General features: G+C 41.6%; 5 protein-coding genes across 6 annotated transcripts in view; 2 read left to right on the top strand and 3 right to left on the bottom strand.

Moving 5' to 3' along the window:
* The first annotated feature begins 3,740 nt into the window (after positions 1 to 3,740).
* otud3 (OTU deubiquitinase 3) lies at positions 3,741 to 8,167 on the top strand. The gene is made up of 8 exons (XM_072696386.1): positions 3,741 to 3,897; positions 4,663 to 4,952; positions 5,039 to 5,187; positions 5,606 to 5,718; positions 5,833 to 5,955; positions 6,920 to 7,046; positions 7,150 to 7,343; positions 7,430 to 8,167. Exons 2-8 carry the CDS (start codon positions 4,747 to 4,749, stop codon positions 7,592 to 7,594), a joined length of 1,077 nt encoding a protein of 358 aa, XP_072552487.1. The 5' UTR covers positions 3,741 to 3,897; positions 4,663 to 4,746; the 3' UTR covers positions 7,595 to 8,167.
* Positions 8,168 to 8,328: 161 nt separating this feature from the next.
* Positions 8,329 to 22,283, bottom strand: vwa1 (von Willebrand factor A domain containing 1). The gene is made up of 6 exons (XM_072696385.1): positions 21,730 to 22,283; positions 15,772 to 16,329; positions 13,393 to 13,716; positions 11,797 to 12,084; positions 10,249 to 10,524; positions 8,329 to 10,087 (listed from the first exon to the last, which is right to left on the bottom strand). The coding sequence occupies exons 1-6, from the start codon at positions 21,812 to 21,814 to the stop codon at positions 10,059 to 10,061; spliced, it is 1,560 nt and encodes a 519-aa protein (XP_072552486.1). The 5' UTR covers positions 21,815 to 22,283; the 3' UTR covers positions 8,329 to 10,058.
* A 12,876-nt stretch (positions 22,284 to 35,159) lies between these two features.
* On the bottom strand, positions 35,160 to 59,340 carry htr6 (5-hydroxytryptamine (serotonin) receptor 6). Of its 2 annotated transcripts, none has more exons than XM_072656543.1 (3): positions 58,001 to 59,340; positions 57,130 to 57,264; positions 35,160 to 35,261 (listed from the first exon to the last, which is right to left on the bottom strand). In XM_072656543.1, the coding sequence occupies exons 1-3, from the start codon at positions 58,925 to 58,927 to the stop codon at positions 35,220 to 35,222; spliced, it is 1,104 nt and encodes a 367-aa protein (XP_072512644.1). In that variant the 5' UTR covers positions 58,928 to 59,340; the 3' UTR covers positions 35,160 to 35,219. The 2 variants fall into 2 exon arrangements, with proteins under 2 accessions (XP_072512644.1, XP_072512643.1); XM_072656542.1 differs by lacking the exon at positions 35,160 to 35,261 and adding an exon at positions 52,152 to 56,497 and having other exon boundaries at positions 58,001 to 59,337.
* On the top strand, positions 41,872 to 54,574 carry tmco4 (transmembrane and coiled-coil domains 4). The gene is made up of 14 exons (XM_072656541.1): positions 41,872 to 41,996; positions 44,107 to 44,254; positions 44,941 to 45,115; positions 45,213 to 45,240; positions 45,781 to 45,910; positions 47,298 to 47,395; positions 48,231 to 48,374; positions 48,544 to 48,663; positions 49,429 to 49,593; positions 50,205 to 50,341; positions 50,545 to 50,629; positions 51,039 to 51,156; positions 51,242 to 51,359; positions 53,673 to 54,574. The coding sequence occupies exons 1-14, from the start codon at positions 41,978 to 41,980 to the stop codon at positions 54,282 to 54,284; spliced, it is 2,097 nt and encodes a 698-aa protein (XP_072512642.1). The 5' UTR covers positions 41,872 to 41,977; the 3' UTR covers positions 54,285 to 54,574.
* A 2,453-nt stretch (positions 59,341 to 61,793) lies between the features above and the next one.
* micos10 (mitochondrial contact site and cristae organizing system subunit 10) overlaps positions 61,794 to 63,117 on the bottom strand; it is a 2,063-nt gene continuing 739 nt past the window's right edge. The window contains exons 2-4 of the mRNA XM_072656545.1: positions 62,447 to 62,494; positions 62,238 to 62,347; positions 61,794 to 62,016 (exon numbers count right to left, since the gene is read on the bottom strand). Coding sequence (XP_072512646.1) covers positions 62,008 to 62,016; positions 62,238 to 62,347; positions 62,447 to 62,494 — 167 coding nt within the window. The 3' untranslated portion in view covers positions 61,794 to 62,007. The remainder of the gene's footprint in view (positions 62,017 to 62,237; positions 62,348 to 62,446; positions 62,495 to 63,117) is intronic.

The following is a 63,117-nucleotide window of genomic DNA, read 5'->3' as shown; positions in this document are numbered from 1 at the left end:
AATCGAACCCTAGTCTCTAGTGGTTGGTGTGGCGCAACAGATAACACCACTACTTGCCACTGAGCTACCACACCATGTGGGAGACTGGGGTTCGATTCCCAGTCTGGGTGACTATGCTGCGCTACACCAATAAGAGTCCTTGGGCAAGACTCCTAACACTCCATTGGCCCACCTCTGTAATATGAGTAACCATGTAAGTCGCTCTGGATAAGAGCGTCAGCTAAATGCCATAAATGTCTCCAACATGGTGAGGTAGCTCAGTGGCAGGTAGTGGTGTTATCTGTTGCGCCACACCAACCACGCATGATTCATCATGATTCATCCATGAAGATTATGTTTGGGCAAGCAACGCTGCACAGTTGAACAGTGCACCACCCTCTTTCTAAGCTTCATGCAGGTTCTTAGCAATCATAAGGGAGTTTTGATTTGCTGTTCTTCATAACATTACACACCATAGAAAGCACACGGTGTAAATACTTGCCTGTCTTCTTACAGCCTGACTTGTTTGAGTCAGTATCTTTTGTTTTAAACAGTTGCTTAGAGGATCCCATGGTTGCTGAGTCATAGCCATATCTGTGTTCATTTCCAGCAGGATCTGTCCACTTTTCACTTAAAATCAGGTCATTTGAACAGGGGTGTTGAAACTTTGTCTGGGCTACTCAAGAGTCAGCTGTAACTCTTTCTACAGCGGCTCGACCACTTGCATTTCAGCACCACGGAGAGCAGCTACAACAAAGATTTACAGCACAATGTAGTGACTATCAATCAGTAGCTTTCTCTCTTTCTCTCTTTCCCCTGTTCTCTCTCTCTCTCTCTCTCTCTCTCTCTCTCTCTCTCTCCCTCTCAAAATCTGTTTCTAAATCGAATGATAGGATGAACTGGTCATTGCTTTATTTTTAGCTGGCGTAAAATCTGTACTGTTGGCTTCCTGACGTGCTCAAAATCTACTGATCAGGACATTCTGTTCATTTTATTTATTTATTTATTTATTTATTGCCGACAGAGCTGTCAGGCTCTCGTGTGAAGCCTTTTGAGAACTTTCCATTTAGAAAGGCTGTAGCCTTCTTTGGATGTCCCTCCCTGTAAGAGGTGAAAAGTGGCAGCAATCCTTTTAAAACAAGTGAGAGGCTCCTGGGAATGCCCCTGAGATTCTCACTGAAGACAGGATTTACAGAAGGTTAAATAGTGACAAAAAGGATGTTGGATCACTTCCATTGGTTGACATAGAACAATAATTAAGATAAACTGATCATAATTAATTGCGCCATGAGTAAAGAAAAATCATTGCACTGTTGTCGGAGTTGGAAAATACATATATGGTCATTTGACCTCTCTCTCTCCCCGCCTGGTTAAGCACATGTGTGCCTGAGAAGTAACAACTTTAAGAGGCCCAAGGCCATGAAAAAGGCTTACTGTGACTTTATCAACTTAGATAGCCGACAGAGATACAGTATACGACAAGGGGTCTCACAGAAGAGCTGCACTCTCTTTAGAGTGAGATACACACACATACAAATGAACTCAACCTACATTTTGAGAGACAAATGATGGTGAGGCCCATAAGGTCCCATAAGGTGATTAACTATAAAATCAGTCAATGACGTAAAGTAGAAGTACTAATTTGCACATAATAACAGACATGTCCACAAAATTATGGCATTGCAACAAAACATCCAGAGCTGTAAACCTAAGCCATGGGAGTAACATCTGGAAATAGGAAGAAATCCAGCACCCAGTGTACAATTAAGGGAATGTTGAGGGCGGAGAAAGCACTGTCCCTTTGCTCCCCCCATTCCCCACTTCCTGCCAGTCCAGGGGATCCAACTGGTGACCATCCAGTCCCAAGCCCTATTCTATAACTTTTAAGCCACAGCTGCCCCCCAATAAAGTATGAGCAAGGATTTGGATTTTTTTGTTAATGTACAGAAACAAGGGGATGGGTTGGGTTTTCTGTGGTGCTGCGTCTGACGGATGCAGGTGAAACCACAGAGGTGTATTACAAAATGCTGGATAAGTATATGATGCAGTCTAATGGAAACAACATAGAAAGAAATGAGCCTAGGTCAGGGCGAAATTTGGGACAGGTTGTCCAAACGCTTGCATACAGGAATGCTTAAATGCAGTAGCAAAATCAATCATAGAGAAAAGTTTGAATTTGGAAGGATCCATCAACACACTGGATGGGTTTAAAACACTGGGAGCTGTAGGATTACACAGCTGAATTTATATTTACCTAGGAAAGGTATCATAACAGCTGAAACAGGACTGTTAACCGTCTTTACAACCATGTGCGTATGCGAAGATGGCCATCCCAGGCAGCGAGTGGCTCTCTCTATCTTAGCAGGACCTTTTAGCCCACTTTTAGTGAACCCACTCCACTTAGCTACTGCTCACCATTTTAGTGGGACACTTTAACCCAGTTTTAGTGAACCCAGTCTACTTAGCCACTCTCTCTCTCTGTCTTAGTGGGACACTTTAACCCACTTTTAGCGAACCCAGTCTACATGAGCTTTCTCTTTCGCTTTCTCTAGGGGCAGTGGTGGCTCAGTGGTTAGAGCTCTGGGCTATTGACAGGGTTGTGGGTTTGATATCTGGGCTCGGCAAGCTTCCACTGTTGGGCCCTTGAGCAAGGCCCTTTACCCTCTCTGCTCCCCGGGAGCCCACTGCTCACTGTCCACTGTGTGTGTTTCACTGGTGTGTCTGTGTGTGTTCACTGCATGGGTGGGATAAAAGTGAAAGCCAAATTCCATCTGTGTCACAAAAAATGTCACAAATGTCACAAATGGTAAATATGGTTGTCTCTCTCTCTCTCTCTCTCTCTCTCTCTCTCTCTCTCTCTCACACACACACACACACACACACACACTTAAACACATACAACTTTTACCATAAGATATTGCTCTGGGGTAAAACTGTTCCCAGCTAAAATAGTGACTCCGCCACTCAGCCAGGACTACACAAAAAAACCTTCTGTGACTAAATAAGGAATATTTTCTATCTGTTATGCAAAATCCTTGTATCGCACTATTTGCTGTTTTTCACTTCTTGACTTGAATCGGGCAGTTGTTCATTATTGTGTCGGAATATCGTGATGAATGGAATAATGGTCCAAATGGGATGGAGAAAAGTGACTTAATGTGAATAACATCTTTTTACATTGATTTCCATTAAAGGTTTTTCATTTTTGGTGATTACATATAATATGTATCAATACAAATGAAAGGAATGTTTTATTATGTAACCACAAATGTTTGACAGAAAGATAATTTGGATAAAAAATATTTTTCCTATCATCGCCACTGTGAACAGTTCTGTCTTGGTTTATATATATATATATATATATATATATATATATATATATATATATATATATATATATATAGAGAGAGAGAGAGAGAGAGAGATCATTTTAAATAGAAATGTATAATAATTTAAATGGAAAATTCCTGTAACCACTGCTTTGAACAGTTCTGGCTTGATAAGTTTCTCAAAAACAGAGCATTTCATATCAACCCTCTCTGAATGAATGTGTTTCTACTGTAACCCTTCATTATACAGACAGTCCACTTTTACCCGAGCTTCATTTGCTAACACAACAACAAGGCAACATAAAATGTCAAAAGCTGGAAGCATTATTGTATTATGCTCAAAGATGTTAGATATGTTCCGTTTAATTTCATATAATAATTAATAATAATCCACTGCGTCTTTTAATTTATCCGAACACAAAACGCGTTGAATTTGAACTGGACCCTTAAAGCCGCCGTAAGCGCAGGAAATAGGATGTGGCGCTGAAGTAAACAAACTGCCCGGGTTTGCTTTAGCGGTTCAGGGGGTTAAAGTGGAGGGCAGTAGAGTCAGAATGGTGTGATTATTTCTTCTTAAGCCGGAGATAATGTAAGTACGACGTGTTGTAGGTTAACTTATGCTGAATGGAGAAGAAAGTGTACCGTAATATGACCGTATTTATCCGGTTAGCTTCGGTTGCTAACTCACACAGCTGTTAGCTAGCATAACCGACTGCTAGCGCTAGCTGTGTTAGCTAGCAAGCTGCTAACAGGTGATCAAATAATTCGTAGCTAGATAGTTAAAGTACATGAAATGCTCTTACAGTTACATGCTATTATAAAAACGGGGTTAGTCCTGTGTGGTTTGAGCAGACTGAGTAATATGTAGCTAGCTAGCTAGCTAGCATTGCTCTCTACGTTTAAAGCTTCAACCCTCGTTGGCTAATATTAGCTATAGCTACTTTTAGAGATGGGAGTTTAGGAAGTCCAGCACTTTGTCCTACTGGTTACTTTACAGTTTTAAAGCTGTTTAGTTAGGCTGACCATATTGTGGTTTTAAACAGGGGACACACAGGCGACCACCGTGGTTAGGACGCTGAGGCCGGGGGGCTTCAAGTAGTCCTCAAGTTGTAGGACCGTGGCAATGTGTGTGTTTGTGTGTGTGGGAGGGAATTAAAGGTATCTAAAAATACAGCTTACAGTTACTGAACATAACTACATAAATATTTACTCCCTTATCAAGACTAATAAATAGCCTTTATAGCCCACATGTCATTATGTTGATGTTGGCACTGTTACTAATGAACTGTCTGTGTACATTTGTTTTATTAATATCCGCTAATGTACTCTTCTGCTGTAATCATTCATTCTCCAGGTTGCAAGTATACGTGGGCGTCCTTTTGTGGGTTTAGCAGTTGTCACTCTGCAGTAAAGTTGGTGCGATCCACCAAGAGTCACCATGTCAAGGAAACAGTCAGGCAAGCCTGTGCGTGGGAATAGGAAATGTGACTTGGAAAGAAAGAGGGATGAGCGAGCTGCCCGCAGGGCTCTGGCCAAAGACCGTAAGAATCGACCCCCAGGAGAGGGTGAAGAAGAGGAGTTTGTCAGCTTCTCCAACCAACTGAAAGCTCTTGGTCTGAAGCTGAGAGAGGTTCCAGGAGATGGGTATGTTTGAGAGTGATTGCCACATTTGCTGGTTAGGAATTTTGACCAAGTAAACAAACTTTCCCATTTTGTTGTCTCTCCTGTAGAAACTGTTTGTTTAGAGCTCTTGCGGATCAGCTGGAGGGACACTCGCGAGGGCACTTGAACCTGCGTCAGGAGACGGTCCAGTATATGTTGTCTCATCGGCAGGACTTTGAACCTTTTGTTGAGGATGATGTGCCATTCACTCAGCACTGTAAGAAAGAATTGTTGCTGGTACACAGACAAACTGATGGGACCAGGTTGAAGGCCCTCTGCATTAAAGCCAGGGATTCAGTCCTGCTGTCCCATCTCCTGAGAGACTGTATTACTACAAATATATATTTGTCTTAGTTATTACTTCATTTTCTTTGTTCCCTATATCCTTTAACCTTCATTTCTATATAATAGCATAAAGTGGGGATGATTTACCTTCTCCAATTAAAGATCAACTGGACTGGCCTGTCCTCAATATAGCTAGCCCCTAGATGTATCTAATCTGCGGGAAATGTAACACAAATGGCTCCGCTACATATTCATCTAGTCAGCTGTGGCATATTGAGCAACACAAAGTAATCATTTTAAAAATCTTGAATGTATATTTAAACAGCAGTTATCCTTTTCTCATCCTCTAGTGTCGAACCTTGCACAGCAGGGCACGTTTGCTGGAAATGATGCAATAGTAGCATTTGCCCGCAGCCAGCAGTTGAAAGTCGTAATCCATCAGCTGAATGCTCCGTTGTGGGAGGTGAGGATTTGCAGTTGTACTTTTCAGCATCATTATTTAATTAAGTGATTTTTGATGAAATGCATTGCTTGTAAATGTTGTAGATGAGGCAAATTTCAGTTTTTCTGAATCTAGATCAATGGGTCAGATAAAGCCTTATGCCGAGAGCTTCATATAGCATATCGTTATGGTGACCATTACGACAGTGTCCGGCACACTGGAGACAACTCTGAAAGTCCTGCTCATCTGCGTATTGAGGTTTGTAAATATCTTTAATATATCATTTAACCAAAACAAGTTTTGTGAACCTTTTTTAGAAGCATTTTGTATTGGTCACATTTAACAACAAACGTGTCTTTACTGAAGAAACTGTTTAAACAGTCACAGCTTTTGATGGAAGAAAGTAAGTGAACCTGTAAAATGTAGCCCATTGACAAGAGGCTGGTCTGGGATCACAAGCCTATCAAAATATAAACATTGAACAAGGGGGGTGGGAGGTTACCTCTTAAAATAAAGGCTAAAGACAACCTGGATGTTCCACAGTATGGAATAATGGTCTGCTGACAAATGCAAAGACCTGAAGAATATGTACTTTTAAAAATAAAGGTGTAAGAAATGATTTATTAAATCATGTAGAACATTCAATGTTATTTAATGTTTAATTATTATTTTAATGACGTTTTTTGCTGCTTATACAAAAGGGAAATGTACTCTTCTCATTGTCCATTACATATCTACCAGAGGCAGATTATACCTACCGATTATACTGATTATACTTTTTTTCCCCCCTCAAATACCCCTTAAGAGTGTATAACTATAAATGTACACATTATGTTTGAGGGAAATTGGACTCTTACTGCTGCAGAGCGTGGGTGGTTTGCAATTGTTCAGGAATCACTACAGCAGAATTGTCAAAAGCAGGTCATTCATGTTTTTTAGTTTACATTAGTAATAAAGGAATCTGTAGCTATACAACATCCTTAGTTAATTGCCAGTAAAGATGGTCCTTCTAAACTATAAAGTTTAAAGTATTATTTTTTCCAACAATTGCTGTTGACTGTTTAAAGCATGTGTTTTATTCAAATACTACACTGAAGAAGTGCTGCTGTACAGTAGTGTGTGTAAAACCTTTTATTATGATTATCACATTTTCTTGAAATCTAGGTCTTTCTAAAGGGTTTACCAACGTTCTCACATCTGTATATCCTTTCCCCTTTGCAAGAATCTGAACAATTCAAGACGGTTTGGTGACGGTTCGAGAGAAAAGCAGAGGGCGCCTTCCCCCTGCCACTCTCCCTGCGAGGATGAGGAAGTTATCCTCAATTCCTTATTGACCAGCAACTTCAGCAGTAAGTCAGTCAGTTAATCTGTCAGTCTCTGCTTCTTCTTGCCCTGGCCAGCATCTCCCCCCCTCCCCCTCTCTCAAACACTGTCCCTTGTTGTTCCTTTCAGGTCAAGATGAGAATCTGTGCCAATCAAGTGCCACCTCACAGCAGTGCCATGCCGAATGGCTGGAGTCTGAACTGAGGAACCAATCGCCACACTGTGAATTTGGAACGGCCACGCACATCCCATGTGAAAGCAATCATGTAGAATGCAGTGACAATATATCGCCACCAGAGAGCAGTACTTCACATAAACCCAAGGTTGGAGTGATTGACATTTTCTATGGTTACATGCATTATTATTACAAGACATGTGTTGAGCGACCTCCCTTCTTTTTGATTTCTAGCTCTCCAGCAGACAGAGGAAAGAGCAACAGCGTCGAGAGAAGAAGAAGAGGCAGGAGGAGAGACACAGACAGAAGGTTCTTCAAAGCAAAGGCTCACATGACCAGAATCAGAATCTGCCTGAACCAGTTACTCTTGTGCCAGCTCTCAACACTCTGAGCATCTAAAACAATCATGGACAAATCGAATGCTTGCTAAGGTTGATCTCTGCTGCTTTTTCTTCAGTTATCCAAGTTTGTTAAGAAATGGAGAGGCTTCTTTAAATGTTCAGAAAATGGTTAAAGGTGCAAGGAGCAGTTTATGGCTTCAGTGCTGGTGCTGGACATAGAATTTTCTCTTATTGGTGAATCTGACTGGCCTGTCATTCTCTATGCTCTCTTTAGAGAGCCTTTTATGGATGCCTTAGCTTAACTAACAAACGCCCTTTCAGACTTCATTCATTTACCTTCCTTTACTCAGACTGACTCTTTATAGCCAAAGAACAGTTGGAAAGGGATTCAAACTAAATGGAGATAAGTGTGGATTTGCTTTTGCTGTTGAGATTCAAACCAGTCGTTCTTTCCATTGGATTGTAAGGATTTCAGTTCTGTAACTCGGTGCATGTTCTTCAAGAATGCTGTCAAATGGAAAGGAGTAGTATTTCATTTCACTGGGTTTACCTTTTGCATCCCTTGTAGAGATTCATCGTCTCTATATTTTGGAATGAAGTGCAATCTAATAATAAATGGGATTATAGAGAAGCTTGGTATGCTTTCGGCATTTCATGTGAATGACCTACTGTATTTCTTGCTCGAATAGGTTCAGGAACTGTTCTGTGATAATCAGTCACTATTAGTGATATATAAAATATCCAGTGCGTGTATCGGACAAACACTTTAAACATTTAAACATCACTCTGCTATTTTGTTTGGAAGTGGATATTTATTTAATTAAACTCAGTGATGTGAGATTGGGGAATCAAGACAGTATATATGCTCTTTATAGACACTTAATTAGTGCACCATGGTTGCCTCATGCTGACTGACCTTCTCATGCTCAAAGTTTTTTTTTAAGGCAGCATACAGAGACAGTGATGAGTAATTTCCTCAAACAGTGGGTTTTCCAAGACCTGATGCTGATTGACTGGGGTCCAAATTTTGCTTCTTTGGTTTCAAATTGGAGCTGTGAGGCTAATGTTTCTGACACTATTTATAGGTCGATAGTCACCCAAATCACTTCTATTAACCCAATAAAACTCCATCCAGCTCTTCTTTAAGCTGGTGCAGACCTGTTTGTGTGGTTGAGAGCGCAGTCTGACTCGCTGTGAACTCTTTAAAATGAAAAGTGGGGTGCCTGTCTAAAATGCCCCCTCCTAAGCCTTTAATTAGAGTACTAGGCTTTGTTCATTTTTATAGCTCACAGTAAATCATACTGTGCCTTAAATCATGCACCAAGTCTGTGCAAGTTCAGTGAAAAGCTGGATGGGGGTTGAGAGCTGTGGGTGGGCATGGATTCACAGAAACAACCTGGGTGACTATTGGTTGAGGCCAATTTATGAACATTTATAAAATGTAGAAACTGGGACAAATCCACCTGGATTAGCTTTAGAAATGTAACATTTATTTCTGTATGGTTACAACATTTAAAGCACAGTACTATACGGAGTACAATAAATACATCAAATATCAGTTAAATCTGAATGATGGCTTTATTTATTTCTTTTTAATCTGCTGATACCGATATAATTACAGTTTCACCGTATATCACTAAAGATTTAGAGCATGAACATCATGTGAACTATGTCCTTGTTTTTCAACTCGTTTAAAATGTTCAGTATTGGTGAGCCTACCAATTCTGGGATTATCCACAAGGAGGCAGTAGAGGACATGGAACATGTTTCAGGTGAGGTCCTTGCAGTGAACGTGCAGGGGAAAGAAAATCAGAGAAGCGAGGGCAAGGGTTACAAAGCAAGCCCATCCATAAGTGGATGTGTGTGGGCAGTGGAAAGTGCCTCAATCATTTTCTGAAAACTGATTAAGGCCCTTGTCAATCACCAAACCTCAGTAACCTCCTCATGTAAGCGACTGTCCGGAACCCACAGTCTTGGTTTGATCAACCTTATAATCTTCGATCAACCTTGTAATCTCTGAGAGGGAAGAACGGGAGGCTAAACGGCCTTAAATGTGCACTTCAGCACATTCAGCCTATCCGATTGTTCTCAAGCAGTGGTTAGGTACTGGTGTGCTTTAGCTAGGTGTGCGTCAAACGATAGCTACTCCAAATAGGTCATTGTTCCCTTTTCAAACATGTAAATCTTGTGGGGCAATAAGACATGATATAATGTGCAGATTGTGGATTTCACTATTAAAACGATATTTACATATACGATCACTATTCTCTTCCGATCTACATCATCACAGGCTACTTCTCAAAAGTCTCTCTTTTTTTTTTTTTAACTGTTGGCGGGCATTCCTAGTGTGTTGTAAGTAGTTTAGAGGTTTAAGCAACTTCAGTATAAATGTTTTCAGTGCAGTTTGTGCTGGTGTGTTGCCGTAGAGCACCTCTCCGTGGGCGACAAGTGCTCTAGCAGTTTACAGTGCTTTTTCCATTTGTGGTAAGGTTTTCATCTCTGCATCCATCTGTTTGGCAGCGCTACAACCTGTGGCTCCAGGTCAAAGCGGCTGTAGGAGAAGGAAAATGAAAAATAGGACACTCCATAGCCAGCATACCTGCACATTTTATGCATGAATAACTTCACTATTTAATTATTTTTTTTTTATTTCTATAAAAGGACATTTAAAGTGTTTTAACCTCATCTGCTAGCACAGAGCGGACCACCCACCTGAGCCGAAGTGTGCAGTGCAGCAAAGGCCTTCTCCCCGAGCCGACCTGTAAACAGGAGAGACGCAGACCCGCGCATTGGGGGGCACGTGGTTAAGTGTAGTGGAGAGGAGGTGGGGTGGCAGATACAGGGTGGAACGCTGGCTCGAGGAGTATGTGGGCTCGCCCTCCCACGTAACCCAGTAACCACGTAAGCCGTCGGCACTCCCTTTCCATTGGAGCTTCACTGAGTCACTGCCTACTGTAGTGAGCTGCAGATCTGCTAGAGCTGGCAACACTGAGAAAGAGAGAGAGAGAGATACACACACACACACTTAAGCGTCTCTGATTCTGCCTCGAAGAAGAGAATGCAGGAGATATCTTGGCAGTAACAGCAGAATGTGTGGGAAGAACGACAAAGATGGCTTTCATGCCAATAATATACAATTAGTGATTGTTCTTTTTCAGGCTTTTAAAGGATTGCGAAATCTATTAGTAGGTTTTAGGGGTGGGCAATGTGACAAGATAACAGCCGTAGCAGCCTTTTCTCTTCTGGAAAGGCTTTACTCCAGGTTTTGGAGCACTGCTGTGAGGTACTAATGTTGCATGATTAGTTCTGGATCATTCATCTTAACTCATGTCACAGGTATTGGATGGAGCTTCATCACTCCACAACCCAACACTGAGGGACTCAAGCCATGGCGCATCACCAAAACAGGGCTGGAGAATGGGCCAGGTCATGACTCATTTTATTTAAGCCCCCAAACTTAAACATAAACCCAACTCACCAACAAAAGCCCAAGTCAAAGCTGGTGAAACAGTAAAACATGGCAGCGACTATGAGAGAGTTAGGTGCTGTTGATACTGGAGAGCAGCTCTTCACCTGCTTATTGCTAATTCGGGGAATACGGGTTACTACACAAACCAGGCCTTGTGACTCATGCGGTTTTTCCTGAGCCAGCATAAGCAGGAGGAGAGCTCAAACTCAGCACGAGATGTAGCTAAAGCCAGTGAATGCAAACAGGGATTTGTCAGAGGCTAAAAGGTTACAAGGCTAAAAACATTAGCCTTGTACCAGCCCTTCTTCTCTCCATCATCCGCTACCTTGAGAACAACCTGGACAACCTCAGCAGACTGCATTGCATAAATGATGTCTGTGCATCTTCAAACCAAACACTATATGCTATGGTGCATTGTGGGATTGTTCCAGTGCACTGAAAAGTCTGCATTCTTTCGGGCACCACTGCAAAATGTAGAACCCCAAAATGTACTAGTGCACTATATAGTAAATAGGGCACAGTTTCAGACACAGCTGTAGTTTCATTCGGAGGCAAAATAACAGAGTGGTAAATAATCCAAAGACCAAAGTCTTTCAACTTCAAATACTCAATAAATGCATTCTTCAACACCAGTCATTTATTTTTGATAGCCCTAAATTAAACTGGCTCTCCGTGGTGAACAACCGCTGTTTCTTTGCTGAATTATCTCTGTTCCAGCTTGATCTCAAACTTCAGAGAAACAAAATACCGTGATCATAACCTGTGTACAGTGAAAAGGCCTTCAGGCTTACCGTCTTGGGTGCACATTTTGACGGACATCGCCCTCTCTTTGCCGGAAAAGTAGCGGGCACTCACAGTGACCAGATACTGAGTGGCGGGCTGCAGGCTAGTCAGCATTGTCGAGTTCTGCCTGTTACCGACTGTAACCACATGAAGCTTTCCTGCAGGGAGGATGGAGTACTCAATCTGGTAGCTCTCCACTAACTTAGGTTGCAGTGGCCCCCAGCTCACCCTCACACTGTTCACCGTTGACTCTGACACAGTTACCTGAGTCAGGCTCTGCACCTCTGCACCAGGCTCTGGAAAAAATAAATAATATTTTGATATGATCCGAGTTTGATCAAAAGTTACTGCTGTCCTGTTGTTTTGCCATGTTTGGGTCATTTCTTGACATTGAACTAAACAGAAGTGCAGACTCACAGCTATGCAGAGAATGTAAACAAGGGTAATTACATGTAATTGAAAATCATGTATTTTACTTTTCAAAGGGGTTACTAGGGAGCAAGTAGTATGATATCCATATGATAAGGCTCCGCCAATATTGGCCTAAACAGTTTAATGTTTAGATTTTATATTTCTAATTTAGACTCCAATAGTACTTTACAAGATATAAGAATAGTGATGCTAACACCGCCATAGTGAAGAAAACAGAGTGGTAGTGATGCTAATGCCACGATAGCAATACTGGGTGACGCCAGTGGCCAGCGCAGTAGCGATGCTACCTCTGCAGTAGTGATGCTGGATGAGGCAGACAGCCAGTGTGCGATGTTGAGTAGACATGCTATCGCTACGGACTTTAATATAAATTAAAGCTACAGTGTGTCTTTGCACCCGAAACCTTTACAACATGATTTCATGCAAGGAGACCCAACCTCAACCTTACCTAAGATTACATCTCCTCTGCAGCTCTTATATACTTGTTAGTTTTGAGGCAAAATGTAGTCTTCAGACCGTCAGTACGAGAAAATGTCTTTCCCAAGAGGAAGACAGGATGAACAAGACAAGAGGAACAAGAGGAAGTTCTTGCACATGTGCGTTTCTACAAAGTCAGTCGCAAAGTCTGTCTTCAGCAAAGTAAGCAAATGGTCTTTTCTAGACCGATTTTCGGATTGTCATGCTTTGTAAAAACAAATGAACAGCAGAAACTCAATAGGGATGGAGTTGCCCCATATAATTAATTATTATTATTATTATTATTATTATTATATTTTTCTTCGTAAATAGTTTTTTTGTGTGCATTATAACAATTGAATTGAATGTTGTGGTTTTGTGGTCACATTTACCAGTTCAGTTCATATTGATGTCATATAACTACGTTTATAGTGTGTTCTCCTGGTGGTACAACCGTTGCCTGAACATGAGGAGATTACTAGTTTGAACCCAAGTGGTGCTTCAACCAAAACAGTAGCTAATAAACCCATGCATCTGCGATACTTGATATGGTTTGCTGATTTCTCTGCAAAATCTGCCTATACTGTCTACCCACTGATATATTAGTCCAACCCATATAGTTAAACCCCTATAAATGCTTCATGGATTGGATTACAGTACATTTCACATAGGACTCGCTTACCCAGTGAACACCAAGACTGTCCAGTGACTCTCACCTGCCTGCGTGGTGAAGGTGGTGTTCAGCTTGTTGAAAAATTCCAGGTTGGACTCCGGGGAGAGGGTGACGATGTAGGTGGTGTCTGGTCGCAGGTTGGCCAGTTTGACTGAGCTGGAGTCTGCAGGACGGATGATTCTCTGATAGTGGCCAGGCTGCGTTGAAGGGTTGGTACCTGGGCTTCCCCCTGCCCCTTCAGCTCCTGTGCGCACAGGGCCAAAGCGGATGTCATAGTAACCAGTACCAGCAAGCACAGGCCTCCAGTGCAACTCTGCGCTAGTAGAGGTGACATCTCGGACCTGCAACCTCTCGGCACGAATGATCTCTGAGTAATCAGACAGGGAGAAAGAAGGGAAAAAGAGAAAAAGCAATGAGAGAGAGTAAATTAATAAAACAGTCAGGCAAACTCTATTGCACAATAATTGAAAGCACAGAAGATAATGTTCCTAAAAATAGAAAAGTCAGTCAGAGGATGCTCCTATGACAAATAGTGGTCTCATAAGTGTGCCTGGTATAGTCTTTGGCGAGCTCTGGATGGACGACATACCACAGACTCGATATTTCTGAGCTGTGGTCTATGTATATCGTCTTACATGTGTGTGCATATGCAAGTGTCTATAAGTACACACTTACGTGAAATCCAGTAAACAAGGAGAAATGCTTTCTAATAATATCCATGTCTACTGCCCTGTGAGGGCTCCACTGGGCGGGGGGGGAGCGTAATACTTTCTGTATTATTAGCCCCCTCTCCCATTACAGTGTCTCTTACTCTGTCCCCTTTCCCACTGTCACCTTCCAGTCCAATACTGCCGTCTCAAGCTATTTGTGTCAGAGCCGTCTGGCATAGAGGCCTACATTTCTCCAGCACACAAGGGTGGAGGCACAGAAACGTCCACACCCATACAGTCTCTCTGCTCTCTTCTTTAAATATGTTTGCTCAAGGCTAAGTGCAATTTTGTGGTATTAGACAGCATAATACCTCGTACGAAGTTTACCTTCCCACTGCCAGCAGTGTTTAGGCAATTGCTATGGAGCAGGCCTGTCACTATCAATTATGTGAGTAATCAAGTAATCTATCAAAATATTTAGATTGTTAATCAAGACACACCACATATGACCTTCCAAAAATAAAAAAAAACATACAATTAAGGAAAATGATAAACCAAAGAGCCTTTAAAACACTGTTGGCCAGATGCATAAAGTGCACTGCCAGATCTGCAGTGACAGTAAGAAAAAACCTACCTACACATTTGCACATATTTCTATACCACACTGTCATGCAAACAAATTCTACCTAAATTAACCCATCCTTACGTAGCTCCCCCTAGCACTAACAATGCTCCCGACACTCCATTTGAACTCACAACCCCCAGGACATAGTGGCAGCGCATTCAACAGCTACCTACATAAATTCTGCCGTTGAATTTCAAAAATGTTTAAAAGGATAATCTTTTCTATATGTCTTGATGCACACAATCAAACCCAGCTTATTAAATAAGCTAGTATTCAAACTGAACATTGGAAACCAGTTAGGCTTCCCTAATAGGCCCCAACGTTACAGCCCAACCTAATCTAAATTGGGTGCCATCAAGGTTGCATGTGCAGTGTTCAACCCAGATGGGGCCCCTGTTTAACCCCTTCTGATCCCATCTGGTGGGCATCCATATGTGGGGCCTATATAAAACCCATGGCCAAAATGTTCTGGTTCCCAGTAGGAGTGCGCCAATCTGATCTAAACTGTTTTAAACTATCTGATCAGATCCTAAACTATCACATAAATGCATGGTTCAAGCCTAAATGCCAGTATTTAAGTGTAACTTACAGATGCACATATGAAAACAAGCAATACTCATCCTATCTAATCATGTTTCTTTAGTCTTGACAAGCTACAACTCCAGTTGCAGACGTGGAAGTTGCAGTATCAGTACCGGACATAAAAAAGTGGCATCATGCCACCCCTAGTTCCCAGTTGGGCTGCCCATAAAGGACACAGTTATAGGGCAGTTATTAATCTGTCTAACATCTTAAATGTCCAAATATTCAGTATTAGGACCTCCACAGAGATACACTACCCTTCAAAAGTTTGGAAGTACTGCTTTAAGATTTTAAACAAACTAGTTAAAGATACTGGTCTATAATTCTTAGTTCTAGCATCCTAATATTTTTAACTTTCTAGGTTTCAACACATTAGTTATAGGCTGATACAAATTTTACATAGGAAATATGTAAAATTTTAAACACATGTTAAGTGTGTTCAGAATTATAAACAGAGCGCTATATGATTCCCTGATAACCGAGAAAGTGTTGTAGCATTTAGAATGAGCTCAACATAAAATTCTGAGATCAATTCCCAGAATCTTCCCATTTAAAACAAACTTACCAATGATGGCATTCCTCACGTCCTCAGTGATGATGTTCATATCTTCAATGTCTACAAAGTACAGGTGCTCCTCAACAGGTGGGGTCACTACTTCTCTCAGAATCTGGTAATTCCCTCGGCCGGTGGACACCACCAGCACGGCCACGCCATCCTCCCGCAGTTCAGCCATTGGTCCCTGCACATCCCCAGGCCCTATTCCATCGGTAATCCACACCAGAACTCTTGGCAGTCCTGGTCTAGCTCCTCCAGGTGTGCCTGGTCTCAAAACCCGCTCTCTGGCGATCACTAGAGCATCCTCTGTGTTGGTGTCCCCTCCAAGCTGTTTAGTCCTCCGCAGTGCGGCCTGAAGGCCTTGCTGGGTGCTGTGGGCCCCAAATCCGAACTCCAGGTGAGGCTCTGTCCCGACCTGCAGCAGCCCTATCCTCACCTGGTCAGGCCCCAGAGAAAAGGGCAATGTGAGATCCGACAGGAAGCTCAGCATGTGGGAGAAGTCAAAAGACAGCACGCTGCCAGAGGAATCCAGCAGGAACAAGACGTCACCCTCACAGCAGTTCTGAACTGTGGGCAGAGAAATGACAGCTGGAGAAATGTACTGCTGAGCAGTGGTGAACAAATCAAATGAACAATTTTGCACTGCAAATTTCCTCAAGTTATGTTTTAGCAGGGGTATTTCTATTTTCACTCAAGTCGAGGTTTTAGTACTTGGTCCTTCACGGCTCCTAACGGCGAGCTAAATAGAGAGAGGACTTCTACAGTTTTTAAACAACACACAGCAGGACTAGAGCGTTTTAGAAATCCCAGAGCCAGAAGAAGAGATTCAGTAAACCAAACAGCCCTGGCTGGAATCACACACTTAACAGCAGGATCTATAGAAAAAGGGGTGTTGGTTCATATATGCACTTAAAATGTCATAAATTGGAACAGTTTTCACAGGTGTTAAAAAAAAAAAAAAAAAAAAGTCTCCCTTCACACTATTATATGCTGATGACTTGCACAGTGGATTTCTGAAATAACTGAATTTCCTGCCTGAAGTTCCTCCTCCTAATCTAACGTCTCATAAATTCCCAAGTCTTCTGTGTCCATGACGGATTTTCCACAACCCACTACTATCCCGTCTCCTCCCCATAACTCCTCAGTCCAAGCTCCACTTCTCAGAATCACGCCTGGCCTCCTAGCACACGTAGACGTTGCCTGAACTCCAACCAAAAGTTCTCTCAGAGTTCCTCCGACCTCTTTGAGTCTCCTGCCAAACTAGCATATGATGATTGCATGGTCCTCACTCGCAAAGTAGAGTTCTGAAATATTGGGAGGAGGAACATGCCTGTAGCTCTAACATCCTATAAACTCCCATTTCTACCTTCTATGTCCCACAACTGAGTTTCCACAACCCACCACCACCCCGTCTTCTCTTTTTAACTTTATCTTTATCTCTCAGTCTTAGATCCACTTCTCCAAAAGGGTTCTGACCTTTCAGCTTGCCTGAAGCTGAAACTGAAGCTGTCTGAAGCTCCAACCCAAAGTTCTCTCATGGTCAAGCTCTAGCACTGTGATCCAGCAGTTTAATCCTGAGTCTTCCATGCACTGTTACACCACATTATATGTCCATATGGTACAGCCCTACTTCTCAGTCCTAGTAGCTAATTAATGTTACCATCTGGACTGGGGAACTGCCTTTGGTAGGAGAGAGGAAATGCGCAAGACGTTATTATAAACGTATTATAAACTATTAATTTGTTTATCGAGAGGAAAGCAGTGTTCCCTAATCACAGTGATCCCTACAAGGGAAGCACACACACAATTAAAGTAAGCCCAAAGTAAATGCATCCACATGAAGAACAATAAGAAACATCCTACACTCTTTAATTCCACTGGCTTTGTGTCTCCTTCCCCTCCCTCTTTATTTTCCAGGGATGTCCTCCCTGTTCATACACACACACACACACACACACACATACACACACACTCAAAATCCCAATTCCTCATTTCCCTTCTCTACGTCTTTGGAACAACGCAGTCACACAGTCATTAAACATTTACAATGAGGGCAGTAAAACGGGGAGAACCCACAGGCCTGAAGAGAAGGTCACACTGGGAAGAGAGGGGAAATGAGGGAGGAATATGTCATCCGAGCTGGAACGGCAGCCCCTGAAAGCGAGTGATGAGGAAAGTGTCAGATTTATGGGAAGAGAAGAAAAAAAGAGTGGACGATGCTTTCAAAATATTTAGAGAGAAGGAGCGAAGCCGTGATGATTTGCCAATGCTGCAAATTTCCTGGCGGAGAAAGCTCCTTTAATTTAGAGTTGAAAAATAAACATAAACAGATGGCGTGCGAGGAAGCAGCAGGACTACTGGTTACTACAGGGAGTGAGGAGTAAAAGTGTGTGTGGGGTGCAGAGAACGGGAGAAAAATGTGCACAAGGGGGAGGTGAGAATTGGAAGCCCTGTAAGAATAAACTGAAGGAATGCACCATCTAGTCCAGAGGCCATACTGGCAAGAAAGAATGAAATCTCTGTGTGTGTGTGAGGCAGAGAAAAGGAGAGAGAGGGGAAGGGCAAGAGAGCCAATCCAGTGCCAATCCAGCAATGACCTCCCAAAGTGCAATCAGGACAGCTGTGGGCACTTGGAGCTATCTTGCACATGGTCAAATTAATCGCCTCCTAAGCACTTTCTGCTGCCCACGTTTTGGCCTTCTGTATTTCGAACAAAGCATTATTTTTGTCTCACAATACAATCAGCTTGCAAAGCCTGAGGCCTCTATCCCTTATTTTTCTTGTATTTTATTTCCCCCAATTTTGTTTTATGTATCAAAAAACAATCACAATCCATTATATTCAAAAATGCCATTTTTACTGTGCTTTTATGACTCATCTGTAAATGGTCTCTGCTGCAATTGGCTGATCTGTGTTCCTTGAAGCTCTGTAACACTTCCAAAGTAAGCTTCAAGGAGAGCTAGACTACTGTAAGCTGAGTATGCTGCTATTTAGTTTAGACACGATCAGTAAAGGTTCAAGGGAAAAAGGAATTGCACTTCATGAAAAGAACACCTTGGAGGGAAGAATGGATTTCACAAAATACCAACAAACCCTGGGTGCAAATGTCAAATCATGTGTACACATTGTCGCTGTCCAATAGAAAACATGTATCTCCCAAAAGGTGACTTTTAAGGAAAAAAATGTTTTGAGCTTTAAATGGAAGTCAAGGAAAATAAGAGTTTATTCCAAGTAATTTAGAGTGATCCTTTTGGTCTATTCGTCCAGAATTATTCACACTGTGTACAGAGCAGCTACAGAAATGCTATAGCTAAAAGGACGATAGTCTTCTGCAGCAGGACAATGATTCATAATATACACCCCCCCCCCCCCCCCCCCAAAAAAAAAATGCAGTATTTCTTAGAACCAGAGGCCTTTTGTAAAGACCTGACTTTGTAAGATGCTGTTGGTAGTATTGGTATTGTGCCATGGGGCCTCCACTGATTCTATTCCTTGGCTCCTAAAGAATCCTTCTCAGCACATGGCCAAATCAAGATGACATGGGGTCTGTGAGACATGCCCTCACACTCCAAGGCACAAAGACCACGTCACGGTTTGACATATGTCCCTGCACTTCCACTGTTGTCTTGCCTATCTGGGCTTGAATTAGTGTGCAGCGTTCACTGAACCGGCAATCAAATATATGGGCCGCTGGCTGGACCATGGCCCAGGTGGCGTAAATAAGTTCCCCTGTGGGACTTTCTGACAGAGCTAAAATGGGCCCTGATGGTAACAAGGCATGCAAGACGCTTTTTTTTTAAGAGAACATCCCTTGGAGTCGGAATGCTGCGGGGAAACGAGAAGTCAGGGATGTGCTCATTTATGGACAAATAGAGCTGGCTGCATGTTCACACACCCACTCTGTCTTTTTCTTTCTTTTCTCTGGAGACACACACACACACACACACACACACACACAGACACACACACACACACACACACACATTATGTTCTTCATTTCCTAAACACTCAGTAAACACGTACACCAACTAATGAGCTCTTTTTAAAATTACCAGCTCATAAAGTTGGTGTTTTGTTCATGTCCAGCTAAATATAAAGATATGAAAGACTAGGCAAGTTAAAAACTGATGGAAGGTGGCAAAATGCTATTATAGTGCCATATCATTATGGACAGGTCTCAGTATGGGGGTGATATCAGCAGAAAATGCTGAATCGGATTTCAGAAAGGGGAAAAAAAGAATGAATCCGATCCGATCCTGTAACAAATGCAGCCGGAATTAGCACACACTCACACAGTGAGATGTGACAGTGTTAGCTGTGTGGTTCTTCCTGCGGGGTAATATCATCATCATCATCCTCATCATCATCGTGATAGTCTATTTTTCTATGCTTGTCTGAAGTCAAGCTCTCAATTAAAAGCATCTCATTTTAAAGCTTAGATAAAAGATCTGCATCAATATCTGATGAACCTCAGGGAAAGTGGCATTTCTCCACCACCAGAAAATTATATTAGAAAATGATTTATTAATTGATTAAAAATGGCAAAATCATGTTCCATATGTTACATATTTAGATGAAATATGTGCATTAAGGGGCGAGGGTCATTGCTAGAATATGCAGAAAACACTTTTCTAAATTTGTTGTTTTGTGGTGTCAAATCAGCCATAACATTAGTACCACCTGCCTACTATTCAGTAGATTTGACCATTCAATATTACACACTCCACAAAGACATTAGCAGCAGATCCATTAAGTCCTGTACGTAAGTTATGAGGTGGGGCCTCTACGAATCTCATCAATGAGCCTAAGGTGCCCATGACTCTGTCGGTTCACCAGTTGTTCATTCTTGGAGCCTGTTTGGTAGGTACTGACCACTGCGTACCAGGAAAACTTTGAGATGTTCTGACCCAGTTGTCTAGCCATCACAGTTTGGTTCTTGTCAAAGTCGCTCCGCTTCTTATGCTTGCCCATTTTTCCTGCTTTTAACAACACATCACCTTCAAGAACTGACTGTTCACCTACTGCCTAATATGTCTCTACCCCTAGAAAGATGACGCTGTAGATGAATGTTTTTTGCTTCACCTGTTAGTGATGTTATGGCTGATGGGTGCATAGACACCTACTCAGCCCATTACTGCTGAAATGAGTGTGGAAAAAAGTGTTTTGGCTCAGGTGGTTGTGTTTTCACTAAGGCACTATGCAGAACAGACGTCATTTACCTATCAGTTCTGAAGGCACAGCAAACAAAACAACCTGTTTAAGCTTAGGGATAAAGAAAGAATGGAAAATGGGGATAGTTTATTGGGCATATATATATATATATATATATATATATATATATATGAAGGCCGATGAAAAACATGTATGTCCGAAATGGTGATTGTGACTTTACAGGAGAAGGCAAAACGTGTTCTTAACTTTCAATAGAAGTCAATGTAAAATAGGAGTCATTTGGAGCATTTCTATTGGTCTATTCATCCTGAGCAGCTACAGGGTTCAAACCCTGGATAAAACTAAAAAGGGCCAAAAATGGAGATACATGGTTCTCATTGGACAGCAGCAATATGGACCTCAGGGGGAAATATCAATACAATTATGTACATGATATGAACAAAGGGTGGTGTTATATAGGAAAACTATGATGTAAAAATGTTTGATATACATTCATGATACACAATATGTATTGCAATATTTTGATTCTAAAAACTGCCACCCAAATACTATCCCAAACTTAATACACTGTTTTTTATGAAATATTTACAAAAGTTTTTACACTCTTTGTAATGAAACATGATGACCAGTGTTTTTAGGCACTGACACTGTCCACTATATGCACTATATGAATGAAATATTTAATCTCAACAACACATTTCTGCCAAATAATACAAAATTAAACATGTTAAAGCAGTTTGTTCAGTGTATGCTCTTCATCAGAGATAATTACTAGTCTGAATGACCAACACTGACCTGAAACCACGTCCGTGTCCTGAGAGCCTCCTGCCCGCAGGTAACAGCTCAGCAGCACGCACGTGAGCACTGCTCGAAACTCCATGATCACGGGCTTGGTGTTTGGTGTTTTTCAGGTGTGGGGCTAACGCTGTAGCCTGCTGAAGGTGTCCTCGACCCCTGAACGACTGCTCCTCCTCAGAGCAGAAGCATTATTTTCTGCACCTTCTCACAGCCAGGCGATTAACGTGGGCTCCTGTACGTGGAAGTACGTGGAAATGGCCAGACCGCACACCTGTACACGATTAGCCGTCGGCTGTTTTCTCTGAAGCTCTGCTGACTTCCCCCCTTCCCCTCTTCAGTCGTCTCGAGCAAAACCAAAAACAGGCTGTGAGCCTTGCTCAGCTACCGAATCCGCCCGGCACCCTCCCTTTTTTCTCTGGCTCACTCCCTCTCCTTCTCCTCTCATGTCTTAGTTTAGACGAGCGGCCAGCCTTCACCACCTTGGAGCCGTTCCCAGTTTTTGGTCATTGTGATCTTTCCTCATGTTAGTCACTCTGTAGCTGACTCTGTAGCCTGAGGGCAGTGCAGTCTGGAAGCACACCTTCAGTCAGTCATGCAGTGCTGAGAGAGACCTTATCAGTAGGGGTCTGATCTGGATACACCCTTAAAAAAGGTGGGGGATGGGGTTCTGTCAAGGTTCCTTCAGTAGCAATAGTTATATATAGAACCATGACAACTCAGAAACATATACATGCTTAAATGATTATTCCCGAAGATGTAGAACCTCTTTTATACATAAGGAACCTTTTTTTAATGAGACCTAAAAGGGTTCCAGTATTGGTACAAGCCCCTTTAGCCGAACCCCCTTTGATACTATATAAAGTGTCTACATTGAGGCCTTTAAGGGGGCAGTGACACTGTTTGGGACAAAAATGTACCTTGGTTCTTCTAGGAAGGCGTACGAACATTGCTGTGAATATCTGACTGCACTGAGCCACAACCAAATTAGTGAGGTTGGGTAGTTACCAGCACCCCTTATCCAACTCATATCGCAAAGGTACTGAATGGAGCCCCATCACTCCAGAGAACGCAGGTCCACTGTTCACAGCCCAAATGCCCGCGGGGTTTTGCGATGACTGGGGGGGCAGGGTGAGCTTAGGTCCATGTGCAGCTGCTCCAGAAGCTTCCACTGTATTGCCAATGAGGAATAGGAATGATTATAAGATTATTGACTAAATGAAAAAAAAAAAAAGCCAACATATTTTCATAAACGTAGCTGCATATGGAAATGAGTTAAAGAACCATTTACAGAACCTTTATACCAAATAAACAAGAAAAATCAGACAAGCCTAGTTCTGTTAATGGTATTTCGTCCATATGACGAAATATGATTCCTATTTTAAAAAGGTTCTCTGGCATAAAAATTATGTTTCATGTAGCATTTTTGCCCTAAGAGCCTTGGGACGTAGACCACATATTGACTGGTTTTTAGATGTGAAGGGCCCAGGACCTTCTGAACATGAACATGGCTTGTGAATAACACCGCGGTGGTGATGTTGAGCGAGGCCGGCAGCTGGCACGGTACCAATGCTAACTCCGTGATAGCCATGAAAACAAACGGCCAATGTGGTAGTGAGGCTTACATCACAACAGCAACGCTAACACTGCCGCTGTGGAAAATGACGGCTCGCTAACACAATTTCAACAAAATTGGCCCCTCTTGGCCGGCCCGCTACCCGCTATCTTTGAAAGAAACATCATCAGTGCTTGTTTGGTAACTATTTAGTAACTATGCATAGGTAGCTACTTATCTCAGCTCTTTTAAGAGGTGATTGAACTGAATTGTCATGCTCCCTCTGTGGTGAGCTTAGCACTGGGGCTGTACTGGACTTTGGTGTTTTTAGGGATATCATCATTTACCGAAAATCGCACAGCTGTCTAGGCAGCCCTGCTTGGGGATTGTGGGGGCAGCAGTAAACTGAAACAGGGGGGCGAGACAAAAGAAAAGAAATGTGAAGAATGTTTGAACATCATTCAAATGGTCAGTGAATTTTAATGAATCATTTTACCATATTTCATGTAGAAAACTGGCACACTGTAAGCGTGAATTACAGTGGGTGCAAGTGACACCAGCAGAGGGTTTCCTGTGGGCCTTATGCAGATGTATTAATGCATTGCAACTGTGTTCTGGATATTGTCATTGTAATGCAAACTGTAAGGATTTTAGATTTTAATGGAAGTCAATGTAAAAATAGTCAAACTTTGGAGCATTTCTATTGGTCCATTCATCATTAGATCCTGACAACAGCCAGATGCCAAAAAGAGAAAAACAGTGAAAACAGTGCCGATATTATACAGTATTGAATACATTTAGGACGATGTATTCAATGTCCAGACATCACCGTCTGCTAAATACTACCCACCCCTGTCTACAACAGAGCAAAGCATTCTGAAAACCTACACGGCTATTTGTCTGAGACGCATTATAAGTACAGGCTCAGATTTGGACACGCTTTCCAGTTAAAGAAGCCCTGAAATTTCTGTCATAGTATTGCGCTTAGGTCTGCAGTCCCAGGCTGAAATAAATGTGCTCAGAAATAGCGTGTCTTTCAACAGATGGGGGGACTTCAGTATGTCTAACAGATGTGAATGTTTTGGCCTGCTGATATGGAGAGTGCTAAACAAAGGTGGAAGAGTGCAAGGTGTCTGGGTGGATCAGGCAACACAACTGCACTTATTTACTGGTAATCCGGTTTGTTGGTATTAATTCCAGACAGCCTGAGGTCTTTACTGAGCTCCAGATGTCTGTGATTGGCCACAGAACTGAATCAATGTATCAGTGGTGTGAAAGAAGAGAAGCACAGATAAAACAGTGAACAGATAAGGCAAGGCAAAGGTACCAAAAGGTCTTGAACCTGAAGCCCCGTCAACTACAAAGGGGGGACGTGCCTCAACACACCTAGTAAGCAAACACAGACTGCGTGCTTGTGAAAGACCAGTCTGGCGAGGGTATATTGTTCTCTAGATTCTGTCCCACTGAATATACAATAATGTCCAATCCTGATTGTCTCACTGTGAGTTTTTCCACAACTAACACAGCCAGTACACTATATGTCCAAACGTTTGTAGATACCTGCTCATCCAGCATTTCTCCTGAAATCAAGGGTATTAATACACAGTCTGCCCCCGTTTTGCTGTAGTAACAGCCTCTACTCTTCTGGGAAGGCTTTACAGTAGATGTTGGAACACTGCTGTAAGCATTGGATAGCATTGGGGAAGTCAGGTACTGATGCTGGATGATTAGGTCTGGATCACAAATTCCACTCCAGCTCATCCCAAAAGGGACTGGATAGAGCTTCATCACACAGGTGTACTTTGTTCCTTTCTAGCTGACGCTTGGACGTGCAGATGGTGAACCCATGTGAACTCAGTGCTGCTCCAGAGAGTCCCATTGTATTGTGATTGCTAGACGACTGGGTCAAGACATCTTCAAAACATCAGGCAGGTCTCGTGGATTTGTTTCTAATCTGGTATGCATTGTTCAGTGACTACCAGAAGTGCTCCAAGGAAGGAAAATAGGCGAACCAACAACATGGTTATAGGTACCGATGGTTCATTCATGCATGAGGGTAGTGCATTAGCCGGGGAGCAGATAAAAGCACAGTGTCATAAGATAAATATGACGCAATAAACTGAAAGGTCCATAACCACAGAGGTTTAGAACAAAATCCTTGCAGTTAAGCAAGTAATGTTAGGCACTTACACCCTCGAGTTATGCCTGACAGAAAGTTGTTATTAAAGGGTGTAATTAGTGATGTACCCTTAGTGATGGGCCTAAACCTGCTGCAGAGATAAGACACAAATCCCCACTATTATATATTTTAACTGTACAGGAGAACCCTCACATCTGTGTATTTGCAAGTTCTAATTTTAAAAAAATGTAACTTTCTATTTTTGTTAATATAAACAAGTTATCTTACCAAACATTATTCTTCATAGGGTCAAGAAGGACCAAATAACTGTTTCCCTTTAAGAGTCTATTATATGAGAAAATCAGCCATGCACTATCCATCATAGAGCTTGATTCAGTTGCACACAGTGAATCTGATGTAATCACATTCCAGAGCGCTCTGGATGGAAATAAAAATCTCCATTGTGTAACAAGGCTTGTGAAAGTAATGACTTGCATGTCAAGTGCTGCTGCATGACATTGACATCCTCAATTAGGAAAAAATTTAATGCCACACAGTTGGCAAAAAAGACCAAAAGGTGCATTTTCTCCCTTCAAAAAATCTGATGACCTACGTAAAACACAATTTAATGTCAAAGTCATGTGAAAAAATGGGGATACTTCATTAAAATCCTTGTCTTTTCTTAACATATTTTAATATATGGACATTTGATGTTGAGAGATGGAGATAATATAACTAAACACATAAAACAGAAGAAATGTCTTTCATTATTTGTTCAGATGTAATTAATACAAATGCAAATTTTGTGAGGAAAAGGTTGGGACACCCTTCCATTTATTGTGTCTTCTTTTAACCTCAGACATTTAGTTTGGTTTGCTCCTGATTGCAGAAGTGAGTGGTGAAGATATTCATCCATAGAATGATAGAGAGCCAGATCCAGAGAGTTATCTGTGGCCTTTAGAAGGTAGAAAGTAGAATGTAGTAGATGCAGATGGGTATTTTAAAAGATCTCAGAACAATCAGAAGTCAGCCGGTCCACTGTCCACTAAATAATAACAAAATGGAACAACTGCTAACATGTCCAGATTAGGTTGTCCTAGTAAGTTCATCTCAAAAGCAGGCCGCAGAACGCATTCAGTTGTATGTATTTAGTTATATCACCTCTATCTCTCAATATTGTTAGATATTGTAAAGATCAAATGTCTAAATGATTATGAAAAAATCATAGGCTTTTCATGGGGTGTCCTATTTGTTTCAATTTGTTTCTATTTGTTTCTATTTGTTTCTATTTGTTTCTATTTTTTACGATTGTATTCCCATGAATTCTAGTTTTAACAGGTTAAAAATCCCATTCATCTACAAAATCTCACATTCAAATACAGCATGCAGCAACAGTCACTTACACTGCATATGATCTCAACTGTTAGACTTATGGAACTCCATGACCGAGGAAACATGAGAGAAGAGCTGGCAGAGAGGGTAGCGGGCATGCTAGTGGGCATGGTAACCTCTCTGGAGGCTGCCAAACTCAGCTCAGCTTTCTCAGTGCATGCAAGAATGGAAAGACATTGTAAGCAACAGAGTATGACTATATGAACACACAAAGCTTTTCTGATTGCTCGGACTGCTTTACAGCTCCAATAACTTCAGCACTGAAAACAGGTTTTGGGAATATTGTGTTGATTTGACATACTGTAGCTGTAGGCCAGAGAACTACCAAATGTTCTGCAGCAAACAGCAACTATCTAATCTTTACAGTTAGATCTACAACATCCAGAACCAGCAACATGCTCCCTTCTGTATCAGGAGGCTATCTGGTGAAACACAGTATTAGGGAGGGTCCCTGTACTAGCTGAGTGTTGACAGGTAGGAGAGAGTAGTGTGGGGAGACGGAGGTGAAATGTGATATGGTCAGGGACATATTAGATCATTTTAGAGGCAAGCAAAATACATCACATTTTAATGGAGCATTAAGTAAAGAATTTGGTCTTCTAAATGAGCTGTGTTCATTTTAAACACAGGCAAATCATTGTCAGTGTTGGTTTTTGACGGATATGTGATTTTTAATTTTTCAACCAAAATTTACGTCTGTCGAACATTGGGTTTTGATGCCAACCTGATTTTCATTTTCAGCTTAATTTTAACATTTGTCTGAGGTTAGAGTTCAACGTCTTTCTGAAGTCACACTAATGCCTACTGGGCCATGGACAGGAACTAAGTAAATAACTTTAAGGCAATATATGTGTATATGAGTGAGAGAGTGTATTATAAGACAAAAGTATTTGGACACCTACACATTACACTTTTATGACATCCCATTCTAAATCCATAGGTATTAATATGGATTTGGTCTCTCTTTAACCTCTCTTGCTCTAACAGTAGGTCTGGAACTGCAGTTATTCAGTCAGCGGAGCGTTGGAGACTTTTATGCAATGTGCTCCTCAGTACTCTGTGACCACGAGTTGCTGTGGTTCCTAAACACTTCCACTTTTCTATAATACCACTCACAATTGATCATGGAATATCTGTAGGAAGAATTTTCACCAACTGTCTTATTGCAGTGGTGGCACCTATTACAGCACCATACCACAGACTGCATGGCTGGGTGCTTGATTTTATGCACCTGTGGCAATGAGACTGCATAAAACAGCTGAATTGAATGATTAAGAGGTGTGTTCCAATACTTCTGTCCACATAATGTAGTTTGATTAATGTACAATAAGTATATTTAATTGTAAGGTATAGTGACCTAAACCAAAACCTCTTCAAAACTTCATGATGTTAACGTTCACACAGTGAAGTGCATTTCTAATGATGCTTGTCGTTGATATGTTTGTCTATCTAAACCACTTATGATTTGGTGGTTGGTGTGGCACAACAGAGGTGGTTGGTGTGGCACAACAGATAACACCACTACCTGCCAGTGAGCTACCACACCATGTGGGAGACTGGGGTTCGATTCCCGGTCTGCGCTACACCAATAAGCGTTCTTAGGCAAGACTCCTAACACTAGGTTGGCCAACCTTGATAATACGAGTAACCTTGTAAGTCGCTCTGGATAAGAGTGTCAGCTAAATGCCATAAATGTAAATTTCAGGGAATTATGATACAAAATGCTGGATGTAATAAAAATTTAAAAAGTTTCAATTTCACACTCTTTGCTGTAACCTGTGAACATTTGTCAAAGCTGTGTTCATTTTAAACACAGGCAAATCATGTCGAACCATCAGACCAATCAAAGCTCTGACAGTAACTCTTTACTGACCTCTTTCTAAATGAATTCAGCCTTGATCATTAGAAAATATGTCTGTTAATCAGATCTGCTGGAAAAAAGGAACTGTCTGCAGTGCAGGACTGGAATTTGAAAACACTGTGCTGTACCATCAGGTGCTTTCCTTGACCTGTGTGTTAATGAGCACCAGGCGGCATCTATAAATAATGGCCGCCTACCTACAGCCAAAATACTCAGGGAGCTAAACCCAGTTTTCCATCCCTCCATCCTGTTTTTGTTGTGAAGTGCCTGAATGCCCCCTGCCTTCCTGGCCTTCGATATGGTTCCTCAGCACCTGCGTCACCATAACTTCCCTGTCGGCAGTCTTTCTGTCCGCCCTGACTTCCACTCCCTTCTACACTCAAGGATTGTTATGAGCACTCGTATTTTATGGATTCCCATCTGGCTCCCATGTGTTGGTATGCAGGGCTCACCATAAACAGGCTGTTTATGAGGTTTGATTTATCATTTAAAATACGCTTGATGAATGTAGGTTTCATAACATCTGATGCCACTGATTTCACAAGTATGGGCCTACTTGTGGGATTCCCTGTGGTTGGTTTCTGAAATAGTACAGTCCTGCGGTGCAGAGGGATTCAAAGCAAGTGTTGACATATTTAACTTTAAGTGCTGATGCAACAGGTAGCCTTGTAATCTGCCTGGTGATTTCTCTTCCCACAACAAACAGTGTATCCTTAAAATACAGCTTAAACATGGTGACAGCTGCAATATCCCTACACACTACACCTACAGGAGCTAGTATGACATCCCATTCTAAATCCATAGGCATTAATATAGAGTTGGTCCCCCTTTGCAGCTCTAACAGCAGGTCTGGAACTCTGCAGTTGTCAGCAGAGCGTTGGTGACTTTTCTCCACTGGGTCACTCTGTGACCCTGCTCTGTAACTTTATGTGGTCTGACACTTCATGGCTGAGCTGCTGTGGTTCCTAAACACTTCACCTTGTCAATAATACTACTTACAGTTGATGGTGATCTAGAAGAGATGGGAAGAATATTGACCATAACTTTCTATATTGGCCCTTTTTCTGGTACATTCATCAATTGGAAGAGATGCAGCGTCACCAGTTTATCAAAACCTGCAACAACAAACAAACAGATACAGAATAATACATAAAACACATTTTGTAATATTGTTTGCATGAAACCTGATTCTGTATACACATTTGCAGATGCTGTGTAGAAAATAGTGCTTTTTTAGTGACGTATTAGCGCTGTTATTTAGCACAAAATAAAACACAGTGTCGCTACTGTTGAGCTCAGAGGCCTTCTAGAGCAGGAAACACCTAGATCACACTTAATTTCTGCTCAATTTGGATTAAATCTCATAAATAACTCTCATTCTCTCACCCCTCCCTCATCCCTCTTCCTCTCTTAGCTTGTTTAATTCAGCCCAGTGACTAATCCATCCTCTTATCTCTTAAAAGGTTGTTGAAGCATTTTCTCTATTAAAGCTTCTGTGTCTGAGCTTCATCATGTTCAAGGCTAAAGTTCTCAAAACTACTCTGAAAGGCACTGGGTGTGCCGTTCCCCCTCTCACTAACCACCATTGCGTTATCATTCCCCCTGATCTACCTCCCCATGGGTGTCCATTTGTGTATTTTATATTTTGGTGTAACTGCTGGATCTCAGTGTTATAAGGATCTCAGGGTTATAAGCAAGAGCAAGCTACCATTTCCCCTGCAGGCTGCATGGTGCCAATGTCCAACACCTGTTTTAACAATGAAAATTGTTAGTATCCTAATTAGTAAAAAATATATATATAATATGAACAAGCAGGAGCTGATTTAGTTATTAAGGTATACACTATAGTGAGAATTATATAAACACAGTAACAGTGCTATAATACACACAGACATAGGGTTTCTTTAAACCCTCAGTAAGATAAAATCAGCACTGGGCGAGTGTTAAAATAACACTATTCAGAGCTTGTTGGGTTTTTTTTTAGAGATCTAACTGACTGATATGGGGAGTGTTAAATCAGCTCTATTCAGAGTTTCTCTTCTAACAGCACTAAAACACAGTTACTTTTCCAACCCTGACACAAGTATTAAATTAACTCTAGCCAGTGAGAATGAAATAAACACTTAAAAGTGTTAAACAATAACACCTACAGAGTGGATTTAACACTGGTGCCTTTTCTGTGCACCAGAAAATTGCCTTTAAATCACTCTCTCAGCCAACAAGGGAAGATATATTTATTATATGTAATTTACATTATAATTTTGCTTTTAAATTGATATTTTGGAAGTATTTCAGTAAGAAAATGTTTGAATTTGAAATCTACACCCACCTTTTTACCCGTATATTGTTGTGCAAAGCCCCCAACAAATATTGTATTTGCCCCTCCCCCTCCCCCAAGACAAAACGATTGGACATCTCTAGGTTAAACCATAAGGACCTGTGTGTGGGCCCACACTCCTTATCTTCTCCATTATAACTGCTTACCTGTACACATCATTAGTTAGAATGATTCACAGTAGTTGCTGAATAATAGATCTTAACAGTAATAACAGAGTAATCATCCAAAGGTTCAAGGGCCTACACATGCATGATAACAGCTATATATATCAGGATATCCTAGTAGTGTTTGGAATGCATAAGGCCATCACGCAGACTGGCCGCTGGAAGCAATCAATCATTACGTTTCCTGCACAGTTGTAACGGCATGTCCGTACGTAGCTTCGCTGTTTTAAAATGTGTAATTTAAAACAAACTACCAAACTACCAGTTCTTCATTCATGCCGGTGTTTTTATGAGTTATCATTACTGTAAGCTTGTCTGTCCTCAACTGGAGAACCAGAACAGCTGCTTCATTATTTTGCTATTCAGAGTTTTCCAGTTCTGAGGGACCAGAAGTCACTTTATAGATTTTCCGTTGAGATTTTTTTGTAGAAGTTTCTGGCACATGAAATGTAGCTTTGTGAAAGTCTTCAACAAGCTGTTGCTCTCAAAAGCCAGCATGGTGATGATCCTGCTTTGGAAACATAATGTGTATTTCTGCCTATGAATGAACATCTGATGGTTTTATGACATTCCAAGGACAAAGGATGGCTTTCACATGTTTGAAAGGAATTCAGGTTTTATGCCTGAGAAAACTCCCAAACTGACGAATGAGGAGATGCTTGATTTTAATGGATCACTGTACACTGGACAAAAGTGCTGGGGTGCCTGCTCTTTTACGGTTTCTTCCAAAGTCAAGGATATTAAAAAGAGTTTATCCAGCTTTTGCTGGAGTAACTGGCTTCATTAGATTTTTGAGTATTGATGTCAGGATTTGATTGCATTCAGCGACAGGCACATTAGTAAGGTGAGGATATTGGATGATCACCACCCCACCCTCATCCATAACACCCCAACCTATCCCAAAAGTATTGAATGGAGCTCCATTCATCATTCCAGAGAACACAGTTCCACAGCAGTTCCCTTCCAATGCTGGAGGGCTTCATACCCCTCTAGCCCACGCCTGGCATTAGGCACGGTGCCGATAAGTTCATGTTTATCTGGTCCAGAGAGTCGTATAGTATTGGTAATACTTCTCGTGTGTGTGTGTGTGTGCATCTGCACATCTGTGTCAGCAATGGGTGCAACTAAAAGTAGCTGAATGTCCACAAACATTTCAAACTATTGTGTAGGTCCACAATGATCTGCATGGAACAAGCAGACCGGGCCCTTTTTATTATTTACTTTTTCATTTGATTTTCTCTACTTCATCAAGGGGGAGTGGTGTGTTAATGTAAGACGCTCTGTTTAGCTTGTGAGTAAAGCGTTCAGAAAGTCACAGTGTTGAGTCAGTGTGTAACAGTCATTCCCATGTTGAGGATCTGGCGTAAAACCCCCATGCCTCTAAATCAAGCCCAGCGCTATAAGACAGAAAGCATTCCCCTCTACCAGCCCTGTAAAGGGGTGTTTATATCTGCTTTAACATTGTGAGGATTCCTCAGAGGCCTCCCTTCTAATCTTAATGTCTGTTCTCCCTTCTTCCCTCTTCCTCTTGAAATGTGTTCCTTTTATTCATTAAGTCAGTTCTTATCTATCCTTTTTTGATTTACACTCTTAAAAATAAAGACTCCTTGACGATTCTTGGCATCAGCCTATAACATTTAGCTCCACCAATTCACACTGAAGTATTGTGAAGAGTCCTGTTTTTAGAATGAGGCACTATCAAAGGCACTGCCAAGGATTTTGGGCCCAATGAAAAGATATTATACTGATCCCCACAACTCTAAAAATTCTGCAAAAATACTCAATTGACACATTTTTAGGACCCCTGTCAGTCACATGCCCTTGAAATTGTCCTAACCCCCTTCCCCTCTCCATTTATCACCAATGGCCACAATGCTATGCAACTGCTATACAGTGGTACAGTAGTATGAAAAAGTTTGGACACCACAGATCAAATTATGTTACTGTGAAAAGATACATTATATTTCCAAATGTTTGTGGACAGCCCTTCTAATTAATGCACTGAGCTACTTTATATTGCACCCATTGAGACATTGCAGATGTCCAAATGCACACACACAACTTCTACAACGTCTAGCCCCTCTAGAGAAGCACTGCCAGTAGGATAGGACTCTCTAGAACAGATAAACATGAATGCCAGGCGTGGGCTAGAGGGGTGTAAAGCCCCCCATCATTAAGCAGTAAAACTGTGATGATGCTGATGATGATGGTGCTACATCTAATACTTTTGTGATAAGTTAAGGAGTTGGAGGCGATGTGGGGTGGTGATCATCCAACACCCTGACCTCACTAACGCTCTTTTCGCTGAATGCTATCAAATCCTCACAGTGGTGCCTCGAAATCTACTAGAAAGCCTTCTTCCCTGGATAGTAGAGAAAGTTACTCCATCAAAACCAGGATGAACTCTTTTTAATAGCCTTGAAGAATCTATCCACATGGTTTACTAGTAAGTTAAAGATGACACTTTAAAAATATATATATTTTACATTTACATCTTTTACATGTTTTAAATGACCAAAAAATAGGCCCCAAAATAGTTTTCAGTATTTAGAAAAATCCCTTTTGGCAAGTATCACAGCTTGTAAACGCTTTTTGCAGCCAGCAAAGAAACTCTCCGTTCTTGTTTGGAGGTGGGAGGGGGTTTCGTCCATTCTTCTTTGCAAAGCATTCCTAGTTCTCAGAGATTCCTGGGCCTCATTTCACACACTGCTCCAGCCACAGATATTTGAAGTTTAGGTCAGGGGGCTGTAAAGGGTCATTGCAAAACAATCAGCTTGTTTCTCTTGAGATAGTTTTGTACTGAGGACACAAACAATTTCTTCTCATTACTCATTTAATAAATGTCATATTTGACAGGTGTCACTGCACAGTAGAACAGACATGCACCACCACTCCAGAGGCTGCTAAATCGTCCTGATGGTCTTTTGCAGTAAAACAGTTGTTGGATTTTTTTTCAGCATGAGATGTTCCCTCAGAAATAGCAGTTCTCTCTAGTCCAGACAGTCCTATTCTACTGGCAATACATCTCTACATTTGGACAGAAGAATGTAGGACGGGTTCCCCACACAAGGTTCCCCACACAATCATTCACAAACATCCTTCTTGACAATTAAGATACTTTATTTTTAGGCATTTTAGGTACTCCCGCCCATCCTCTCTCTACTTCACCACTTCATCCTGCTTTTCACGTATTTAGTCGACCTTGTTTCCTTTAATCTCTCCTTCATCCATTATTATGTCCTTGGATGCCGGTTGTGCTGCTTGGCTTGGCTAGATTCTAATACAGCTGCGCTCTTCTTTGGTTTCTCCCCCCCAGTCAAATCATGACCTATCCCCATAACCACCCACCCACACCATTCCCTCAAGTGTACAGCTGCCTCCTACCCATGGTAACATACGTACACATGCAGTACACACTCCAGCACAGATCTCCACCCCATACGAACAGGTCAAGCTAGTCAGCGTGGATGTAAAAAAAACTGCCCTCATTGTGGAGAGCAGGCCTCACTTTACCTCTCCAGTGGGAATCAGCAGTAGTTTTGGAGGCTAAATTAGTACGGCAGTGTGTTTGGGTTCGCTGTGAATTATCTTCTTGCGTGTTTACTTTGACTGAATAGGCGGATGTGAGAAGGGTGTGTTTGTTTTAATACTGTCTTTGATTGGGTGCCAGATTTTTCAGAGAATGCCCTCTTGGTGAGGACCTGTCTCGACAGATTCTAGCACGGATGTACTTATGAAAACACACTTCTCAATTTCGCCTGACTTCCATTTTAGAACAATAGCTAAGGTGGTTGTTAGTGTGAGTCAGTGTGTGTGTGTGTGTGTATGGGAGAGAGAGAGAGTGAGTGAGTGAGTGAGTGAGTGTACATGTGCCTCAATAAAGCAGATATCCATATACTTACTGCCTGCTTTCTTACCTCTCAACAGGTCTTGTGATGAAAGACTGATGACGGTGTCTTGTCATACCTTTGATGTTAGCAGACACACTTGTTCGGCCCACCCGTTCTTCTGTCTTTTCTTCACCTTTCCTGCTCTTCTCCTTCATTTTCATTGCCTCGGGCTCAGTGAGTCTGGCTGCTCTGTGAGATACGTCTCTTGTCAGACTGATAGAAGGGGGATAAAAAAGGTGTGAAGAGTCATTGTCTGCCAGTGATCCCTGCCCTCCAGCAATGGTGCAGCCACTCTGCCCAAGCTGCTCTATCTACAAATCTATGGGTTGTGAGGATTTCTCGCGCCAGCTAAACACACAATGCGGCAGCATTCCCCAAAAGGTCAAATGTAGAAATGAGACAGCAATGGAGAGATGCTGTTGACATGAGGAGAAGAGGAGAACTCTTGAAGCTTTCAACAGACCAACAGTTCTCATTTTTAATATGGGTGAATGTAACTGGTATGAAGGTGTAGAAACCTACCATCTTCACTGATTGCAGGAAGAGTATCAAACCATCCTTTGGGTTATATGTCAACATATTAATATGAAAAAAAAAATCATATTAAAAAAATGATGACACTTTACTTGGTTGGTCTATTGTAGATGTGTTGTAGATGCCCACCTAAAATTTAACTGACATTTAACTAAACATGTATTCAATGCAACTGCATCCTAAGCTAAATGGAAATGGTTGTCTATTGAATGTGAATCCTACACCTAACCCCAGCCCTAACCTAAGCTGTACCCTTTTAGGGTCAGATTTAAGGTTTAGTATAAGGTTAAGGTTAGGGTTTGGATTTAAGGGTTGATTCAAGGGTAAGGTTAAGGTTAGGGTTGTGGTTAGGTGAAGGGATACATTCATCAGACAACCATTTACCTTTAACTTATGTAAATTTAGTTCATTTAATTTAGTTCAGTTGCTTTTAATACATATTTAGTTGAATGTCAGGTGAGCATCTATGGTGCATCTACAATTGACCATCCAAGTAAAATGATACCATTGCTGAGCCAAAACCATGGCAATTTTACATTTTTACATAAGATTTTATTAATTTTATGGCATTTCTATTGGTCCACTCATTGGGAAATTATGGCACAATGTAAAGAATAGCTGATACACCTTATGTCAAAAAAGCAGAAATGCAAAAATGGCCATACAAGATACAAGGCTTGTGTGATGGGACACGTTCATATTTCTAGTCCACAGATGCATGCAAACCCTTATATATTCAAAAATAATCTGCTAGACAAGATTCATAAAATGCACCTCCGAGTTGCCTGTGACCACAAGACAACCACGGCAACATCTTTAATAATTAATAAACATAGATTGCTCTTATGTCTGTTTAACCCCTCTTATTTCCATAAGGCTGTTAACATTTCATGAATCAACACTGTTACAACATAAAAGTCCTTATGGAAACAGATCGTTTCCCAAGAAAAGGGGCAGAAGAAGAGAATTTTGTTATCTTTTCCATAATGTTTTAAACATGCTTGCTCACATAGACATGTCTTCCCAGCTGGCACATGGCCAACTACAACCTTGAATGTGGTTAAATTAATGTCAGTTGTCGCTTCAATGTTAAAACAATGTTGAAACAACATTTAATATTAAACGGTTTTAAAAAGGTTAACAAAATATCTGTAAATCAACACTAAAAGTTCAACTTAATTATTCAACTCAATTATGAATCATCATAATCTCTTCCCTGCTGAACAACCTGGCCAGCTCAAGATGCCCGGGCTGGTTACATTGGTTGACCAGCTCAAAGTCTGTGAACAAAGTTCCAGCCCACTGTAACATCATCGAAATATGATATGACATATAAATACATCCTTATGAAGTGCATATCTTTGTACCACAAATTGTACATGTATGTCAAGTTTGATTAATATACATAAAAAATCCTGTAATATGATTATTATAATAATAATAACAATAATAATAATATGATTTATCTTCATTTGATGGTGATCTGACCATGACCACAATGTTGATTCAGTGCTGAATAAACTGTAAAAATTTTGGCTGGGCTGATGTACATAAATGCAGCTGATTAACCAGTACTTATTCATTTTGATCTGCATAGATGAACCATTATGGTAAACACTGCAGTTGCAGTTGAGACGACCTTGGCTTTTCTTTTTTTTATATATATAATTTCACCCTATTTTCTATCCAATTAGGAGGCCAATTAGCCAATCTCCCCCTAACACTAGCAATGCCCCCAACACTAGAAGGGTGATGACGCACACGTCCCCTCCAACATGTGAACGTATAGAGCGACCAGCTATATTTCTATAACTGCCCACACATGTTGTTGAGTGTAGCAGGTTTACCACTGGGCTTTATGAATCCAGTACATTATACATATATTTTCAAGATACTGACAATACAAGAAGAACTACAGATTTCACAAAATCAGCAAACACAGTACAGCTGCAGTGTTTAACAAAGGCTTCAGTATCTACTGGAATGCTGACCGTAATCCTGAAATCTATGACAAGACCTCAAACCGGCTGTCTTTTACAGTTTCCCAATCAATTTATCAGTTCTCCTTGGAGGAATGAGGAAATGTTGCCTCACCACAATGTGCAAGGTGTATACACTTATCCAACAGGCCTACTGACAGTGATACGTGATTCTGGTGATTCAGATGAACTTATAAAGACCTACAAGAATAAATAACCTAGCATTTAGAGTTTTTATTGGTTATTTACTCATTTTTTCAGCTTTTTACGGTTGAATATTAATTCATTACCAATAGCATATATCTATCTTGTATTGTATTGTTTTTATTGAGGTCCACTTGTATAGTGTTGAGTATCAAAACCATTTGTACTTCATGAATTTCTGAATCAATACACATTGTCCAGCTTCATCCATTAAGTAAGCCTTAGGTTTTTCTTGTTATGCCTGTGAGAGGTCACATGTGAATGAGGTCATGTGAAAATGACTGGCATTCTGACTGGCTGCTCAATATTGTGCTACATTCCCCATGACATGCCAGTGTGGGGCCTGTATGGTTAGCCCCAATGGGAAACAAAAGGTTTTACCCATGGGTTCCATGTTGGCCTACAACATATCGATGCCCACCAGGGTCGGTGATGTGGCCAGGAGGGGTTGTACACTGCACATGGGTCCTATACAGTGCGATCAGGGTGGGTTGTAATGATGGGGTCCATTTTGGAAGCCCAACTGGGTCCCAGTAACAACACAAGTACAGACCCATGCAGAGCCCATGCCCACCTGGAACCCACCTAGCCCACACTTCAACTATGTGAGCCCCATATGAACATGTTGGATGGAATTTAAGAAGTCCTTATCATTGCAGGTGCTAAACTTATGGGTATATATTTGTTGTGATATCACAAAACAATTTAATTTAATTAAAATGAAAAAGCAGGGGAAAGTAGATTTTCTAAAATGATGAGCAGGATTGCTGCTTTATAATCTTTAATCTGCAGTGATAAGGAGTATTACACAATGAATCCTTTAGACATTTAAATGAGTTCCAACTCATTACTTTATCATATCCTTAACCACACACTGGCTTTATCTCCATCCAGTTTTTCAACACCTCACAGCACAAACGAGTCCCAGACTGGAGTCTGAGCAATGCAGGTAGCCAAACTCTGTCAAAATACAGTGTCATGCGGTTCAACCCCCATCCTGAGTGATGAAACCAAAGCCACTTGGGAAGTGTAACTTTTTTAGATGTGCACACAGTAAACAGATCATATTTTATGTAGCAAAAAGCACCAGACAGCCGTCTACATTCCCCTCCCTTATCATATTAAAAATACGACCCACTTGTACACCATGAATCCAGACTTTTCCCCCTCCCCGTTCCCTTTCTTTTTTCTCTAATTCTCCTGCGTGTGCTGAAAGCCTGAATAGCCTCCCATCAGTTTACAAGTCAAGACTTTTATACAGCGAGGCTTTTGCGTTTATGTGACGGCACATTTCAGTGATCAAACATTTACAATAGAAGATCTGAGGAGGTGTTACAGTAACTCCAGCAGAAACAGGATGTGCGTTAGAGTAGATTTAAACAGCCAAGGCACCCGGCTGAGATTCCTCTACGGGAAGTCATTCTGACAAGATATCTGCACTGTATTAACAGTTACCTAACAGGATGTCTCGTTTCAATCCATTTCAATTTGTTCATTTTCTGCTGAATTCAGGTTTTCCTGATATCACACAGATGTAGGCCTTAAAACGACACCTTTGCTAATATAAACAGTCATGGAATTTCACCAAACTACCATTTCATTTAACATATACAGGTTTTGTATACATTGGTACCAGCTGGACCTGTAAAGATAATGGGATAGTAGGGGAGGGGCTGAGGGAGATAGAGTGCAAGATAGTGAGACAGTAAGAGCATTTAGAGTTAGAAAGAGAGGTAAGAGAGATAGAGAAAGAGCGTAAGAGGAACTGTGAGATAGCGAGAGGTAGAGAGAGAGAGAAACAGGCAGACAGAGGCTGAAGGAAGACAGAAAATAACTGACAATGAAAGGGTGAAAGAAAGGGAGGGGGACGGGGAGAGAGGGGGGAGAGGGAGGGAGAGGGGGAGAGGGGGGAGAGAGAGGGGGAGATGGAGAGAGATACTGACAAAAAGAGAAAGAGGAAAACAGGCAGGCAGACACGCAGAGAGGGGAACAGAGACACAGAGACACAATCCTCTCATTCAAAGTAACATGTTTACATGGACATGTTCTTAGTCAGTCAGACTACAGTGTGATGGTGACTCATCTGCTTGAATAGACTTCACTATGTTCCTCTCTTTGTGGTTAAATGCATTTTCACATTTCCACAAATGTAACGGCATCGAATCACTGCAACAGATCAGGCTCAGAGCTGGGGCCCCAAGTAGTCCAGCCGAATAAGGCACTGTCATTTCCCGGTCAAGCTGTTAGCCATCGGCAGCTGGGACCCCAGAGAGAGCACGAATGGCCTTGCTCTCTCCAGGGTGGGTAGATGACGCTGTCTCCCCACATCCCTCCAGTGCAGTGCTGGGCGACAGTGGTGTCTCCCGGCCGATGCATTAAAGCCAGGTACGTGGCGCTTTCATTGGTTGCATTGGTTGCAGTTTGGAAAAAGAGCCGATGGCTGGCTGTCCCGGTGTTGGAGGGGGCGTGTGTTGGCCAGCACCCTCCCAGTGTCTATGTGTGGGTATGTATGGGTGCGTAATTGACAATCCATTTGGGGAAAAAAAGGTACGACTGCCACCTCTTGGGGGAAAAATCTGTTAGCCTGTCTACTCTCGCTGGCTTTGACAGTGCAGAGTCCGGGGTTAAGGGGTCAGCTATCATCTCGCCAGCACCCTTTGTGACCCTGCTGTTCTAGATGTCTTAAATCATTGGTGAAGTACATATAATGATCTTCTCTGCTGTCCTGTCGATGCACTGGATGCGATGGTTATGGATAATGTGACTTGATGATCGCTGTGCAAAACTGGACCATAAGGGCCAGTGGCAGGTTGAATTTCTTCAGCTGCCTCAGGAGTAACTCCCTATGCTGTGCTCTCTTGGCTATGGAGGAGGCCGTGCTCCCCTTCCACGTCAGGTCTCTGAATATGGTGGTCTCTGGAACCATGGACATCATTTGTAGTGTTATTTGATAACCCTAAAATGTTTTATTACAGCATCTAACTTGAAAAGGTGGTCATGTGGTGCCTCCTGGTGGGACCAGTTGAAATAAGGGTGAGCTCTTAAGAATTAGAGCCAGTGAAGGTTTATGTAGTAAAATCTACTACAGTTAACATAACAGTGTTTCCTTATTCTTAAAAATAAAGAATAAATCTCCATAATATTTAAAAGAATTTAATCTGATCAACTGATAAACTTATTCACAGCACACCTTTCACCGATGCTACCATTAAATACTATCCAGTTATAGGCTTTGGCTGCCCACCGCTCTGGGTGTGTGTGTGTACTCACTGCCCCTAACACATGTGTGTGTGTGAGTGTGTGTTCACTACCAGATGGGTTAAATGCGGAGGACACATTTCGCTGTACAGTGTACACTGTACAGTGACAAATACGTGCACCTTTATTTTCAGCTGCAACTAGATATGGGGGGCACTTACAAGCCTTCATTAACTTGCTAAAAATCTTTAATGTGTGGAAATTTTAGTAAAATAAAATCCTGGCCCTTTTTTCCTTTTACTCAATAACAAAATTTGTGCATTCTTTTACCACTGACCTTTCTAAAAACTACAGCATTTTCTACTATCTGACAGACTTGGGCCCGGCTTGGTGTTTAGATCTTAATCTTAACTGGTAGAGCTAGTGTCCAGTGTAATTCTCGCTTTACTATTAAAGAGTGATGCCAGTTCTGAGACTTAAGGAAAGTCCCAGCTCGGATTTCTTTATTACTAGTAAGAGCAGAGAGGGTTCATTAACCTGTGATAAGACCCACTGCTGAATGATGCTGAGCAACGAGGTTTCTCCTAATATAGTGGACGTGGATTGGTCGGTGCTGCCCCCTGCTGGTCACTACGGGTAAACGCAGGCTGTTCCGTTTTTTGGGGGATTTCCCCGATGTCCCCGAGTATATTCTATATATATATAAGTTATATAAATATAAATATATAAATGTATTATTAAATGATTAAATGATAGATAACGGAAGATGAAATTAGCCTGTGGGCTGCACTGAGGGCGTCACGACTCAGAGGGGCTGGACACGTCGAGAGAGAGAGAGAGAGAGAGAGAGAGAGAGAGAGAGAGAGAGAGAGAGAGAGAGGAGAGAGAGAGGGAGAGAGAGAGGGAGAGAGAGAGGTTGGGTAAAAACAAGGCTGGACTTTCATCTGACTCTGAAACTACTGTGTTCAGCCTTAGATCGCATCATGGAGTGAAACGTCCTGGCTATTTGGGAGCATGGACTCGGCAGATGGAGGTACTTCGGGTCTGGAGTTCACTCCAGGTTTGCTCAGACGTGGCAAATCCGGGTCCGCAGAGTGAAACTCCGCCCCAGGTTTTGGCTCTGACTGCTTAGGCAGGTCTGCTGCGCTGTAACGGAGCTGCGAAGGCAGCTGGAACAAAACCGTGGGGTGGATTTACACTCTCTGGACCTGGCTTTGCTACCATTAAGTTTGCTTGGTACAAGTTTCAGTTTAGCTGGGCTAGCTAGCTAACAACTTACAGCTGCTAGCTAGCTAATGCTAATGCTAGCTAACGTACAGAGACTTGTCTGTTAGCGCTAGCTAACTTTGGACAACCGGCTGAAAGAGTCACGCTAGCTAGTCTGATGGCTTAATAATACATATTTTTGTACTTTGCTCCTGCCTCATACTGAAGTAAACACTGCTCCTCAGTCTGCTGATATGTCACCATATTGCTGGCGAGCAGTACAGCTACGTGTCCTCTCATCCACATGCTGAAAAGTCCTCTTACAGACTGTATCCTCCTCTGAAATGATGCCTGAGGAGGCCTGTCAGTGAGCAATGCTCTTCACAGCAGTTCTGCAGCCTGTCTGTTGTTATTATCATGGCTGTAAATTTGTATAAGTTGGGGGAAATGGTCAAATCTCACTGTTACTCAAGTTATATTTCACATGGCCAACCTTACTGACCTTTTAAAAATTAGTATACAGGGTATTGCCTAAACCCTTACAGCCCTTCATTGCCACGGCCAGTGTTACAGCATACCTGTATTACCTGTTACCTGGATTTCTGCATTGATTACCAACTAAATGTGGTCTGATCACGATCAAAGTCACAATTACAGACAAACACAACCTAACTAAACGAATAACATCAAAATATTTGTACGGTTCATGACTTGTATTTATCAAGCACATTGAGTGCACATTGCAGGCTAGAAAAAGTAAGTGTAATCTTTAAATTGCACTTAGTTCTAACTAAATGTGGTCTGATCATGATCTAAGTCACAATTACTGACAAACACAACCCAAGTAAACTAATAACATCCAAATTGTAGTACTGCTTGTGTCTTTTATTGAGCACATTAAGTAAACATCCACAGTGCAGGCTAGAAAAAGTAAGTGTAACTTCTAAATGGTCTGGATTTCTGCATTGATTACTAAGTAAATGTGGTCTGATCATGATCTAAGTCTTTAGATTACAGACAAACACAACCTAACTAAACTAATAACACCCAAACAGTTGTACTGTTCATGATTTTTATTTATTGAGCACATGGAGTGAACATGGACATTGCAGGCTAAAAAAAGTAAGTCAACCTGTGTTAATATTAATGAAATAAAGGCAAACAGAGCCTGGTTACTGACAGATCTGTTCTTCTCAAGAAAGAATGGTCAGTATCAAGCATGCCAAGCATGGAAACAACTTTCAGGAGACTATTGGGAGATGGGTCAAGACAATGACCACACAAGTACATCAAGATTTGTGTTCTGCACGCAAGGCGTTTCAGAAAGAGCACTCCTGAACATCCATGAACTGAAACACATGGGATGGTTCAAAATGTGAGGGGGTGGAAATTATTTACAACTACAGGAAACATTTGGTGGAGGTGATTGCTGCTAAAAGGGACTCCACAGAAGTGTTCACTTACTTTTTCTAGCCTGCACTTTTTAAGCCACACTAAGTGTGCTCAAAAAAGCCAGAAACAGTACTATTCTTTGCCAGACGGTGTTTGTCTATAATGTGTTGGTCTAGAATTGTGTGATGTAAGGCCATATTTTATAATGGTTATCAATGCAGAAATCCAGGTACTTCCAACGGTGTTAACTTACTTTTTGCATCTGTAGGAAAGAACAAGTAATGCAAACGTATCTCCCACCCTCAACTCTCTAAAAATGATTAGCTGAAAAACACTACAAGATTAAGAATGAGGCAGTGCTAAAGCGATAGCTGTGTAATCACAGTCTAGTGTACTGGCTCTCTCAGACTTTCTGGACCCTCACTAAGTCTGTGTTGCCAAAACTCAAAGTGTTTATTAAACTCCACATCAATCTCCACATGACTCGTGTTTGTATATTCTGCTTTCTGGATCAGTTATGTTGTGACTTCACTTGTTCTGTACAGACCCAGGGGGGAAGGAACCTAGGCTGAATGGTCAGGGACGCTCGACACCAGAAGCTATGGGAAAGCAGCTGAGCGAACCGGGACGATTCGCCTATGCTGGCTTATGTGGTGTATCGCTTGGGCAGCTGTTTCCAGGATCTGAGCAAAGGTAATGGGTTAGAAAGAAGTGTTTGTTATTGTTGTCATTATTTTCAATCTGTTATGGGGAGGTTGCTGCACATTCATGCAAGTAGGGCTAGTAGGACTAGAGGCGGCATGGTACACAGTCAGTCAGGAGGTGGGATTAGATGGTAATTATCCTTTCTCCTGGGGATTTTAGTAGTTTTGGTAGCGCATTAGCTGGTTTGTGAAACTGCTAAACCGAAATGGAGGATTGTTTACACTGGTGATTTCCGGACCTGGCTCACAGCCACGCCCATTTCGTGAGGTAAGGTGCAAAAACCCAATGTGATTTTTGGTTTAGGATCAGTAGTCTTGTATGTGGTATATTTTTTGTCTTTTTTTTCTCTTTAAATACTACATTTGAGAAGATTTTTTTTATTATCTTTATGTATAGAACAAATGAAGCATTTTTTTAAGTCCAGCCCCAGTTTTTCTTTGCCATATGGGACAAAGGCGCTTAAATCAAATTTTTTGTCCATGCAAATTCACTGTTTGAAACAGAGGTTCAGACCGATTGAGATCAGAGGTTCAGACCGATTGAGATCAGATGCTGTGCTTGATTCTACAGTTCTGCTTCCAGTCTGTGCTGTGCAGCAATATGACAGGTTTATGTTGTAACTCAGTCAATAGTGTCCCATTAAAGTATAACTGTACTTTACAACCTCCTCACAGAAAGTTTCGGGAGCAGTTTCTGGAAGGCTTAGTGCAGTGGCTGGATCTGGATGAGTCCGTCATGCCAGTCATGCAGGCCTTTCTGTCTGGGCTTGGACGTGAAGGAAGTGACACGTTCCTGTCCATCCTACAAGCAGAGCCATTACTCAGTGCAGGATCCTTACCTATCACACAGGTGTGTAAATGAACATGAATTATCAGCCTACATGTGTGTTAATGTTCTCCTAATGTCCTACATACTGTGATGGCCTTTTCTGTGTTTTTTGTTTCAGGACCTCGTGTCCTTCTCTGTCAAAGATGGTGAGGTTCCTTTTCAGTCATATTTTTATGTCTCTGGATGAGTATTGTCCTTACATTGCTACATACTGCAATTGTGGCATCTACTGATATATTAAAAAGAGTTGGACAATCAACGATGTGACATGGTGCAGACCTGCATGTGGCCTGCCTTTTCGGATCAAAATAGAGTCCTTTTATAAATTAAACTGTAAAAGTAGAGGTGCTGCAGCGATGCTGGAGAATAACATGTTTGGTTACAAAAGGAACCATTTAAAAAGCTACAGAAGTGGATATAAATAATCCTTACCAAAGGTTCTTCGCACATACTGATAGAACCACTGTCTTAAAGAAAACACTCACATCTGGAACTGTGTGCTTGGTCGAGATGCTCACAGCACACAGTAATAACCACTGGAATTAGATGCCATTTATATTATTTAAAATGCTTAACATACAAGATATTGTGCAGCTCGATTCTGGACATATTTAAACATGTTATATGATCTGAGAGTCTGGGCTTTTGTTTAATGCTGTGGTCCCTTTCCTGATACCCTGCTCTAGGTCAGTATGATGCCAGGGCTCGTGTCCTGATCCGTCATGTGAGCTGCCTGCTGCGTGTCTGCCCTCAGCAACTGGAGGACTTTGAGGAGACACTTGGAGAACGATTGAGAGAAGGAGGGGAGGAGAGCGAGTAAGAGATCAGTCTTCTTATGCTGTCCTCATGAACTGTCTAGCGGCATCATTCAAGTGTATCAGTAAAATGTAGCAAACAAAATTAATTGTTTTTTAGTTTGTGTAGTGGGATTAGGGGACGTATAAATCTTTAGAAGTCTGGAGTCAGTACTGCCATTTTGCAGTTTTTAATAATTAGTTACTTAGGTAGGTAATTACCTATTAGTTAAATAAGAAGGTAGATAGTTATATAGTTAGTTATTTACTTTGTTATATAGTGACTTACTTATTAGTTGCTTATTTATTAGTAATAAAGTTAGTTACTTATTAGTTACATAGTTAGCTACTTAGTTAGCTTACATAGTTAGCTTACTTATTAGTTATTAGACCCTGTCAAGCATGTATCCAGATTATTTTTTTTTGGTCTGTATTTTGCTTTGTTTTTGGTCCGTGAACACTAAAAAGCCTTCCAAAAATGCTCTCCAAGGTTAAGCTTTTTGAAAATATTTTTTTCAATTTTTTCAAAAACAGAGCTTTATCAAAACACTGACGTCACAACACATGCAATTTTCGGGCGGAATCTCAAATGCCTCCTTACTCCCTGTATTACTCCATGTCATAAAATTATGTCTGCATGCAGATGGCACTACATTTCGACATCTGAATAAATATAAATACTGTTCTGTTACAAATATGTAATGCTGTTTATATTAAGAATCTGTAGTTTTGTGACTTGCATAGTACATTACACAAGGAGATGTGGACGGATACGTGTGGACACACGTACCTGAGTTACAGCGTTAGTTTCCTGTTTGTTAGGTACATAGTTAGTTACTTGCTTATTAGCTTACTTATTAGTTTGCTTGCCTATTTTTGTAATATTTGAGTATCATTACACAGTTAATTACATAATTAATTATATGTAAATTACACTTACAAATTCAGATTATATATGTAATATATAAAACACATATTTAAACACATTTATTATCGGTTATTATAAGGTTTCTACTTTGTTTCACTCAGCTATTGGTGTTTTGGCTGGCCATAACTAAAGGTTCACTGCTTCTGTTCATAAAGAATTAAATGCTCATGCCGTTAGAGCTTCATCAGAATTGTTGTACATTATATTAGCATTCGTTACTGTAAGCAGGGTGCAGGTGTTACCTGTGAGTAAACTTTGACTGAAGTAAAATGACAGCTTGTGTTTTCTGTGTTTGTACCAACTTGCATCCAATAAGGATTCATTAAAACTGTAAGTAAATAAAACTTTTTGTGAAAACAATTTTGCTTTCTCATCAAACATCCCATTTCATGCCTATAAGGAGTCGTTATTCTGGGTGCCCGATCCCTGCATGCCCATAATAATTCTTCCACCACTGACTCATAACTCATTTTGTCCACAGAGAAGAGTCATCAAGAAGACGGAAGAAAGAGAGGGGGCGCAAACTGCGCCGTTACTTGCTGATTGGACTTGCCACTGTTGGTGGGGGCACAGTAATTGGTAGGTCTAAACATCATTACTGCTTTCTGTCAGCAGGCAATGCTGTGTTATGCATCTTCCTCCATAAATGACAGTCAGCGTACATTGTGTGCATTATGTCTCTGTCCATCACCTCACTGTCCATATATACACACAAACATGCACACACTGTAGATATTTTAATGCCCACCACTAAAAGTATTCTATTTTTTGTTTATTTTCATTATTATAAAAACATTCAGCTATTATAAATAACAAAGCATGGAAGCCAGAAGGACAGGCATCATACAGACATATGTCCTGGAGGATAACACTTGCATCATGCACATAAAAATGCTATGATTTCGGCACATAGTCGTAGCATAGACATAGCAGACCACTACAAATGTTAAAGTGAGGATATGTAAAACTGGACCCATAATCCTATAGATTCTTTAATTGTATTTTAAGGTTTTCTTAGTTCAGTTACGCTGTTTGTGTAGCTTTATGTCCCAAAAAAGGTCATAATTAATTTTTACACGACTGTTTTCCAACCTCTCTTTATCTCTTAAACAATTTCTGTTACTGCTAAACTAGGTAGGCTGAATAGGCATAGGTATGTGAATGAAAACAGCTATTTAAAATGGGATGTTTTCACAGCTTACTTTCCAGATCTGGATGGTATGGACTGGAGACTGAGGTTTAACACTATTCACATATCACATCAGGTGTCTTTAATTCAGTAAAGCAAGGAAAATTCAGTTTTCCGTGATGGGAGCCCTTAATAATACCAAAATAATACCAATTACTATAGGGACTCTAGTACTACAGTCTTCCAATGACCCTGAATGTCCCCCTTGTTTTGTGCATGTCCTAGGTGTGACAGGGGGTCTGGCTGCACCTCTAGTGGCGGCTGGGGCAGGGGCAGTGTTGGGGGCAGGAGGGGCTGCCGCTCTGGGATCAGCCACCGGCATCGCCATTATGGCCTCACTCTTTGGTGCTGCAGGAGCAGGCTTAACTGGTGAGTTGACTGTGACCACCGTTATCTGTGAGAGCCTAATTACCTCTCCATCATGCCGGTGGGAGTCAGAGGATACTTACTCTTGCGCTTTGATTGTTTTTTTCTTTGGACTGTCTTTGTTGTGATTTCGTACCTGTCGTGCTCATTTACTTTCCTCACTCGTTATCAGGGTATAAGATGAACAAACGAGTGGGTGCGATTGAAGAGTTCGAGTTCCTTCCTCTGAGCTCGGGGAAGCACCTTCATCTCACTGTGGCTGTGACAGGATGGCTCTGCAGTGGCAAATACAGTCAGTGTTTAATGCAACATCATTAACTACTTACTATTCAGCATCATTATGATAATAATCATCATTAACTAGTAGAAGAAGAATGTGAAAATACATGCAGTATTTTGTAAGTAGGTAGTAACTAAGGATGTTTAAGATTATCATGATATGTTTTTTTTTCTTTGCAATACTATACTTTTATTTTATAATATGCTGTGTGGACAAAAGTATTTGGACATTTAACATTAAGGGTATTAAAAAAGAGTTTTGTTGGAGTAACTCTAAGTCTACTTTCCAGGGAAGGCTTGTATTACTAGATTTTGGAGCACTGCTGTTGGTAGCACTTCTCTACAGGGACTAGACAACCTGTGTGTGCTCCTTTGCACATTTGTCTCAGCAATGGGTGCAATGTAAAGGGATGTGCACAAACATTTGGACGTATAGTGCATGATTTTGCAGAAATCTAAAATATATGCAGATGCAGCCTAAGTGTCCTTTTTGTGTGAACTGTTTCTGACCAATCTCAGATGTTCTAGATCATTTTCCTTAGGTGTTTAACCAAGGTAGTCTCAGACTTTTGGACCCCACTGAAATATAGGAAGATCTTTAGCCAATTATATCAGTTTTACATTTGGGATTTAATGTATTGCAGTTGAACTGCAATACTGCATTATGTAGCAATAGAATCACAAAAAGGTGCTTTACCCTAATAATAGGGCGCCTTTGTGACAGAAATAACTGGACATCTTTTGTTCTGGTCTTTCCTCCACTCTGTGCTTATTCTAGGTTCCTTCCAGGCTCCATGGCGAAGTCTAGGTTCCTGTGGAGAGCAATACTGTCTGAAGTGGGAGTCACGCTACCTGCGGGATCTGGGGTGCATACTTGACTCCCTGTGGGATGGACTTGTCAGCGTTGTGGCCCAGGAGGCCCTCAAATACACTGTGTTGTCAGGTGGGATTTCCGTTAGCTATTCTGCTAAGCATGGGGCAGGTTTGACAGCTGTTACATATTGTTGCTGTCACGTAAAAACTTTGTCCAAATCTCTAAATGTCAACTTTTTAGGAGAAGAAAAACCCTTTTCTTTTACTTTCCTTTTTTTTATTGATCCATTCATCATGGCATACAACTGCCAGATTCGAATGATGTCAAAAAGTGAAAGATGGCGGAAATTAAAATAGAAAATAGAAATAAAGGTTTTATGCGAGAACGACAACGATAATACGATAATATTTCAATGACTGCAGGATTTGAAGACTTGCTCTGAATAAGGCTTTGTATCACTACATTGGAACCCTGAGTAGTTGACACGTTTTTCCACAGCGTTTGAGCAACATTATTTATTTGCCGCTTCCTCAATGTAGCAAAATCTGCACTTTGGCAAGATGAAGTCGTTCCCTCCCTTCACTTCTGAACAGTTCCATATTTAAAGCTTCACCTTGACCCACCAAGTTTTTTCTGAGAAAAGCAAATGCTTTTAATGTGTCAAACATTAATGTGGGTTCATGGTTCAGCTCGCATCAATCTTTAATTGACTGAAGATTTCCCGTCTTGCTCGTGTGCAGGCATTGTAACGGCCCTGACCTGGCCAGCATCTCTGCTGGCAGTAGCAAGCGTGATTGACAACCCGTGGGGAGTGTGCCTGAGCCGTTCGGCAGAGGTGGGAAAGCACCTTGCCCAAGTGCTCCGGAGCCGGCAACAGGTTAGTGAGGTGTTAGATGGAAAAGTTAGATGGAATAAGTTTCTTTCTTCTACTCCTAAAAGCTACACTCTGTGGCCTCCCCCATATATAGCAACATATAGGAAGTGAGTTAACCAGCCTTTGGTGTCTGGGCTCAAGTACAGAGCTACTTATTAGAATAGTGCCCTTAACTGCGCATTTTGTCTTTTCTTGTCTCATTGAAGGGAAAGAGACCTGTCAGTTTGATTGGCTTTAGCCTTGGAGCTCGAGTCATCTACTTCTGTCTGGAGGAGCTCGCAAATGATCAAGGTGATGATTTTTATTGTTTTTTTTGCTGTTGTTTGTGTTTTGGAGAAACAAAGGTTCCCAACTCCCTGTAGTATCCCTTTACCTTTTGCTTTTTTTGGTAAAACACACTTTACCTTAGGAATGGTTTATTAAAGGACTGGTGATTTGTCTGGGATTTAGAGAACACACTAAAATGTGAAGGGCAGGGTGGTACGACCAAGATCAGGAAGACTTGGACATTGAACATTGTTCACTTGGGCACATCAGGGATGTGAATATTGAAGAGTAGTGTAGCATGTACTGCTTTAGAGCCTTCTCTTTGTCTCTACTGAATGAAGGAAAGGCATTAATTTGCAGTGCGTGGGCTGCAATGTCGAGCCTTATCTACTCTGGAACATTGAAAGACATGCCATGTCTCATTACCGGTTAGGTAGTGAAGGTGTTGTGGAAGATGTCATTCTGCTGGGAGCCCCTGTGGATGGATCTGAAAAAACGTGGGATCGGCTCTCCAAAGTCGTTGCGGGAAAGATTGTTAACGGATATTGCAGGTGAGAACAACACTAATTGCATGTATGCTGAGGACATATTAATGAGGGACATTTGATAATAAGTATAAATATCTTTCTCTTTTAGAGGTGATTGGCTTCTTGGATTTTTGTATAGAAGTTCAAGTGTTCAGCTCTCTGTGGCAGGGCTGCAGCCAATCAACTCTGGTACACGTCGCATAATTAATGTGGATCTGTCATCTGTGGTAAGTAAATGGCAGTGCCCACAAACAGAACACTCCCCAGGCCCACAGGATACAAGTATAGTATTCCTAATAAACATTTTACAAAAAATTACAGATTCTGGAGTTACAGCTGTTTAATAATCTTTACTACACTGTTAAAAGTATAAGATCTTTGAAAAACGTTTGGAAGTTCTTTAGTTTGAAACCTCTAAAGGTGCTTTGAGAGAACTTCAAGGAACCTTTTTCTTCTAAAATCCTTTCTTGAAGGTTCCTCAAAGCACCTAAAGAGATTCCTCTAGGATATGTTAACAGTGTAGGTTAGGTGACATTGTTTCAATCTGTCAGTCTGGTAGCATCTATGCATCATGCAGTTGACTGGCTGAGGAAAGGTGGCGGGGGTGCTCTCCTTAACTTTTTCAGAAGGCCACCATTGCTGGTCCAGAATATGTATTATCAGTGAAACTGCAGCGACATCTAGCCAAGAGAACGAGGGGTCATTAAAATGTGTGAGAAACGGCACAGTGTGCCGTGAGATTAGAGCTATATTGCGTGTGAATTGGCAGCCCTGCTTAAGCCTCTACTCATCCGCTCTGCTCCTGTACGTATGCTACATAAAAGCGAGCTCTTCATATTCTTCATGATGGGCCCCATGTAAATGCTAACACAGGACAAGACTTTCTATAATATGGCTGCCATGTTAAGCATTCCAACCAGTGTCCAGTCTCTTCTGGTAGAGTCCATATATGGACATTAAGCTGCAAAAACAGCCCATTTTAAATAAATTGTTTTTGTAACATCCCACAAAATCACCAAGAGCAAGAGACCTTTATATATCAGTCTTTAAGGCACATTAACAATAAAAAACCTTGTTTAATTAGAAAGAGTACATAAACCAACACAAATGTCATAAGTGGACCTTTGGGGAAAAATTTAATACATATATGGTCTTGTGTTGAAAGGCCAACCACAAAGAATGCAGTTGCAAAACTATTGTATGAAGGAGATCACATGATGATTGAGATCTTTACAAACCAAGCCAGTGTAGTGGCTGAAAACTACAGTTGAGTGAAGCATTTATTATACAGTTACTGTATAACCAAACAACATTGAATAGAGTCCTTCCTGTAGTACTCCAGCACTGTCAAATCAAATAACCACTCAGCTCACTCTGCTGACTGGCACATGGAATAAGAGTCCTTGTGACTGAGAGTAAATAAAGGTACTTGTGATAAGCAGTGCACATTCATTGGACGTTGAGCGCAAGTTATAGCAGAAGAACCTTGACCAGGGTTAGGTCAGCCAACTCTGCTTGAGCGGTTTAAACCAACTGTAAAAATTATTTTAAATAGATTGCAGGATTTTATTTGTGCACAAGAGCAAGGCATTGAGATCAGATGATTACAAACTAGGGATGTCCCGATCCGATCCCGTGACATGTTGAGGGCCAATCCGGACATTTTTTAAATGGATCGGGTGTCAGCTTTAAAAGCCCAATCCACTTCCAATCCTTGTTTTTGCGCCCTCTGGCATTTTCTAGGTGACATTAACAGCTGCTTAACATGCGAGAAATCTGTGACATTACCAGTTAGCAGTCAAAACAAGGCAAAGGTTGTCCCGCTTACTCGAACTTTCCGTTCCACCTTAAATGATGCAGTTAGGTTCTGCTATTGAAATGTAGACAGTAACTGTTTCGCTATTTAAGGTGGAATGGAGAGTTTGAGTGGTAAAGTAAACACACTTATCAGTAAAAAAATGTTTTCTTAAATAAAATAAAGTCATAAATGAACATATACCCCCACACACACGCGTACAAAGTGATCTGACTGTAGCGTTTTAAAGGAACTGGGATCTGAATGGCCAGGTAGGTCAGTCAGACTGGATTATAAGACATTAAACACTCTGTAAAGTTTAAAACAGTCATTTTAAATAAGTTGCTACCAAACTAACTAAATGTCTTATTATATAAACTTAAAAAACAGTGATTTTACTGGTGTTTACTAGTGTTAAATAACAGCACGTCTTACCCAGTTGTGGGACTGTATTATTTATAGAAATGTGAAGATTGGATTGTATAGTTATTGGTTAACAGTCAGCTTTAGGATATTCAGATTGGATCAGGACATCCCTAATACAAACATTGAAGGACAAATCATTTAGACCATGCCAAAGAAAGGACAAAGAAAGCAAAACTTGTGAAGACTGAAAGAGAGGAACATGGTTTTGAAATACAGTAAATACAGTACCACGATATGGAATGTAGACCAGCTCAAAGTTACTTTGTAAGAATCTGTGAGTCTATCATTGGTTGTAAACTTACTTTTTTAATCTTGTCAGGTTAAAGGTCACTTGGACTACATGCGTCAGATGGACACAATCCTTGTAGCAGTTGGTGTTCCTACCAAGGAAGGAGTTGGGACAATGGCTATCCAGCCTCAGATAGTGACTGCAGCTCAGGGGAAACTGGACTTGCGAGACATCCAGCCTTCCAAAGAGAATGGACAACTGGAGGAAAACCCTGTAACATCCTCAAAGAATGAAGGAGAGGAATGTGGTGCCAAAAAAGAACAAGAAGATGGCTGGGATATTCCAGACATATCAGACTTGCTGGACTCTCTCAGTGATGCTGACACTGGTCAAAAGGACTGCAGTGTTTGTTGTGCAACTGAGGTCAATGAAGGCACAGACTGTCAGGGCAGAGGTGAGGAAGCGGGCGAAAGTCACCCAGACCCCGAACATGTGTCCTGGGACTGGGACACCACACACTGGACTGCTGAAAAAACAGATACAGACACCCACCAGCCAACACGAACTGCAAAGGACCAGCTAGCCAATGGCAAATTGTCCTTTTCTCAGCCAGCCACAACACCACCCACACACTCTCTTCATACCCCAGTCCCAGAAGTCTCTGCGACAACAATTGTGGACTCAAATGGTGATGTAGGCTAACTCGCCACTTCTCAGACATTGTCTTGGAGTGCCCCTGCTGAGCACTGTTCAGTGGCCTCTCTGCTGTGTACACCTAATTTAGCTCGACAAGCTAATTACAAAGCTTTCCACATGATGAATCAGGTCTGTTAAGCCCTATTTGAGTTGGATCAGTTTTGCTAGAGGAGCTCCAATAATGCAATTCATAAGGGATTGACTGGCCGATTTGTACAGGTTAAACTATCTGTGTGATTTCCCCAAATTACCCCACGTCAGTATTAAGATTAAAAAAATAAAGAGTCCAAACAACATTAACTTCAAGTTATTGCTAATGAGCATAGAATTAGGCTAGTTTTGTGGCCTCATTTAACTTAACAAATGGTGCCTAAAAAGACACAAATTTTACTGCCTTCTTGGGTACTTTTAAAATATTGAATTTCCTTCTTCTTCTAATAAGGTGACCACCAAAATGTTGTAGTTTACAGTATTCATTTAACCTGAGAATTATCTAAACTGTGTTAGGCTCTATTTTAGTAGTTAGCCTTGTCCTATGTTTACCAAAAATTGAGGTACCATTGATTAAGTCCGGGTTTTGTTATTCCACTGCTATGAGGTGGAATCAGACCTGACAGCTATTACAGAGAGAAGGTTTAGGTTTGCCAAATTATAAAATGCAATTCGCTTTGAAATGATTACTTTACAGACTTGATTAGAATTTGATTAAAATCATGGATGTCATCAGCAATCACTCAAACTACAGTACCATGTACAGTACTAGTAATGATGTTTGCTATTAAACACAGGACTAGGCTTGGATTCAGGCATGCACAACAAAAATATGACCTCTTGCAATAAATTTAATATTTCTTATTATGAGATTGCTGTAAGAATATTATTACAGTATTCAGTCTTACTGTATAGGCGGGTCATTTTGCTTGTTTCAAGAAATGATTAAATAATAAACATAAACAATAACCTTACTTTATCACAGTACGCTAAAATATTGTCATATTGCCCAGATCAAATCAAAGTCAAAACTTTATGCTGGGCAGGAATTAATCCTAGTCCAGGGATCCTATGTTTGATCCCTGTCTGAGAAACCCAGCTTTTTATAAGGTTAAAAAATCTGCTATGCAAAATTCCACACCAATCTCATAATAAAACATATTAGATATGTTAGCACTTCCCACATAGAAGAAAGCTGGTGCTTTCACCGCCCAAGATATCACCTTTTCGCATCGTACTGGACTAAAAGTAACTGGAATTGTTTGAATTGTAAATGTAAATTGTTTCTAAATTCTATTAACTTGTAAATCGTTTTAACAGCTGACAGTGTGAATGTAGAAGTGGCTGTTTTTGTGGCAAACAGCCTTGCAGAAATGATGCCCCAGCTTTGCTCACCTCTCGAAAAACCAATGTAGATTCTTAATTAAAGAACTTGTTACAGCTTAACGGACAGCCACTTGACATTGTGGTGGGTATTAGTGAGATTCCTTTCACTCTCATCTTGTCTTCCATCTGTTGTGGTTGTTATGGTAATGCTAGAAGTGGGAGATGTGTTGCACAGCTCTTACAGGCTCTGCGTTTCTGCTTTATATGCATCCCAGGCAACCTTCATGCTCATCTTCATAGCGTGGTGCTGTCTCGATTTGGTTGGTCTCAACGCCGAACACCCCCACACAATTTTGGCAGGGGTGATCTGAATACACAGCCTCCAAAGAATCTTAACACTTTTTTTGGTCTCTGTCTTTGCACATTTTGTGTGTAATCTATGGGCTGTATCGTCACTCCCGTTTGGTTTTGGTTTGTTGTTGTTGGGGGAGGGTGGTGGTGGGGGGGGGGGGTGTTGTGTTATCCTCAGTCTATCAAGACACCCCTCAGTCAAGTGCGTCGACCTGGTTAGGCAGGAGTAAAGGCAGGTCAATCTCGCCGTGCTCTGCATCCAGCAGGTTTACTGCATCGGTTGCCGTAGCTGGTGGCTGTGGTGGGTCTGAGGCCAGCGAGGGAGGCTCGCTGGGTAACTGAGGCTCACCCGAGTTGCGCAGGGAGAGTGAGAGTGGTGGTGAAGGGCGTCTAGGGATGCGCGAGGAAGAGCAGCAAGGCAACAGCCGCCCCAGTGCCCTCTTAAAGTCCCGCATGAAGAGGGGGTAGATTATGGGGTTCATGGTGCTGTTGCAGTAGCCCAGCCAAGTTATGGCATCGAAGAGAGAGGGAGGAATGCACTCGCACACGGCCTAAACGAACGAAGCAAAAACAAAAAGGTCTTAGATCATGGAAGAGGTCATTACTCAGGTGTTGAGAAGAGTGGAAAAGGTCATGGACGTCTCGTTTCACCAGAGGAAAGGGAACTGGGAGGCTTGAGGGAAGATGAAAAGGGTAAGAGAGGGAGTGAGAGCAAGAGAGAGAGAGAAAGAGAGAGCTATTCACACACCATATTGAGTGTGAAGGAGGGAAACAGACAGGCGCGCCCAGAAGCTCTCCGAGTCTGTGCTGTTTTCCGTGGGAGAAGAGTGAGGGACACAGATGGGGGGTGAGATGACTGGATTACTGAAAGCAGGACGGGTATAATTTGAGAGCGGGATGGGTATAATTACACAATTAAATAGGGGGACTTTCTATTTGTCAGTCTTTCAAAATGTCAGAGGCTTCAGCATTGATTCTGAGACGGAGAGTGGTGTGCACAATTAGCGTGAATTCAAGAATTATGCATCTATCAAGTGGTCTTTGGAGAAGAAGGCTGTGGGAAATAATAGGTTGAGGACTAGACACATTTTAAAGAAGGCATTAGCTGTTTTGGATGGCATTTGACTGGACTGTCCAATGACCACAACACTTCTAAGATTCATAGGGACTTACGGGTGCTCACCTGTGCCATGTTGGCGATGAAGAAGGGCAACCAGGCGCTGAAGAACAACCCCAGCAGAACTCCCAGTGTCAGGCTAGCCTTCAGTGCCCTCTTCCCCTGCCTGTGAGCCAGACGCCGTTCACTGTTCACTGACAGCTGTGGGAAGGAAGGACAGATTTTCAGAAAGATTTTGCTTAGAACAGGCACACTTTGGTGAACGTTTACAAGTGATTATTAATTTTGCCCTGTTTCAGAAGATCAAGATCCTTGAGTGCATGGAGTGCGGCAGTGCATTGTGCTTAGGTTCTTTATGCTGAGCCTGATAGATCCTTACACATCTCCAAGGACTTTACCTCACTGTAACTTGGTTTATTTAGCTTTTAGCACCTTGTATAGTCACAGATGTATCTGCACATTTCCATTTAGTGTGTTTTCCACCTGCATTATGAGAAACCTCTTTTGATTCTAAAACTCTTTCACCTCCCACTCATGCTCTCATTTTTTTTTTGCCTTCTTGTGAATGAAGGACACAGGTATTTTCACTGTGTCAACTCTATTACCCCGTCATTTTATGGACTGAAGAATACAGTGGATGAGAGCAGAAAGGCAAGGCTAACTTCAGCATGAGCATGTGAGTGCACGTTGCATCCTCTCTCTCACCCTCTCTCCCGTTCTCTCTCTCTCTCTCTCTCTCTCTCTCTCTCTCTCTCTCTCTCTCTCTCTCTCTTTTTTTGTTTCTTTCTCCCTCACACACATGCGTGCCCACATGCTAGACACTAGACTTCACACTAGACTGGCTTCCTCCAACGGTACGCTTTCGGTTTCTCATTTTAACTGTTGCTATCCTATTCCTTTGCCCTGCCTCCCCCAACTGTCCACTCTGTCTTCTCACCGGAACGTGACGTGACACTGGAGGATCCTGGTGGCTGTAGTCATCTCCGTCCTGGACAACATGTCCAAGTGAAGGAGGATGGGAGGGCTCGCCTGGAGAGTGATGCGGATACGGAGGATGTGTGAGCGCTTCTACCTGACGTGCTTGCCGCCTGGCAGCCAGCAGGATGCGGCAGTAGGTGAAGCAGATGGCTGTGGAGGGCAGGAAGAAGGTGAGGAAGGTGGCCACCAAGGCAAAGGGCAGGGTGACACTCAGACGGCACTGCAGAGATGGGGTGCCCGAGTTGGACAACTGGAAGTATGAAGGGGGATAGTAAGTGCTCAACTCTGGCACTGTGGCATTGGTCGAGCTGTGTCCCGAGTGGTCCTGTGGACGTCCCAGGCTGTGCCAGTCCATCTTTATTGGCAAGAAGGAGGTTAGAGCTGCCAAGCCCCAAGCGCCACCCACAAGCAGCAAAGCCCGGGGCGGGGTCATGCGCTGTTTGTAGCGTAAGGGGGAGATGATAAGGAGGTAGCGGTCCAGGCTGATCACGCACAAGTTGAGGATGGAGGCACTGCAGCACATCACGTCAAAGCAGAGCCAGACAGGACAGAATCCTGGAGAGAGAACCCAGGTCCCACACAGAACGTTCAGCATGGCAGGCGGCATCACCACCAAAGCCACCATCAGGTCGGAAAAGAAGAGTGACACTAGGAAGCAGTTAGAAGTGCACCTCAGTGACCGGTGGGCGAAGACCAGGGCTATCAACAGGATGTTCCCACAAGCCGTCATCAGAATGATGAGGGACAGCATGATTGCTAGCACCCATGGACCACTGCCACTGATGCTCCACACATCACTACTATGGACACTGTCGCTGAGGGTCCTGCTGAGGTTACGGTCCACAGCGTATGTTGCTTCTGCCCAGGGCAGAGTGGAGTCGCTCATTGTAGGAGCTGCCAGTTAGAATGGCCTTGGCCCTCTGGTCTTAACGAAGCACGCTACCCATCCGTTATTTTTAAAGATACGTGGAGATAAAGTGACAAAAGGAGTCCATGTCCAGGTCTTCTGTCTAGAACATAAGCCATAGGGATCTTCAGGATCTCTCACTACAGCAGGTTCCGTGCGAGCACAAGCTCAGGTGAGCAAAAAGAAGACGTGTCCCATTGTAGTCTTCCTCTTCCGTCCATCCCTATGGGAAGGTCAGTTCAGCTCAGTGTCTTTCCCTCGTTCAGATGCTGTGATATTCAGATGCTGCCGGTCCATTCAGCTCGGGATGAAGTTTAAGTGGGGGGAAAAATGTCTCCATGTCTGGCTTCTTCCAAGCTTAGCACCAGTATGAGCACTTCTGTTTCAGTCAGCGTGTTTCAAAGCTTCGTGTCATGATGACACTCATTTGGGGGAGGGCAACTGAGAGGTGGGTGGGTGTGTGTGTGTGTGTGAGTAAATGTGAGAGGGAGAGAGACACTGTTCTGTGAGAACAGAAGAATAAGGTCTTTGCAGTTGTAGCACCTGAGAGATTATTAAAAACCGAATGTCCAGGGGTTTGGACGCTGTTTGTAGAAACTCCTTGGCGGTTGTAAGCTTCATGGTCTTTGTTCATTTATTGTGCCATTGTGTTTACAAGAGCTCTACAGGTATCCATGTTTGCGTGCTTTTCCTCTCAACTCCTCACTCCTGCTAATCCCTGTGCCTTCCACTCCAGTGTGCCTTTCAGCTTGGCTCGCCGCTGCCGAGGACAGAACGTGTTTGAGCATCACACTCCTAATGCTTGCTTATGCACATTCACAGGCAATGCTAATCAGAATTAATGGAGAGGTGCCATCAGTATAGATTTATATTTATTTTTTTATTTCTTTTAACACAAACCAGTATTTTATACAGATCCAGTCATTTTGTTTGTGGCAATGATCAGCTGCCTTTAGATAAATCCCTATATTTATATTAAAGCTGATAGTTATTGGTGAATAATTTATTTGGGATTAGCAGGGCAATGGGACCTTTTTTTGTTATTGTGAGAAATGGTCACACCACACTAAAAATTAGCAATTTGATCAATGCATAAAATAACCTTAAAAAACAGATTTTAATGAAATAACGTCTTAAAAGCTAAAAACTTTCACAATGTTTCCCATATATCTGCTTTACAAAAAGGGTTCCTCAGTGGTATCGCTCAAAGAACCCTTTGTAGCCTCTTTAATTTTAGCAGTACGCTTTTTCTGATCACATCATGGACGACATCAGTTGGCCACTGACCAACTATACTATATGGACAAAAGTTGGGACATCTGCTCATTCATTGTTTCTTCTGAAATCAATTGGAGTAACTGTCCCTACTGTTGAGTGGATGCTTTCTTTTTGATTTTGACACTACTAGCATTGCTGTGGGGATTTGATTGCATTCAGCAACAAGAGCATTAGTCAGGCTGTTGGATGACCACCACCCCACCTCATCCCAAACTCATCCCAACAGTATTGGATAGAGCTAGGGGTGGGCAATATAACAACATTTTATCATATGATGATGAATTGTGCTGTTGTGATACACATCGAGGATCTCATTACAAACTTGTTTCATTACAAACAAGTGAAATTAATCTGTTTTAAGTGCAGCGGATTTTAAATAAAAATCACTGTATAATACTCAGTATGTGAGAGTACTTGAATAGTAGTTTTTAAGCATCGGTCACTTACTGATTTCTAAAATCTTGAATATCTTGATAAATATTGTGAAAAATGTTTTTAAATATCATGATAATTTTTACCATTTTGCCCAGCCCTAGATGAAGCACCATTATTTCACACAGTTTCACTGCTCCACAGCTCAATGCTGGAGGGACTTCAGGGACCCCTCTAGCCAACACCTGGCATTAGCCATGGTGCCAATAAGTTCATGTTTATCTGCTGCAGGAAGTCCTATTCTGTTGGCAGTACTTCTCTACAGGGACTAGACAAGCTGTGTATCTTTGTCAGAAAAGAGTGCAACTTGTACAGGTAGTAGCTGAATGCATTTATTAAAAGGGGTGTCTGCAAATATTTGGACATTATGTACATTTCAGTAGAAAGAATAAATGATCAGTCCTGTTTAATTAGATTAAGATCCAAGATTAGACACTTAACAGCCATCACATTGGAATTCAACCTCCATATTTAATCCACCCGTGCCAGCGAATATACACACACACACACACACACAAACACATACTCTTGATTAGGGCAGTGAGAACCACACACCTAGATTAGTGGGCAGGCTTGGGGAGCAGTTGAGGTTTGGTGCCTCGCTCAAGGGCATCTCAGCAGTGGATGCTGCTCCTGGGGACCAAGCCCACTTCTCTAGCCTTTAGGCTTCATCTATACAGCAGTGGCTGTACATGCTTTTTCTTTCTCTATCCACACTTCTATTTCTCAAATTTCCACCAGTAAAATAATCATGGTTTAGTTGAATCACAAAGTTCTGATTTTACTGTTGGTTAAAAGATCATCTATAAAAAAAGGTGCAATTATGGGTGAAAACGTTGGCCTGTTAAAATGAAGAGGTGCTTGAAATGTTTGCACTTCACTGTAGAGACCAGATGTACCTCATGAATTGTCACACTGCCAAACACTGTCCATTACTTTTAGCAGGCTCAAGATCATCTGGGCAGGTTTTTTTTTTTTTTTTGACAACAGCCAAAAAGCATTAACTTAACACCCTCGGCTGTGTTGTGCTGTTCACTTCCAGCAGTGTCAAAGGTTAAGGCCAATCTTGGCTTTTATTAAGGGCACCTGCATGAAATCGGCTTTAAATGTTGTTAAAAAAAGGCCACAAAGACGGTTGACGGTTTGTTGATGTCATAAAATATCATTTATTAACTGTGTTTGTTCCATTCTCAAATCTACATCATTCAACATTACAGCTTTTCTTTTCAACAATATGATTAAATAAAGACAGAACGTCTGCTTCAGGCACACACAAATGATGGAGGGATAGGAGTCTGACAGCCCTCAGATGAGTAACAAAAGAGAGTCAAAATCTTCATGGTACGGCGCTACTGCTCCTGAAACAGATTGAGACAAAAGCCAGTCAGTTCATTTAGTTTCAGCAGATCAGACTAGGCCTGGATGTCTAAAATGCAGATGGGAGACTTAAAGGAAACAGTGAGTGAGTATAATCTGAGACTTTCCTTATGCCACACTGACAAACCAAAGCCAAAAGCCAAGTCTTAGCCAAGTGTGATAGGATTATATGAACAGCATGGCTTGCCATACACTTACTGACCTTAGCTGCATTACTGAGTACAAGATATGGTGACCTCAAGTCGTTCTGGCAGTTTGAGTAAGCCATGCCCAGCCCTGCTCCTGTGCCGAATGCAATTGGGAAAGTCCTCCCTGTGTGTACGGTACAAATACAGCAAGCATTACATACACCAGAAAAGTCAAAGCAGTCTATTTTATAATAAAGACAAGACAATGCCAGTGAATACTCACGCTTAAAGAATACAACGGAGAACACAATCCCCAAACCGAGGCCAGCACCTACAGGAAAAACGGCAGATTTTAGAGACACAACAAAAGAAGCAGGCATGAAAACCAGCACAGTAATGCAGCAGACTACCTCTGTCGGAAATGAGTGAGACATGAACCAGTGACTCACTTCTCACATAGAGGATTTCTGACTGGACGGGACGTGCAATGTACCGCTGAGATTTCTAACCTGTTAATGCCCAACAATTCTCTAAATTTAGTATAGGAAGGACAACAACACAGAACGTGCTCTGAAGGGTCTAAAGCACTGGGGTTCTCAAACCAGTCCTCTACACTTGCAAAAATATGGACTAGTTGAGGACTGATTTCATAACACTGGTCTAAAGTAGTGAAGGCGCCCCAGAAGGACAGCTGTTCTGCTCCAGCCCAAACATAACTAAACCATTACTACCTAAACCAAGGCATCAATAACCTTAAATACCTGGATATGGGTTGGACTGGTTGGAAGCATTTTGTCTTAGATTAATACCCAACAAAACTGTGTATTATTATTATTATTATTATGCTACATAATATTAAAACAAATAATTAACATTTAATTTAATAAGTGACAAAAGCAATGATTAAATGAAGATATCTTCAGACCATGTAAGCAAATGAATCTTTTAATGGGT

Source organism: Salminus brasiliensis, chromosome 14 (assembly GCF_030463535.1).
Source record: "Salminus brasiliensis chromosome 14, fSalBra1.hap2, whole genome shotgun sequence".
Lineage (NCBI taxonomy): Eukaryota > Metazoa > Chordata > Actinopteri > Characiformes > Bryconidae > Salminus > Salminus brasiliensis.
Note: the sequence above shows the minus strand (reverse complement) of the source record. Positions and strands in the feature narration are given on the sequence as shown.

Excerpts from the sequence above, each read along its gene's own strand:
- vwa1 (XM_072696385.1), bottom strand. The coding sequence starts at position 21,814 with ATGGAGTTTCGAGCAGTGCTCACGTGCGTGCTGCTGAGCTGTTACCTG. Across the intron at positions 16,330-21,729 it reads GGACACGGACGTGGTTTCAG|TTCAGAACTGCTGTGAGGGT; the intron begins GTCAGTGTTGGT and ends CTCTGCCCACAG. Across the intron at positions 10,088-10,248 it reads CACTGCACACTTCGGCTCAG|CCGCTTTGACCTGGAGCCAC; the intron begins GTGGGTGGTCCG and ends CTTCTCCTACAG.
- otud3 (XM_072696386.1), top strand. The coding sequence starts at position 4,747 with ATGTCAAGGAAACAGTCAGGCAAGCCTGTGCGTGGGAATAGGAAATGT. Across the intron at positions 5,719-5,832 it reads TGAATGCTCCGTTGTGGGAG|ATCAATGGGTCAGATAAAGC; the intron begins GTGAGGATTTGC and ends TTCTGAATCTAG. Across the intron at positions 7,344-7,429 it reads GTACTTCACATAAACCCAAG|CTCTCCAGCAGACAGAGGAA; the intron begins GTTGGAGTGATT and ends TTTGATTTCTAG.
- htr6 (XM_072656542.1), bottom strand. The coding sequence starts at position 58,927 with ATGAGCGACTCCACTCTGCCCTGGGCAGAAGCAACATACGCTGTGGAC. Across the intron at positions 57,265-58,000 it reads CAGTGTCACGTCACGTTCCG|CTGTCAGTGAACAGTGAACG; the intron begins GTGAGAAGACAG and ends TCCTTCCCACAG. Across the intron at positions 56,498-57,129 it reads TCATCGCCAACATGGCACAG|GCCGTGTGCGAGTGCATTCC; the intron begins GTGAGCACCCGT and ends TCGTTCGTTTAG.
- tmco4 (XM_072656541.1), top strand. Across the intron at positions 48,664-49,428 it reads GCTCTGCAGTGGCAAATACA|GTTCCTTCCAGGCTCCATGG; the intron begins GTCAGTGTTTAA and ends TGCTTATTCTAG. Across the intron at positions 51,157-51,241 it reads ATTGTTAACGGATATTGCAG|AGGTGATTGGCTTCTTGGAT; the intron begins GTGAGAACAACA and ends TTTCTCTTTTAG.